Consider the following 72,089-nt stretch of genomic DNA (forward strand, 5'->3'; position numbering starts at 1 on the left):
AGTATTAAAATTTTCCCGATCCGCCTATTAGGGGCGTGGCAAATTGGAAAATGCATTTTCCGATATTCCAGAAATCATATTAGTTGAAGAGCTAGAAAGCTGAAATTTTGAATGTAGATCCGCGTCGACCACCCAAAATCAAAAAGCTATGGTGGATATATATACGCCCATTGGGGCTTAAAACGGAATCTTCTACAAGCTTAAAGCTACATAGAACACTAAGATCTTGCACATGACTCTAGGGGCAATGCAAGGCAATCAAGTCAGTACCGAATTTTCATACAGCTGCGTAGATACATTCCGTTCCTTTCTTTCTTTATTTCCATATATACATATAGCTATACACTTACTCATATACAGTATATTGTTTTCTATTACTCGCATTTGTTGCTGTTCCTCTTGTTGCTCGTATCTATTTGTTGGCCCTCCCTGAACCCAGCAAGCAGAGTTTTTATTACATGTGCTTCGTCTTTGGGCTTTTGCTGTTACTGTTGTTCTTGCTGCTGCTTTAGCGATAATTTATGCTGCCTTATGGCGGGTACGCATCTATTTATTTAAATGTAGTTTGCGGCATTTTATGATTTTTGTATCGCTCGCTTTGCGTATTAACATAAATAGCTTTTAGGGAATTTTACATATGTACGCAGCGCAGGGGCAATAATTACACCAATTTCGTTGTATTCACAGTTGCCTCCCTTCTGATAAGTTCACACATAAAAGTCACGTCTAGGGGAATACCTGAATACCTCGTTCGCAAACCAATTTGAGTTGATCGCTCTGAAATGGGTTGTTGTAAGCCAAACAGATATCATTGATCGTCTCTTAGGAGGAGTATAAGTTATAGGGCAGAGTATATATCACATGTGAAGAGTATAGATCTGTATAAAGAATTTAAGAGTCTCAAGGAACAAATATGCTCTCTCCACTCTTTTATAAAATGTATGAGTCGCAGCCCTTTCGTATTCAACAAGTAAGAAAGAAAGTCGAGACTGCTCGACTACGAGATCCTGAACCCTTCGAGCAACTGATATTTTTATTATTATTCTCACATACACACACACACAGGCATGCGCAGGCATACATAAACACGCATTGCCTGCAGTACACTGCACTGCACCACTGCAGTGGTAGCTCATTATGGGAATTTAATTGTTTAATAACTTTTCTTGTGGATGGACTATCTTCATGAAACTTTAAGATTTTGATTATAACATAGATATGCATGTATTTGCCAAACATAGATTTTGTATGTATTTGAAACAAACGGGCAGGGGTAAATCGACTCAGCTCGTCGCCTTGATCAAGAATATATATACTTTATGAGGTCTACTACACCTCCTTCTGCCTGTTACATACTTTCAACAAAACCTGATTTCCCATTTTCAATGGTTTCAGGGTATACAAATTTAAGCTTATGTGGTGGTTGGTATGAGGTAGCGAGGTGCTGGCTGAGGATCTTCTTAAGCGCCCCTCCTCTAATGAAGACTAATAGTCCAGCCTTTAGCTTTGACAAATCGAACAACTTTTACCTTGGCCCAAGAAACCCAAGCGGGAGTGGGCAGCAGCGGGGGCAGTGGTCGGAATATTGCGATATTTGAAATTCATATTATTGAATTGAAATTTGTAGTCTGTTCTTTATACCTTCTTTCTCTTCTTCTTCCGCTTCATCTTTTAGCCGCTGGCACTTTGACCTCCTGCTGAGCTGGGCTGAGCAATGACGCCACCAGCATCAGTCAGACAGCGGCTCAGTTTATTGCTTCTAGGGCGTGCCGGCTCAGGCGGCCTGCTCTGTGCTCCTATTCACACGCTGGTTAATTGAATGTGGCAACTAGAAATCGTTTTTACAATCATTAGGAAGCAATTCTTTTTCTGTAAGGGGCAACTGGGTATTAGGCACGCCTCCAGCCAGCTGCTCGACCAACCGACCGGCTATCCAATGCCGCGTGCTTGGAAATATCGAGTCAATAGCAAAAATGCCACCTTCCATGTTAATTGCACAAAATACCTTACCCGGAGGCGAATAAAGGCTGTACAATTGAGGAATGTAGTGAAAAGTCGAGACTCAAAACTAGAGCGTAAACGCGACGAGGACTTGTGTTAATTTGATAGCACCCTGTACCTAAACGATGGGTATGTTGGGCTAAATGGGCTACTGAATTGCATACACATTTATATGTTCTATCTAACAGAGGCTAAAGGCTAATGACTCGAAATATATAAATGCAGCTCGCTAATGAAAACAGAGCTACATGTGATTCTAGTGATTGCTCTGAAATTTCAAAGAGAATATTGGCTAACAATTTAAACTCTAAAGTGTACAAAGTGTTATCTAGAATCATGTTTATGCTTGAAACGATTTCCAATTAGATCTGTATTACGACAAAAAACTTGATCTTCCTTGGATTTAATCACAAAACGCAGTTCTAAATTAATCTATACAGGGTATATTTCAGTTGGTAGCACTTGGCTGTCTCTTCTCCTTGCTTGGTGGATTTCATTTCGATTTCGGTTCAGCTCGGTTCGTTTTCAGTTTCAGTTTTGGTTTCAGTTTCGAAACGAAATCTCTGCTCAGTCGCGATACAATGTTTGCCCAAGCAATTCATTAATCACTGATAATTACAATATATGTGGGCCTATGTCTACCTGCGCATGCTCTGGCCTATCTAATGAACGTGCGGCCAGCGACTACGGCTATGACTACGAGTTAACCCAAGTCGAGTCTGAATCTGAATCGAAATCGGAGTCAGAGTGTTTGAGCATGGTCATGAGTGTGATTTGGGGGTAAGAGCGTAAGTCTTGCCAGTAAGTTGTAAGTGGTATTCTGAGGCAGGCCTATAGAGAGTGTGTCTGGTACGTGAGTGGCGTGGCTAGTTCCTGTCTGGGCTTTAAGTTTTCGAATTTTCTAGCTTGTTGCTAAGCGTTTGCGTGTTGCGGCTTTTAATTGCTTGCGAATTACAGAAACACGGGACAAAGCGGCTCGCTAGACGGCTGTTAGGTACCAGCCCCACATTCTGCTTGACCAGGGGCTGCGGCAGGGGTAGAGGCGTAGGCAAGCGGCACATTTAGCCTGATCATGTTTGATACGTGCAGGGTCGCATATCAAACTAAAATCTGATATTTCAGTTTTTGCCTTTTCGACGAAAAAAGGTTTTTTTTATTTTTTTTATTTTCTTATTTGTACAATTCGTTAAACATTTCAGCCAAATAAATAAATGTTTGACTTTATGAAATCATGACTTTGTTTCGGCTTTGCTGCGACCCAAAACAGACTAACATATTAGCTCAACTCAACCCTCTCCACTCTATGCAACGTTTTTGTTGTGTTCCTGTCAAAGTTCCACTTAGCTTACAAGTCGTTACATTTTTTTCCGGTTACAATTTACCATTCAAGGCATATTGCTCTCATTTTAGATGTATAAAACATGTTCCAAAAATATCTTAGCTCATTTCCAAGTAAGATGATCTTAATTATTAATCGATAATTGCTTTATATGTACAAAATCAATTCACTTCAGTTTAGCACCTTTAAAAGTATGTTTTCTATTTATAGGAATTCTATATTAATAGATAATTCAAAATACTATTTCAAAATCAAATATATTCAATTATAATTATAAATAGTTTTTCAGTTACAAGTATTTTAGTTTATAGACATACTTGGTAATTTTATTGCGATTCAACGAGATCAATGTAATTTAAAGCAGTTTAATAATTCAGAATTAGGCTTAGTTTTGACAAAGAAAACTCTGTTTGAGCTGTTAGTATCTAGGTGATAAACAACCAATAAATCTATCATTGTATTCAAATCTTCAGATGTACTCGACATTAATGCATATTCTTGATAAGTTTTTTTTCTCTAATAATAATTATAATAATTATTGAAATAATAATTATTGAAACATATTTATTATGCTTCCATTAACCATCTTATCATGTTCAATAGTGTCATATACATATGTATGGCTCTGAATCAGAGAAAAGCTGGCTGACTTGGCAAGTAAAATGGCCTCACCGTTTGTGATATTATTGACTCAGGGATCTTTTTCTTATTAGACTATACATATATTTATTTAAGTTTATATATATGTTGAGATTAATAAATGAATAATAAATATGTTTAGAGGGTATGTTTAAGCCGTAGTCACTGCTTGTTGCATCTGTTTCCGATGATGGCCAAGCCCGGCGTTATCGGCTCAACTCTTAATCTCCATTGAGCATGTGTACCTCTGCCAGTCATGCATACCTCTACCGTGACGGATCAGTGTGGTTTTCCTTTGTCTGGTGCTTATCATACCCACATCTAGCCATTTATAATGGGTATACAAGTTTGCAAAACTTGGCCATGCATAAAGTATTAATAATTATAAATGCCTATATATATGCCCCTATATATGGATATACATCTGTGTGCGTGTGTATGTCTGTGTGTCTGTATTTATTCTTTGAACAGAGAGCAAAAATAGCATATTGACATCAGCGCCACTTGAACTTTGGCAACTCACACACACACACAACAGCGGCGCTTGAAGGAATTAACATACATTTTCGGTTTGCCCACAAAATTGGGGGCAATGCAATTGGCTGGCTTGGCTGGTTATCCGACTGGCTGGCTGACTATGAATGATTCATGCTAATGCATTTTCCCAAGGAAAAACCTGCCTGGTTATAAAGACAGGCCACTTGCCAAATGCGTCGTCTCTTCACAGACTGTGGGCATAGACAGGGCAGGAGACGTGGGTCTTGGGGCCTCGCTTGCTGGTCATCAGTGACAACATTTTGGCCGGCCGGCCGGCCGGCCACTCAACTTTGGCGGCGGCCGGCTCTGTCGCACACTCTGCATGTGTGTGCGTGTGTGGGCTGCCTGCATTTTGGGCAAATTTCAAGCACATTGCCAACTGCTATGGTGCCAAGCGAGTGTCTCTCTGTCTGTTTCTGACTAAAACACAAAAATCCACAAAAAAAGTCGAGTCATATTTTTATACGAATCACCTTACCTTAAATGAGAAGACTTTTGATAATATAGAATATCCCACCAGCTGAAATGCGTCTAATAATAAACCAAGCTATCATAATTGATAGAGGTATACTTTAAGATTCGTATAAAGCGAATCTGGTGAAAGCTTATAAAAACAAAATGATGAAATCACTGGTTTTTGAGAGTTTGATTATTAAAATAGAAAGCACACATATATTACAGACATTGAAAATGAGATTTGATTATTAATTACCTGTTAGCTGAAAAGTTAGTTTCTGTGATACCGGGATATCGAGATATCCTTTATTTGACTCACCTTAAAGTACGGAAGCGAGTGAGTATCAATAGAGTCTTCAAACCATTTATTTAGAAATTTCATCTTACCTTGTAGCATCTCACAATAACCAACTTGATTTAATTATCAAATACTTGCTTACAAATTTCATATTTTTGGAATTTGTGGTGTGCCTTGTACGGACTATGCATTGGATATATAAAAGACGTTTGAAGGAAACTTGAATTTTTTAACACCCAGCTTGACCAAGTCTCTAACTCCAAATTCGATGTCATTGTACAGAGTGACAGATAGAGCTGAGCTAGATCAGATGAGCAGAGCTAGATCAAGTAGTATGTTTATAAGACTTGAATCTTAGTTACAATTCTTTTGCTTTGAATTATACTGCCAACATTATACGAACACTGTATGCGCATTTAACTTCATATTTATTATAAAAATTTAACAGCTGGTTTTCTTCAATGCTTAATGTCCAGATGAAAGTAGTACTTACCGGATTTGCAGTAGATGGATTGAAAACTTGCTCGAACCGACGCAATCGATATGAATTTAATGCCCGCCCTTGCTCCACGTTTCACGCTCCATATTGCTCGCTGCACTATGCCGCTTGTATTGTCTGTGCAGCAACAAATGATTCTCTATTGAATAATTCACGTCTAGTTTGCAGCATGGTTTACTCTCCTTATGCGCGGAGGAGACTATATTTAGTTTGGCGGAATGCTCATCTTGTTGTCAGTTTTCTCCCTAAGACTACATTTTCTGTGACCTGGCCAATCGGCAGCAAAAAGTCTCTTATATCAAAATAACCTCGCCTATACCTATAAGCGGAAAATCTATGTCAGTACATATAATATCAAAGTCTATCTTATCTATCTATATCAAATATTATCAGCAATTGTCAGGATCTTGGAGGTTATGAATCGAGAACGGGTATCATTCAGCCACAAATGTTTTTACCTGCGATTTTTTCTCCTTTTTTTACTTTTTGACCAATTCCGCTTGCGACTTGTGCAGTGAAACGTGCCGAAAAAGTGTCAAAGTCTACAAATCTGGCAAAACCTGAACTCTTCTCGATACTAAATAACTTATAATTTTTAGTTAATGAAGCAGGTTCCAGCGAATACCTGGGCTATATAATATCATTCAATAATCTTGAAAAAGAAAAAACAACCTAGGAAAACAAGTAAGAATGCTCTAGTCGAGACTGCGCGACTAGGAGATACCCTGAACCCTCTAAGTTGATATTCTACTCATTCTGCACTTCTTTTATGCACACATGCATACACACGCACGATAATCACGCGCTCTGCTGATTGCGCAGTTGGCAGCGACTGCGCTTGGGCTGCGCTGCAGTGTGGGCAATATTATGAGAATTTATTTGTAGAATATATTGTAGACATACAATCTTAATAAAACTTTTAAAACGTAAAAAATGTGTGTACGTTCCAAAGCACAAGTCTCTAGTACTTGAAATGGATTTTTTACAAATTGTAGGCGAAGGGGGCGTGGTATCCAAAATCTGTAAATTAAAAATCTTCGCATCGATTAACTGTATATATACAGTAAATCTGACGTTTCTAGGTCTAAAAGTGTTTAAATTAGGCTGAAAAAACAAAATAAATTTTTCGATTATTCTCGATAAAAAGTTATCGGATAAATTATCGACAAAATATGATAAACTTGTACTGCGTAGCTTGTACCAGCTCTCTAGCTCTTATAACTTCTGAGATCGACGCACTCATATGGACTTACGGACGGACAGACGGACAAGGCTATATCGATTCAGCTTGTCGTGCTGATCAAGAATATATATACTTTATGGGTTCTGCGAGGATTCCTTCTGCCCGTTACATACTTTATCACAAAACCATTATACCCTGATTTCCCATTTTCAATGGGTATAAAAACACAATTTACAATTCTTGGGAATACAAGCTCGAAGTTTCATTATTTGTTGAAGATTTTAGGCTTATCGTGGTGTTGTAGTTGTTTGTAGTTTTAAAACATTTTGTATTGTTTTTACTGTGGCAATTAACACAAAAGCATTAATTAAGTTACGAACTAATGTCTTTTAGACAACAGCTGCACTGACAGACAGCCAGACGACATGAATGAAGATGATTTGTTTAAAGCAACATGCGGAAAAAGAGTTTAAAAATAATAGAAAAAACGATGAAGAGGGAAGAATTCCTCCCCGGGCAGACAGCCAGACGGGCAGACATACAGGCGGAATGGTTCGGTCCATGATCCGGACAAAACTGCTTAACAAATTTTCAACATTTCAATGTTGAAATTCGTTATAAATGAATGAACATTGTAACGGAAAAAATGTGCGTGGAGAGGAGGAGGGCTATTTGGGGGACAGCTAGAGCTGGAGGGATAGTGGTCTAACCAAAAAAGATTGTAGGCTATTTTAGCAACTGCTTGGGCCATGTTGCTAGCTGCTGTCCGATGTGAGATGTCTGACGCCCGTTGTCTGTTGTCCGTGGTCCGTTGTTGTTGTTAGTTTTCCAGTTTTATTTCATGTATTTATCTAAACACTTTAAAATACGCGTAAGTAATAATGATGACCATGTCAGTGGCCATTGAAGCTTGCCATTAGCAAGCAGAAGCAGCTCGTAGGCATTTTGCTAATTGAGCAACAAGTTCGTCCATGCTCTGTCAGTCTTTTGGCCAGGTTGAGAAATTGTGTTCATATTTCCGGTGTTTCGACTATTTGCAGAACTAACCAAACAGCCAACTTTTACTTTCCTCCAAAAAACAAGTGAGAAGGCTCTGGTCAAGACTGCTCGACTAGGAGATACCCTGAGCCCTCTAAGTTGATATTCTACTCATTCTGCACTTCTTTTATGCACACATGCATACACACGCACGATAATCACGCGCTCTGCTGATTGCGCAGTTGGCAGCGACTGCGCTTGGGCTGCGCTGCAGTGTGGGCAATATTATGAGAATTTATTTGTTGAATATATTGTAGACATACAATCTTAATAAAACTTTTAAAACGTAAAAAATGTGTGTACATTCCAAAGCACAAGTCTCTAGTACTTGAAATGGATTTTTTACAAATTGTAGGCGAAGGGGGCGTGGTATCCAAAATCAGTAAGCTACAAAATCTTCGTATCGATTAAGTGTATATATACAGTAAATCTGAAGTCACTAGGTCTAAAATTGTTCAACTTAGGCTGAAAAAAACAAAATCTATTTTTCGATTATTCTCGATAAAATAGTTACCGAACGATTTATCGAAAAAATATTATAAACTGCGTACTGCGTATGGTACACACGAGTATGCATGCCAAATTTCAGCTCTCTAGCTCTTGTAACTTCTGAGATCGACGCACTCATGCGGACGGACGGACGGACAGACGGACAGGGCTATATCGACTCAGCTCGTCGCGCTGATCAAGAATATATATACTTTATGGGGTCTGCGATGAATCCTTCTGCCCGTTACATACTTTTTCACAAAACCATTATAGCCTGATTTCCCATTTTCAATGGGTTCAGGGTATAAAAATGGAAGAAAGCTCTTGTCGAGACTACTCGACTACGAGATCCTCTGATCCCTTCAACACAGGCATACACACGCACTCATAAACACGCATTGGCTGCAGTGGTGGCTTACTATGGGAATTAAATTGTTTAATAACTTTTCTTGAGGCCTTTCACATTATGATTATAACATGGATATGTACGCATTTGCCAAAGCACAAGTCTCTAGTATTTGAAATACGCCTTTTACAAAAGTAAGTGTGAGGGGTGAATATAGGGGTGGGAGGTAAATGTTGACAAAAATCGAAGCTCTATAAAGTACATATGAATCTACAATTTAAATTTGGAGACTAGCTCTAAAGATGTGACAGATACTAATTTATTACTGATTTATGAAAATGTTTTTAACCGTCTTTCGTGTTTCAGTCTTGGTGATATATATATATATATATATATATATATATATATATTTGAAAGAATCGGTTCTTTCTTTAATGTTCCATTACGAGAACTTTAATGGGTTCCGGCATACATTGCATATACATATGTATACATTTATATACTCACATATCTAAACGTAAAATAGTTCACCCTCCAATAAAAGGTAAACAAAAATGCGTAACAGAACAAATGGAAACAGATAGGAGGAAAAAGAAATCAAACTCGTCATTATCGGGCTTGGCAGCCAATAGGGCGCGTAATAGGGTACTTGGGGGACTGGCAAATAAACGAATGATTTTCTCACTTGATTAAGCAGATAGTGGAGTATGAAGTATAGGCTATTAAATAGCATGGTACGTTATCTCATTTGGTGCATTACCACGTGTCCCATTCTGTCAATTGGGCAACAGTAATACCTGTCAGCGGAAGTAAATAATTGTCGAATACTTTTTAAATATTGTATCGATATTTTAAGTTTTTAAAAAATGTCAATATGATATTTGGTATTCAACTTTAAAAATATCGATATATCAATGATTTTATTAATATTTTTTATTCCCACAATACATTTATATTATTTAAATGATAAAGACCGCTTTACTCCAGTATTCGGTACTCAAAACTATCATAATGTTTTTTTTTTTATACCCTGAACCCATTTTCAATGGGAAATCAGGGTATAATGGTTGTGTTAAAATGTATGTAGCAGGCAGAAGAAGGCGTGGCAGACCCCACAAGGTATATATATTCTTAATCAGGGCGACGAGCTGAGTCGATTTAGTTCGGTCCGTCTGTCTGTCCGTATGTATGAACGCGTCGATTTCAGAGGATATAAGAGTTAGAGACCTCAATTTTTTTAAATGTCCGTATATACAGCCCGGATATCGAGTTTATCACCAAAAATCGATAACTCATCCTGTTATTTTTTTATCGATAAAAACCCATATCGAATATCAGTTATAAAATTCTATTTCCTACATCTTTACTTATATGCATTTTATACAATTTCGGTTTTTGTCAAAATTTAGCCCCACCCCTATATCTACCCAAATATTTGTAGAAGACGTATTTCAAATACATATATATATTTTTTTTTTTTTTTTAAATAATTTTTTATTGCGGCTTCTTGTCTTAAACTCTATAGCGCAGTCATCATTAAACCTTAAGCTAGAAGTCAGTATTTACATTATTTACACATATTTAAAAAATTTACAAGTTTTTGTGGAAATCTGTGGTCCAAAGGGTGAAGCCTTTTAAGCCTTCGTCTATTGTTGTTGTGTGCCAGGTCAGTAGATCAGCTGTTGCTAACTTTTGTTGGGCAAAAAAAGCTGTTTTTAGTTGGAAGTTACTTTAAAAAAAAGCTGAAATTTTATGAAAAAAGTTTGAAAAAAATGTTGCTTTAATTTGATTGATATTTAAATATATTTTTAGTAACTAGAAGTCATGGCAGCATTTCTTCAACCGTGGCAAGCCGTATCTGTAAAGTATTACACTATATACGTTTTACCTGACGCTTAAAATTGAGTATATCAATATTAATTTTATTGCGTTTTTATGTTTTTACAGTATTGACCTGACTAAAACTTCTTACCACTTGCGCGTTCGACCATGGCAAGGAAAGTAATGCCATTGCAAAAGTGGCCAAGTCCCTACATTTTTTATTTCCTCCCGAATACTTATAAGCACACCTCTCAAACTAAACTGTGTAGAGTCTTAAGAATTTCACCACTGAATTGGGTGAATATTCTTATATTGGACTTCAATACTTTCAATGTTCTTTGAATTGAATAACTCTAGAATTGGAACGATACTATTTTCGTTTACTCGGAAAATATATACAAATGCAAGAAAACGAACCAACATTTTACACTATTTGAAAATTTGCCGGCAACCTATTAATTAAAACATATTTTACACATACATTTTTGTACTACAAATGAGTTGCATACATTCTTTTTAATTGCTTTATAAGCTCTGTTAGAGAATTTTTACTTTTTATTTACATAGAAACAAGCAGTTCGATATCAAATTATGATAAATTTATCAGTAAAGAAAAAAGCGGAAAAAGCAAATTATTATTATTATTTTTTTTTTATCCAGAATTCCCGCTGCCCGCTGATGTGTTAGCTACCTGTTTTTATTACTTTTTATTTTAAAGCGCAAATTATATTCGGCTGTTCCATTCAAAAAATCCGAAAAATTCGTTTTCACCATATTCAATTTTTTTACTCTTCGATTGGCTCACTTATCACTCAAATATGTCAAAAATATTGCAAAAAATACTCGATATTTAGACAACAAAAAAATACAAAAACGATATAAATATATATTTTGCATACAAAAATTTCGATATATTGATATTTTGATATATTTTCAACAGCCCTATAAAAAATACACAAATAATTAAGAAATAAGTATGTTAAAGCAATCCTTGCATGAATAAAAATTTTAAAAATTGATTCGATGAATGACGTATAAAAAAAACACGCTGAAGGTTCTACCGAGATTTGAACTCGGATCGCTGGATTCAAAGTCCAGAGTGCTAACCATTACACCATAGAACCAGTCGAGTACCAATCGTCCAGAACTCACAAAAAGACGAAACGACGTAACAAAGGCATCAGCGCTCAGCTATAAATAGAATCCCGTTGGTGGTCTCAGTTAACGACGACAGCGGCAGCGGCAGAGACGTTTCAGGGCGCATTGCAAAACATTGACAGAGTGGCAGAAGCATAGGTAGTGACAGTGACAGCGGCAGAGGCAGACGCAGAGCAAGGGATGAACGCAGTGACAGAGAGCGGCAAAAGGCAAAGCCACCCGAATTATCATTCGATTTCTGACTCAATCAGATAAGGAGGCCCAAATGAAATGTATATACTATAATGTAAATATATAAAAGTATGTCTGTATATTACACACGTTTTTGTGATTAGCTGGACCAACTTATATATGTATCTACTTTAAAAAGGAAGACAAAGCTTTACAAATAAATGGATTAATTATGTACTCATTCAATGAAGATTTTACACTTTACTATGTAATTCATATGTCTATGCACTCCATCATTCATTATCTACTCATCATGCAGTCTGATTGAAATGTCAGTGGGCAACTGAACCGGTTGACTTTAAGCGGATGATCCGTGCGGATGGGCAACCTGCTGTCTACAGGTGCTGGCCTAGGGGGCCGGTTAAAGGTGTCGAGTCGGTGATCGTCACGTCTAGGCATTGACTGCTAATGACCTGGCCCCAAAGAGGCAACTCTTCTTGCTTTATCGTGGCAAATCCATTAGTTCATTTTATACCCTGAACACATTTTCAATGGGAAATCAGGGTATAATGGTTTTGTTGAAATGTATGCAACAGGCTGAAGGAGGCGTGGCAGACCCCACAAAGTATATATATTCTTGATCAGGGCGACGAGCTGAGTTGATTTGGCCCTGTCCGTCTGTCTGTCTGTCCGTATGCTTGAATGCGTCGATTTCAGAATATACAAGAGCTAGAGACCTCAATTTTTTTTTGTAAAATGTCCGTGTCCGGATATCGATTTTTGCTTTTAAAATTGGATAAATCATCCCGTTATGTTTTTATCGAATAAAAATATTCAAGTTCAAGTCAGATGCCAGTATAACTAATTTTGAATGATTTTTCATTTTCTTAATTTGTCAAATATTCAATAGAATATGTAGATCATATGCTGAAAGTTTCAATAAGTTCCGTTAAGTCAATCGACGTTAAAAGATAATAAAATGTTAGGCCAATTAACAAACGCACGTGCAGCAGCTACAACAGTCTTCGTATACGAGTGCACACATACATTCAAACTTCTTCTAGAACATTCTTAGTTTGATTTAGTTCTGCTAGGTGGCGCTGCAGCAGTGAATCTATTTCAGTTTTGCAGGCGCAGCTTCCTAAAGTGGGGTGGCGTAATGAGTAGCGGCGTGACGCTTGATCGATAAGTCTCGGGTTCGAATCTCTCGGGTTCAAAATATTTTTATATTTTATTAAATGAGTTTTGTATTTCATACTAAATGTGCATTTTTATTAGTTTGCTTCAGGGTAGTATCTAGTCGAGCACCCTCGACTAGAGTTTTCTTACTTGTTTTCCTTAACTTTTCTTGCGGCAACTGCGTTGCGACTGCGACTGCTCACAGCGCACATACGAGTAGTTCACACACACACCCAGGCACACGCACACATACACTGTCGCCATGACGCAATCGGTGGGTTGAAATGCTAATGTTTGGTCTTTAGTATGGGCCGCGCAGAAGTCTGGTTAAACATTCTTGGGAATTTTTTATTACAATGGTTGTGCCGCGGCATGGCCCGAACGTGTTGACAATATGCTGATTGCCAAGACCAAAGCCCATCAAAAGAGGAAGAACTGGTGGAGGCAACAGAACGTAGTGTCAAGTGCGGCCAGTGAAGAGTTCTTGCGAAATGAAACCAATTCAGAAACTCGCAAAACCCATAAAGCGTACGAACTATTGGAGTGTGTCTCTTCTTGGCCATCAGGAGGCTAGCAATGATCCCAACTGATCCACACCTGTGCGTACATGTGCGTGTTGAAGCGTGTGTCTGTGTGTGCATGGCATTTGATTTGTCAATTTTTATGTTTCGAGTGTTACGTGTCAGAATTTTCGGTTAATGCTCAGCACCAAATTGGCCACCGGGCACGTGAGGGCCCTACACCAAAAGCCATTTGCATGCGAGCTTGGCTTCGACTCAATTTATTTGGTTGCTTTTTAATAGAGTCTAGCCTTTGATATATGCTCACACTTCAACTGGATTTCAGGGCTATCATCTATCAAACGGGGGTCTTTGATTCTGCCGCTTCAACGAGAATGTGCTTTATTCTTAGCTACTCTCTCTGTCTCTCTTACTCTCTCTTGCTCTCGATCTGTGCTCGTGTGTGTCAATCAGAGTTGGGTTATGACGACGCTAATTTCAATTAAGCAGTAGACTTGTAATTCTCAGTAGATCCTTTGAGTAGGATCGCTAGCAACCCTTGTGTTATGGCAAAAAATTCTATGGCAACACTATGGTGTTACAAACATTACTTAGTTTTCCTCATCAATAAAAATACAATTGTGAATTTAAAATCAGTTTAAGGGAGTATACAAACATCGTATTCTTCAATTCAATTCATCTACTTAAGTTCCTTGAGATTACAAATGCCACTTAAACTTGTATGTTAGGTATTTTACCTTAAGCATCTGTGTATATTATATGTATTTATGTAGCTATAGCAATTTTCCACCCTTGTGTTTTTGGCCCATTCAATTAGCCCTTCGGTCTGATCCATGTTGTGCTTTTCATTGTTTATTATGATTTTACGTCGCACATTCGGTGGCCCAATCCATATTTAATTCTTTATTTGGGTGTGTGTGTGTATGAGTGTGAGTGTGTGTTGAATACAATTTAATTGAAGCGCATAATTGACCCTCGTCAGGCTGTGAACGAACTTCAGTCAATGAGACTTCTATGGGACAATACAGTCTCTTCTCTCTCTTTCTCTTAACAATAGTTGAGGATTATAATTAGCTATTTTTTCCAATATAGGAAAAATATAATGAATAAATATATTTTCAAAGTATTTCAACTACGTATGATTTGATGTGATATTGTTAAATAGTTTCTTTTCGTTTGATCCATCAAGTATATAAGTATGTTCCAAAATGTGTCATGACAGTTTTAAGAGCTCAGTTTTTAAGGGGCATTCTGTCATAATTCTGGATAAGTATAGTACAGGTATCCCTCGTATAACGCGATAGTTACGTTCCAGAAGAATTGCGCGTTATGTAAATCCGCGTTATATAAAACATACTTTTCATATAAATTTGGGGGTTAGGTTCCAATAGGTTTGTTTTTCAATAAAATACATACAAAATAACAGATGCACATATATTTCAACTCATTACAAGATATGAATAATCAAAATTCAAAAAACAAAATTTAAATAATTATGTGCACATTAAAAAAATTATAAACAAACTAAAACAAATTAAAGGTTTATTAAAAACTTTATTTTTATTCTTCAAACTTCATATGGTAATTAATCTGTTTCACTGTCTTCAAAGATCTTTGCACGTTATAATTATGAATTTTCCCCTTCGCGTTATATAAGCCTAAATTTCGCGTTGTACTGAACCCTAATTTTTCTAAATCGCGTTATATCGAAATCGGGTTGTATAAGACCGCGTTATACGAAGGATACCTGTATATACCCAGATATAGTAATATATATATTTGGTATGTACATATATGTACTACGTATGGAAGTATACCGGAACATCTTCATCGATCTATTTACCATAGAAACGGGATGTGGGATGTATTTATATGAAAGTTAATATAGTATTCCAAGACTTCCCTTTTTATGAACTTAGATTTTTGTTGCACTTTCCATCTATTAGACTTATTTCTATTCCATAGAATATTTTAAGTTTTTTTCTATTGTTAATAGAAAAATCTACGATATTAAAAAAAAAATATTTTTATATATACATGTATTGAAAAATTCATTTGGACATCGATAATCTCAACCTCAACTAAGCAAGAATTGAAAATACTCGTTCTCATCAGATTGAGATAGCTTTAATTAAATATAGAAAGTAAATAATATTATATTAAATGAATTAGAAGGAACTCTAAATATGACTATACTGTAGTTATTATCTATTGGAAATGTAATGCACTGTTTTCGTGAACAAATTGTAATACCATCGAATGGAGAACTCTACACCTCCATATCAAATATTCGTTTAATTTGAACCGACATCGAGGCCCCGATGCCAAGGCACAGATAACGTTAACTATTTAATATTTGATTGAATTTTATTTGTGGCTATTACCATAAATATTTTCTTAGGCGTCTATTTCAGATTGGCTTATTTACCGACCTCAGCGACCGTCCAAACGGTCGACCGTTCGACTGACTAACAAATCGTAGCGATAAGACTCAAGTGCCTAAAAAACGTTCAAGAACTGAAGGGGGTTTTCTTGAATCACATTTCTTGAAATCACGTTTCACGTGTACTTCAATATTATTCGTAATCTATATAATTAGGAAAAGTGTCTGCAAGCGAAACGCTTGCTGCTTAGCCAATTCTACCATTCCATCGAGCTAAGTTTTGCTTCAAAATAAATTGCGGAATGAATATAGCCGGATATGATTGATATATATACATTTATTGACTGCTAAAGACATAGGGTTTAAAGAAATTCACACTCCGCTATTTAGATCAAACACCCCCTTGAAAAAATTACAGTTACTTAGCTACTCCATTATTAATAATTCAATTAGTTAGTTTTAAAAACTTTGTCGTACAGGACTAATTTGCAATGCAGCTGAAGCTTTACAGAGAATTCATTTCATAAGTTCCCACAAAGCTTAGAGATAAAATATCAAACATTTGTATTTACACAAAAACGCTTTTATTTATAATCTTTGGCTCTGAAGTCTAGCTAATGGCTGATTATATTTTTAATGGGATGTATTCATTTCAACCGAGCAATGTAATACATAGTATAACAATTGATAGACATATGGACGGACTGCGGAATGGGCCACTCCCTTTTTTTGTCTGTAACATAAAATCATTTAATCACGCATCTTCAATGGATTCAGTATGAGAGCCTAGATATATCTTATGACATCGTGTAGGAATCGTCTTATATATTAGATACTTTGATATGTGCCTTCCATTCATCTCCATAAACACTCAACAAAATTAATTCACTGAGTTGCGAAACAAATATCTTGAGTTGTTGCTACTCTACTGTACTTTGATAAGAAGGCAAGGATGGCAAGGACGACATCTAAGTTGGGTATGTTGTTCTGATTGGATTTGGCAGCCAGGTAGAAAGACGCACAAATGAATAGCTGGCAGAGCAGTTGCTGCTTGGTTCAGGGACAAAGCTTTTTGGCTCCTAATAGAGTTCAACCACTTTTTCTTGGGTTTTGTCTTTTTCTTTTTCTTTATTTGATTTTTTAGGTATAACTATAGGGGGTTTTTTCTTAATATATTTTATTGAATGTATGAAAAGCTCTTCCATTTGATGCAAAATATTCTTTGGCATGTTTTTTTTTTCTTTATTTTTTGTTTTGTTTTGTTTTTGTCCTTTGGCATTTTCAGGTAAGTCTCAGCACATTCATTGTTTTGGCTCGACTGTTAAGGCTTTTTTGGTTTTGAATTTCAGCATTATGCTTATCTTAATTGGTCTCTCCGAAACTTTGACGGAGCTGTACCGAGCCAACAATTACGCGACTAGGACAAAGTTTGTATAAGTGTATATCTCTATATATATCTAGAGATGCTTAGCTCGTATTGTCAGTTCGTTTGATCATCATCTCACCTACTTACGGTTGACAACGGAAAATATTGAAAATGCTTTTCAATGCTTTTGCCAAGCCCCTGCCCAGTCCGTGGGGCGTTCTCATGTCGTTAAGTTGGAACGTCTCTCAAATGAGTTCAAATGTGACGAAACAGAAATACTAATACGTCCATATAGATACCGAAAATATACTCTTTAACAATAGGAACTACTGTAGTTATAGTGAGAAGTTTTTTTTCTGTTGCTATTTCTGCTTCATTATTAATTAATTATTTATCAACTATTGCAGAACTGCTCACACGTGCCTGATATCTGACAAAATATTTGTAAGATTATGACAGGCAACTTGATCGGGGATTTTTATTTCTATTTATATGTCTCCAAAAGGAGTGGAAATTGTGTGTAATAGCTTCTTAATTAGAAAATTGGCGAGACTAAAAGAGGATGTTATGATTGTATACTCAAATAATGCTCTTCGATAGCTAACCAATTGATTGAGTTATAAACAACAGTTTATGTATATATACATATATACTGTCAGTTTCCGCATGGAAATAATTCATAGAGGGTATATTCTAGTCGATCACTTCAGATTGTAAAACTGTAATATGTTATAAACGATACTAGACACATATATACATAAATATTTGCTATAGATTTAACAATTTTTTGCTATATCTCTTCTTGTTCGTTTCCAGAGGCTCGTCTCGTGGAATCTGCGTAATATCATATATCTATATGAATATTTCAGATCCGAAACTAGTTTGAGCAAAAGTAAAACAAAAATTTTAATGTGACACTCATGGCCATTTAACTAATTTAATTAATTCGTTTTTTTTTTTTTTTTTCAATTTAAATTTTGCTTCGTATGCCCATAACGATTATTATTATCATTTTATTCTATGTATTCTTTTTGTTGGTTTTTGTTTATTTATTTATTTATATTTTTGTGGATTGTGATATTTTACTCGTAGACTCATTTAGCACATACATAGATGGGCGAGAGAACATTTTATGGGTTGCCGAAAAACGAGAAAAAAATCCGTAATATTTATTGTCATTTCGTAGCCGGCAACTGCTTGAATATGGCATCATCTCAACTGATGATATCAAGAGCCCAGCTTCCAAACTTGTTTTCTAACTGTCTCTGACCGGCTAATGGCGCCGTCGTTGGCCCGTGCGACTTTCATGCATATGCTTAGTGGATCGTTTAATGAATAGAGCACCGAGCAGGTGCCACCGGAGCGGCAGTGGGCGCAGAGATACAAACAGGTGACCGGCCGCAGGTGAATCGCGCGCAGCATAGGGCACAGGTGATCGGGCCGAAATAATGCTACCATCTTCGATCTGGTTGTCTAAGTCAAACTCGAGCTCGATGTCTGGTATGCTAATTCTACATGCGGCAAATCAAATAAACATTCAAATATGAATTAAACTAATCAATGCAAATGGTTCGCACTAATTTAGCAGTTTCCTTTATAGTTTCATGTTTCGTGTTTCGTGCTTAATGTTTCATGTGTAGGGTATAGCGTTCAGTATTTGGTTTCGCCTCAATCGTTCCAACAACAAACATTTTCTATATCGCAGTTCCAGTTTGTTTCGGCTTGCTTCAAAAAATTCGACTTCCTTGTTTGCCAACACATTGCATTCCAGCCATAAAAAATATCTGCGACCATGCAGTACATATATTGAGCATATACATATAAACATACATTAATATGTATGTGTGTATGGTGTTATATGTGTATGCATATTTCTAAATAGCATGTGAGCATCTGCTCGTTAACATGCCACTCATAATGACTCCCTAGCCGCGGAAATGTTTGGCCAAATCGCCTCAGCCACAATTAACAAGTTCTTATTGCCTGACTGGACTTATAGCTTATGCTAATTGGAATTGCAGCCTGGCTTGGATAGGGCTGGGGCTGGGGCTGAGACCGATGTCGGGCACATTGACCCCACTTCTTGACAACTGGCACCCCTCACCTAGCAGCCCCCAGTCCAACCATACGCTGCGCCTGGTGAGTGATGAATGCAAGTGCTGTATATACATTATACATACATATGTATGCATGTATTTTGGCAACACTTACTACACATACACACATGTATACACATACAAACCTATATGTATATATGTCTTTAATGATAATTAGCATAACGTTAGATACTCAGCCTGGTTGTCACACAATGTTATTATCTATTATCATTAGGACTTTGACAACGAGAATCTGAGGAATGGGCATTGAATATATTTGACTTACAGGGTAAACATATATACATACACATGTATGTATGTATGTATAAAGTCAGGGCTTTCAACATTTAGCTAAAAATTAAATTGTTGTCTTATATATTAAATATTTCTTTTATATATAATATATTAAAATTAGTTTCAATGATTCAAATTAATAGCCAAAGAGAGCCCATAATAAAATGCCAAAAAATTTATCACAGAAATTACTAACATTGCTAATTCTTATAGCTTTCAATTTATTATTCTCTGAATTAATTGAGATTGCTGATTCAGGGCGTAAGCATATGAGTATGTGTGCACATGTATGTACATATATGATTTCTTGTATGTAACCGGCAGATGGAGTCGTGAGAGAAGCCCGAAAACTATATAGCTTCTTGATCAGGATGACAAATATACAAATGTAGACATATGTATTTATTTATTATACGTATAAATATATACATGATATACCTACATACATATGTATGTATATGTATATATGCCCGGTACGTCCAAAATCAACTAATTAAAGGCTAGCCTAACCCAACAAATATTCTGCATACTTCGCTACACTCCCTTTCATACGAAACGTTCGCGTCGTCTAGCAGCAGCATTTAAAAATCCGATACTTTATCGATTAAAAACATTATTGAAAACAAGTAAGAGAGCTATAGTCGAGACTGCTCGACTATGAAATCCCCTGAACCCTTCTAAGGATTGATATTTATTCGCCTCGCATAAACACGCATGGACTGCAGTGTGGGCTTACTATGAGAAATGAATTGTTTAATAAATTTTCTTGGCGATGGACTATTCTATGAAAATTGTAAGTCGTGATTAAAACATTGAAATGCATGCATGCAAAGCACAAGTCTCTAGTATTTGAAATTTACAAATATGTGGATGAGGGAGTGTATATAGGGGTGGGGGTTGAATTACACCAAAAAACGAAATTAAATAAAATACATACATATACAGTAGTAAGTCAACATTTAAAGTTTGGAGACTATAGCTTTAAAGGTGTAGGAGATACAATTCAATAACTAGTTTTCGATACGTTTTTAATCGATAACAAAATATCAGGAGTAGCTATCGTTTTTTGGAGACGGACTGATGGACAGACAGACGGACAGGACCAAATCGACTCAGCTCCTCTCACTGATCAAGAATATATATACTTTGTGGGGTCTGCCACGCCTCCTTCTGCCTGTTACATACATTTCAACAAAATCATTATACCCTGATTTCCCTTTTTTGATGGGTTCAGGGTATAATTGGCAATACATTTATATCTGCTACATCTTTGGAACTAGAGTTGCCAAATTTTAAATGTAGATTCATTTGTACTTTACAGAATTTAGATTTTTTATAACTCACCTCCCACCCTTATACATAACCCGTCACCTCTTAATTTGTAAAAGGCGTATTTCAATTAGTGAAATATCAGTTGTTCAAAGACTTCCGGGGATGTCGTAGTCGAGCAGTCACTACTAGACCTTTCTTACTTGGAATCATTCATTCAGGAAAGTGAAAGGAGTATATTGGTTTTTTGCTGTCTGTCCGTCCGTCCGTCTGTTCGTATGAACGCAATTTATTGGCGCTATTAAAATCCGCCCTCTAGGGGCTGTGATTTCTCAATTTCTGTTATATTTTAGGCACTATTGATGCTAGAGACCTGAAATTTGGTATTTATGTATTACTCGGGATATATGTATGTGTGCCCACAGGGGGCGTGTCAAACAGAAAAAGTTATACCTCCTACAATTTAAAAGCTAGAAGGTTCAAATTTGGATAGTTGAATTACTGGTAAGTTTTTCTATCGATGACATAAAAATAATTGTTACGCCTTTTTAGGGGCGTGGCATATCATTCGGCATTCAAACTTTACAGTTACGTTACCATTAGGTCGTTCTCAAAACTGGCCAAAAATGAGGTGTCTACGGCCAGTAGGGGCGTGGCAATCGGCATTTGTAGTGCCAGCGTTTAAGCTGTAACGCTCGACTGCAACGTTCTTACTTTTTTTTTATCGAACAGTAGAAATTCAATCAGCATTGCTGTATCTATAAAATCCATATTTATTAATTGTTTGCAAAATAAACCAAGTAAGAGTGCTCTAGTCGAGACTGCTCGACTAGGAAATACCCTGAACCGTGCGAAGAACTGATATTTCAATCATTTTGCACTTCTTTTATACATATGTATGTATACATACAAAAATACATACACACATATACATATATGTAAATAAGCATGCAACCATACGCACAAGTAAGCAAGTACTCCGTTAACTGCGCAGTTAGCAGAGACTGCGCTTAGGCTACAGTGCACTGTTCTCCACTCATAGTATAGGCTCCCTCACCAAATGGAACTACACATACATACACATATGTATATACATACATACATATATACATACATATCTATATGCATGTGTACAACTGTAGTTGTGACTCAGTCCGCCAATCAAACAGTTTTATGCATGTATGCACATACATACATACATATATTGTATGTACATTCATTCATACATATGAATGTATGTATGTACATAGGCGATACAGTTGAAGTTGCCTAGCTTGAACTTGACTACAACAGTTAACATTGAATGCATAGATAGTTGTTTAATACAATTTTTTGAGCAATATGTAATTTCGTACAATTACATACATACATATGTATGTATGTATGTATGTGCAGATATTCTACATGTTTTTTAAGTAAATGTTAAAATTAAAAGTATGTTGATGAATGTCAGATTGTAAGATTTTAGTTCGTGTTAATGAAATTTCACTGTTAGTATACATACACACATACATATGTACATACATATGCGTACATCTTGTATTTATAATATGGACAAAATCGAAAACGTGTTATTGACAGCTTTCTGTGGCTGCAGTGATCGTCATGCACAGTCGATGCGCCATTATTGATTTTGGAGGCATGCAATAACAGCAAGAACTGTGATTTCATTTTCAGTATTTATGTCTACAAAATATGTAAACGAATAACGCCTTTCGCGGTAATTTAAGGCATTTGTGTACATAAGAATTTTGTTAAGATTCGTAAACAAATCACGTACAACAACAAACCGCAACAAAACGCAGCACGGGCGCAAAACGCAAAGCTTTCTGAATGGCGCGCAGGGAAGCACAACACGCACATATGTATGCGTATGCACACAAATGAATATACATACATACATACATCCACAGAAGCAAAAGTAGTATGTGTCAATGGATATATGCATAGGTATGTATGTATGTATACTTAACATTGCCTATGTAGCTGCGTCGGCGTTCTTGGATTGCACATTGGGCTAGCGCGCGGATTTTTCGACGAAAATTCAAATATTTTAAAGAAAGTCAACCTATTTTAATTAAAAAACATGAATAAGATATACTTTGACTAAAATGAATCAAAAGATTTTAATTGCTTTGATGCATTCATGACATTCTGGCTAATTGCTAGCGTGAAAAATTATCGTGGTTTTAGCTATTTTCACTAAAATTTTGGAAAAGAAAGTCCAGGGTATGTAGAATATTTGTATTAAAAAAAAATTAATAACGTATTAATGTGTTTTTTTTTTTTGGGCATTTATTTGAGCTGTCCAAAATTAGAAAAAAGCTAACCTGCTAATCCGTCTATTGTGGATTATAACACACTTTGTGCCAAGTTGTGCCAAAAAGTAATTATGTGACATTATAGTGCAAAGTGTATATAAACTAATGTAAACAAAATGTTTGCACCATTTTGCCCCGATGTGTATATATCCCTTATATTGTAGTTGTGATTGAATTCGCCAATGAGCAACTGCTTGAGAACTACATACAAAAAAATGTTCGCGCATCTGCTGTTTCGAGTTGGATTTATGGTGAATGGAAAGAATTCGACTTAAGCACGGAGAAAAAGGATGAAATCAACACCAAAGTGAGAAGCTTTCACCATTACATGCAAAAGAAAAAAAAGATTTTAGACAATACATACCAAATGGCTTTTGTCCAATATAGCTATGACAGTAAGTTCATTGTTGTCTTCAAATCCGAAGCCGTCAACATCAAGACCAGTTGGACGACCACCCATTAAATATGTTAACACCGGTCCTTGTCAGAAGAGAGAACTGTTATCCAATTCAGCTCACAACACATCTCTCCTTGCCACCGCAGTTTCGGCAGAAAAATTGAACAGAAGAAGATTATTTTTAGGAACATTTTTAAATGTAAAATGCTTATAGTCATTTTGAATGCATTGTTATTTTTTACTTATTAATTATTATTATTAAAAAATTAATTAAAAACATTTGTTGAATTTAATAAGTTCGATCATTATTAATTACCGTACACGTATCAATAAGAGGAAACCAATCTCATGTGGGCGGCTAGGGAAGGCGTGGTCAGATCGGTCTGAAACTTAGATATATTTTTATTTGTATCGACTCTATCATATGTACCAAAGAAGCTCTAAAACTTGAATTTTCGTCGAAAAATCGGCTCGCTGGCCCAATGTGCGACTGTAAGCGTTTGCTTTCGTGCACTCTTTAGTTGAACCAGCACTTTGAATTTTGCATTACTTCTGCGAGCCATATATTATCTGTGCACATGCAAACATACATATGTATACATAACAGTAACGCAGTCATACATATGTATACTATACCTACAATATACAAGCGACTTAATGTAGGTATTACATACTTGTATGCATCTAAATAACTCTTAGTTGTTGAATTTCACAGCATAGGGTACTTAATCGTCGCCTTCATAAAATTAGCCTCATTCCTTATTGTATGTTCCACTTCGCATTCATTAGCCGTATTCGTGCGAGTGCGCTTTGCAGTGTTCGTCAAGCGTCTGACGTTACCGTCAACCGCGGGTCCATTTTGCATGCATATGTCACCACTGATGCCATTTCAGCTTTTTTCCCGTCAGATCAGGATTTATGCAAAATTACAAAATTATCTAGTTAAACTTATCTAATCAAATTAAAATATTAAATTGAATCGAACATATAAACTACAATGAATTTACGGATACACATTTATGTATACTACATGCATATTTAAAATAAATCTTCGAAATTGCCTTCCAATCACTATTGAGCTTTTCTGGCCTTTCCAAAATTGGCAGCACTGTATGTGACGCGTCATCGCCGTCCGTCCGTTTCTCTGTCTCGCCTTCTACTATTCATTGTTGCTCTTATTATACCCTGAACCCATTTTCAATGGGAAATCAGGGTATAATGGTTTTGTTGAAATGTATGTAACAGGGAGAAGGAGGCGTGGCAGACCCCACAAAGTATATATATTCTTGATCAGGGTGACGAGCTGAGTTGATTTGGCCCTGTCCGTCTGTCTGTCCGTCTGTCCGTCTGTCCGTCTGTCCGTATGTATGAACGCGTCGATTTCAGAAGATATAAGAGCTAGAGACTTCAAAGTTTATCATTAAAAATCGATAACTCATCTCGATATTTTTTTATCGATAAAAACCCTTATCGAAACCCAGTTATAAAATTATATCTTCTACACCTTTATTGCTAGAGTCTCCAAATTTTTAATGTATGCTTATATGCAATTTATACAATTTCGGTTTTTGTTAAAATTTACCCCCCACCTCTAAATTCACCCCCTCACCCTCACTTTTGTAAAAAGCGTATTTCAAATACTAGAGACTTGTGCTTTGGCAAGTACATGCATATTCATGTTATAATTATAATCTAAAAGTTTCATGAAGATCGTACGTCCATAAAAAAAGTTATTAAACAATTAAGTTCTCATAGTAAGCGCACACTGCAGCCCATGCGTGTTTATGCATGGTTGCTTGTGTGTGTATGTGTTTGTGTATGTGTGTGTGTATGTGTTTGTGTATGTGTGTATGTATGCGTGTGTGTGTGTATGTGTGTCTGTATGCGTGTGTGTGTATGTATGCCTGTGTTTGCGTACGTGCGTGTGTGTGTGTGTGCGTGTTTCTTGTGTAAGCTGAAAGTCGCGAAAAAGTATTGAAATATCTATTGCTCCAAGGGTTCAGGGGATCTCGTAGTCGAGCAGTCTCGACTAGAGCTTTCTTACTTGTTTTTTGCTTGTGGCTGCTGCTCGTTTATTTTCGCTTTTTATACCGTGAACCCATTGAAAATGGGAAATCCGGGTATAATGGTTTGTTGAAATATATGTAACTGGTAGAAGGATCTCAAAAGACTTAAGGCCTAAGGATTTAAAATTTGTTTTTCAATGTCCCTATATGTACATACATATATAGCGCGGATATTCAGTTTATCTCCAAAAATCGATAGCTTATCACGTTATTTTTATCGATTAAAAACCTTATCGGCTATAAAATTATATTTCCTATTGTGTGTGTGAGTTTCTTTTATAAGCAGAAAATAAGCGAATAATTATTGAAATATGAGTTGCTCAAAGGGTCCAGGGGATCTCGTAGTCGAGCAGTCTGGCCTGAGCTTTCTTACTTGTTGCTTTTCATTTTATTATTTTTTTGTTGTTGGTCTTCTCAAAAAAAAAAAAAAAAAAAAAAACAAACGACTATGCCGGCCGGCGTTTTTAACCGAGTGCCACTGCGAGTAAGACTCAGCCTCTGCCGGGGCAACGGCAAACTGCGATTGACTCACAGTATGTTTACCCAAATGTACATGCATTCATATGGACGTATGTATGTGTGTGAGTTTGCAAGTGTACATTGCCGGTTTTTGAACTTGGAAAGGCACGCACACATACATACGCGAGTAGCGTCTGCGGCGGCGCATTGGCTTGCAGTTTGCGCGCGTTCGCTTTTAGTTGTTGTCTTCTGTTCGTTTTTTATTTTGTTTTCGTTTGCGTTGAATTTGTGTAAATACACACACATACATACACATCTATACATATACAATATATATGAATATGGTGACTTCTTCCTTTCTCGCTCTTTTCCTTTTTTGTTCTTTTTACCTTCTTTGTTAAGCATTTTTGAAATGCTTTTGCGGTTCTCTTTCGCTAGCTTTAATTTTTTGTTATCTTTGCCGATGCGATATTTCCTCTGCCGTTAACGTTGTCGCAGCGCAGTCGCAGACGCATCGTTGGTCTTTCTCACCAGCAAAATGGATATGTTTGTGTGCTAGCGCCGCAATCGACATGCTACATGTGTACATACATATGTATATATATACATATGTGTGTGCATTCATACATATGGATACACACATGTACATATATGCATATGCAAAGACGCACCCGGCATGATTACTTGGTTGGCTGCAACTATGATTGGGACTGGAGTTGAGGATACGAAACCATTACCGACGCGTCGCGATGCCGAAGCCGAAGCCGACACCAACACCGAAGCTGAAGTCGAAGCATTGAAAGGCTCTGAGCACATCATAAAAGCGTTCCTAAAATCCACACACACTCAACTGCCAATTAATTAAAATGCATAAATTATTGCCGTCCGCTCCAGCCCCTGCCCTGCTCTGCCCCGTCCTGCTCGCTGCGCCTTTCTGCTCATTTGTTGTCGCTTTTTATGGCGCCGTTTCATTAGTACAACGAGTTCCTGTTAGTTCCCTTTGCCATTCACAACTCGGCGTTCGCTTTTCGGCTCCAGCGGCGCCCAAAAGCAGACAACGAAAAGCGCGTTTCGGCAAACTGCGCATGTGTGTGTGCGTGCGTGAGTGAGTCCATGTGCGTGTGCGTGTGCGTGCCTGCGCTTAAGGTGGCTAATTGATGCTCATAAAACGAGAGCCCGATCCAAAACTCTTTATTAAAAAAGCCGATATTGCTAAGATTTGATCAGCAAATACACAAATATTTTATATATTAACGTATACAATATACATACATACATACATATATCATATATGCATTAAAATTCATTAGGTAAAACCATTGATATGACTCAACTCATAAGAAAATATTACCAGAAGCTGTGCAGCATTAATTCTAGAACAATCGGCAATCGCCGACTAGGATAATCATTACATTTTTCCGCAATAGGAAGCCTCGCATTAGTTGACGCTAATTCCATATATGTATGTTCTTGATAACGCGTCGATCAAGCCAACTTTGTCAGTTTGTCTGGCTCGGAACTGGTTCAGAACCGGTTCGCTTCGGCATTGGCTATTCCTGCTCAATGGCTCATCATTTGCTATAAATTTGCCTTGAATTGTTGCCGGCTGTCTCTGTAGCCGCCGCCCTGAGAAAGAGCGGGTGCGAGGGCTGAAAGAAGGAAGGGAAGAAAACACTTAATTTTTTGACAAAACAATTAATGTTTATTTTTGTGCATTTTAATTTGCCAACATTAATTGCAAGTTTATTGAGCCGCCGCCGTCGCTGCCGTCGCTTGAGCCGTTGTTGAGCCAATGAACCGCACGCGTTAGCCTTGAGCCGGGCGAAACAAAAGATCAAATGATGCTGCTCATCAGTTGGTGGTTAGGTTGGGTAAGTTGTTTAGGACTTGGCCGTCAGCGTCATGGCCATTAGCATAATGAAGGCGGAGTTGGCCAGTAAGTTGAATTGGACTCCGAGGCCCTCCCAGTAATAGTCGAACATGACGGATCCGTAGCGCGCTCCGAAGGCGATGGCCGCCATCCCCCCATAGATATTACTGGACTGATTGACGCCCAGGAATAGCAGCGAGACCACATTGCCGAGCAGGGTCAGATCCTTAAGTGTCATCGTTGAATTGTCCTCGACGTCGCGCCACTTGGCCACCACATCGAAGGTGAGCGGCACCAAGAAGCAGCCGTGCGCCATGGCCAAGTGCGGGCTCGAGGACTTCAAGTAGAGCTCAATGTTGGCCAATGGCAGCGGCACCAGCTCCATAATACCAGAAGTTATCTGACGTAATCGATTGCACTCATCGTCATCATTGTTCGCCGCCCGCACCACGCCCAGCAGCCCATGGACCAGACTCAACGCCGCCGCCGCGTAACCATAGGGCGTCTGCAATGGATGCAGCGTGTACATTGCATAGCCGGAGCTGACCACCAGCAAGCTGTTGAACAGCGCGTCCATGAACAGCATCTTCGTCTGGGTAGTTTTCGTTCGTATCTGTTGTTACCGATTTCGATTTCGATTCAGATTCAGATTTTCACTCTGATCCTGATCCTGGCTAGCGCTGTTCGACTTCCCGACTTATGCAAGATCAATTGATATTGCTATTGTTGATAATGTTGTTGTTGATAATCTTGTTGTTGCTATTGTTGTTCTTGGCGCGTCAATTGGTTCATTGCAGTCTGAACTGTCCCCGTGTGGTTTGTCCTTTTCCTATCTTTTTTGCAATTGTTTTTTTCCAACTGATCGTCGCTTCCGTCTCCTACGCAGTTGATTTTTTTATTTGGACAGTTCAGTGAACGAACACGGCAAATTTTGTGTTATTGAAAATGTTTCAGCCACATGTTTGACTGTTATGACAGCTATCTCAAAGCTGTCTCTCTCTCTCCCTCTCTCTCTCTCGTTTCCTCCCTTGATAATCTCATTACCCCCTAGACACTCAACCATCAATGTCAATTTATATATTGCGACAAGAGCAATGTCCCATTGGACGCTGTGGCCGAGAGTATCCGACTGGCAGATACCGCGCCAAGCCTTCCACTATTGTCACTATTGTCATATTTGCATCAGGCATTTGTAGCTCTTCCCTAAGCTATAGCTTAATAGGAGCTTAGGAAATTACAAAGGCCCAAGCTGTTTTCCATAGGTGATGTTTGTCTTTAACTTTGGTAAGTCAGACAATTGATAAAAGGGTGTGGTTCGACTCATTCAGCTTGACAGGCTAATCCAGGGTGACATTTTATGGGCTATAATTAATAGAACTTGCCCAGACTTGAGTGCCACTGAATGAATGCCAATCGTTGTCGATTGGACCCCACTGGCTGGTGTTCCAAGGGACAGGAAAAAATGTAATAAAATCAATAAATAAATTAAATTGAATAAAGTAATTGTTCATTCAAAATTTTAAGTCAGTATGAATTAAACAAGTTAGAAAGCTCTATTTGAGACCTTATGTTCAAAAATTTCTTCGATTCTGTGTAGACTTACCATTGGAATTAAATTGCTTAATAAAACTTTCAGATCGTGACAATAACATCCAAATGGAATCTACTAGAAACGGGACTATTTACTTTTAGTGATGAAGACTATTTACTTATTTATGTTGTAGATTAATTACGCGTAATGCGTAAGCTTTCGAAATTTTGGAACGCCCATTTCTAGTGTGTAGATTTGTATGAGGTATTTTTGTTGTTGCTTTCATATGATGGCTGAATGCATTAAGTTGTGCAAATTTGAAAGTATATTGAACATTATCGTGTATACCCTCAATTTATAATGTGCTAAAATTATCCCGATCCGTCCACTAGGGGCATGACAAATCGGAAAATGTATTTTCGGGTATGCCAGAAATCATATTAGTAGAAGAGCTTGAAAGCTGAACCTCAGAAGTTTAAAAGCTAGAAGCGGAAAATTTTGATAATTGAGTTACTGATAACCTCCTCTATCGATGCCCCAATATTAATTGTTACGCCTCTTTGGGGGCGTGGCATATCGAAAAATGATAACGTCCTGGAGCTGAAGCTGCGTGCGCCTAGTGTGCTGTTTCAATATTACTGTAATATGTAGCCCTGCATACCATGCGCAGTACGAATTTATCTTATTTTTTCGATAAGACATCCTATAAATGTTAGACGCTTGTGCTTTAATATGTACACACATTTTAACCAACACATTTAACCCATTTTAACCCGCTGAAATTTTCACAAATATTGTCCGTCTACAAAAGAAATTATTCAACAAAAAATTCTCATAATATTGACCACACTGCAGCGCAGTCCAAGCGCAGTCGCTGCGTACTGCGCAGTTAGCAGAGCGCGTGCTTATACGTACATATACGTGGAAGCATCTGTATGTATGTGTGCTTAAAAGAAGTGCAGGATGATTAGAATGCCAGCTTGGAGGGTTCAGGTTATCTCCTAGTCGAGCTGTTAAATTTGCAGTTAATGCCAAAAAATCGGTATTTTTACCCATAGTGCTTTGGGTAGGCGAAAAACGACAAATCTTGAAAAAGAGTAAGGAATGTTTTACTTTTTGGCCTATGGTTAAGCCAACGAATTGTCTCAATCTATCATTTACATATAGCATATAGGCTCTTCTTATGCTTATTTCAATGCTCAAACAAAATAAACCAAGGGAATCAAAAAGCAAGCAAAAAGCGATAGCACAATCGGCCGGCTGACCGATTAGACACATGGTCTTCAGCATGATCACTGATCGCTATCTAAACGTCCTCTTTGGCATAGCCAAGTCTTAAGTCTTCAAATTATGCATTGTTATGTATAATCATATTTATTTTTGTATGGCTTTTCTTTCTCCTCATTGTTTTTCACCTGTGCATGAGTTAATGGAAATCCGACAGAATCTTATATGGCATATCAATGATGACACGAACTACGTTTCCTACTCTGGGCACTCTGGGTTAGGGCTTCGCATTTGGCTGCACTCACTACACTCCCTGCCGCCAAACGGCAAACGGCAAACGGTGAATGGCAAATGGACAATGTCTCCGTTGATTTATTACACTTTGTGGCGGTTTAATCCGCATCCACCTGCAACCGACATGGAGGCGACGAAGACGAACAGCTGGCGAAATGCTGGCCTCGCCAATGCGCAAACGCAAACGCAATCGCAAACGGAAAACGCAAAAAGAACCTGCCCAGTATAAGCGCAGACTTAATTATTAATTTAAATCGCACCGTTTATATGATAAAACAAGTAAGAACGTTGCAGTCGGGCGTTACCGATTGCGGAATACTCATTCAGATCCCATCAGCAATATAAAAGCAGTTTCTCCCGATTTGCCACGCCCCAACTGGGTGTAGACACCTCATATTTGGTCAGTTCTAAGAACTAAATGTGAAAACTACAGGGTATTTTTCGATATGCCACGCCCCTAAAAAGGCGTACAAATTATGTTAGGGTCATCTATAGATCATTTGAAGCTTCTAGCTCTTATACTTTAGGAGATATAAACTTTTGGCGGTTTGGCGGTTTCGGAGATATACATGACCAAGTGTTCCAAATTTCAAGTCTCTAGCTTCCATATCGCCGAAATAAACTGCGTTCATACGGACAGACGGACGGACAGCAAGGCGGACATTGCACAAAACCAATATACTAATTCACTTTCGTGAATGAGTATAAAAAAGCAAAAACAACAACAATAATAAACATTGAGACGTGCCGCTGAGCATTTGAGCATTTGAGCAGTAGTGCAGTTGACCAGTAGTGCAGTTGATCAGTTGAGTAGTTGAGCATTGTGCATGTCCAAGTTCAGGACTTGCCCCAGTCAGAGACTCAGCCACTGTCCCAGGCAGAGCCAAAGCCAAAGCCCGAGAAAAAAAGTCTTTTATTTTTGACAGTAGCGGACTTTGGTTAAAGTCGCGCCCAAAACGGACCAGCATTTAAGAGTAGAAATTTCTGTGCTCGAGTTAATTGCGTTAGTCTTTTCTAATTTATTAATTCTTTTTGGTCTGCTTCTTTCCTTTTTAAATACCACCTAAAAGCTTTGCATATATTTATTCAATGTATGCGAACAATAGAAAACATTCATATACAGTAGAATCCGATTATAGCAACGTTCAAGGGGCCATCTTTATACTCGGAAAACCCTATAACCGTATAAGTTCGCTCATATAAGTTTGTCTGGGGACCATAATTATCGTGAACCGAATTCTACTATAGTTTTCTTTTCTTAAAGCTAATGAACTAGAACTTACTCCATTCATTTAATCGAAAAAATTAAATTTAGACATATTACTAAAGAAATTCACCGTAAGATGGATGCATTTAGAGAGTGCAAGTGTTTGTATTTAATACATTTTTTTAAACTTTGAAGTCTATTAACTTGTGTTTTAATATAAATATGGAGATGTGTAAAAGTATATTATATTTAAATTTATATAATATTCAAAATAAATTCCAGTATTGAGTATACATACATAGATTTGCTGGCTTACCTAGTTGCCTAAAAGCAGATGAGGCTAATATGACATAAATGTTAAACTAGATGAAAATTAAGTAATTTAGCTATGGATGCGCACCTGTCGATGTGCACCTGCAGCTGCGCCCCTGTATCTGCGCAAGCGCCTGCTTCTGTGCTTATCTGAGCCCTATAGCGTGACAAAAGTTATTGCTCGAATGCACCCCTAGACAATTTCTGCAGTCGAGTCGCATCGCGACGCATCGCGACGCATCGCGTCGCGTCACGTCGCGAAGTCTGCAACCGTAAAAATATGAAAAGAGCGAGGCGCGCGCCCGCGCGACTTTAGCAAGTGCAACGTTTTTTCCAATTCATAATTAATCAGGTTTTAGCTAAAGCTATGGGTGTGAGTTCTGGTTCAGTTCAACTTAGCTCAGTTCAGTCTAGTTCGGGCACTGTCCACTTCACTTCGGTTCGGTTCGTTTCGTTTCATTTCGGTTTAGCATGGGGCTGGCTGGCTCCTCAGACCGTGTTTACCAGACTTCGCACTTGCATTACGATGGCAAGTCAAGGAAGGGGCTCACTGTTGTTGTTGTTGTTGTTGTTGTGGTTGAGCGAGCACTTCTTGGTCAAGATGCTCAACCCAGCTGCTCGCAGTTATTGCCAGAACGTGTCGTCAGTTAAAATGGGCTTTACTTAGCCGACTCGGACTTCTATTTCGGTTTTGGTTCAGGTTCAGGCTCTGGTTCACTTTTGATTTTCATTGCGATGCCATAGCGCGTCTTGCTCTGTGGCATTACTTGATTTATGGCACTGCCATTGAGGCAGAAAGCGCAGCCGCCTAGCAAAAACTGGCGCCAAGGCCTGACACACGCACACACCTGAGCTCACCTCGTTTTGTTGTTGTTGTTGTTGTTGTTTTTGCCAAAAGTTAATCAGCAGCATTTGCATGCAGCTCAACGAATGTGTCCAAAAAGTTTAATGAGGTAAAACTGCGTGTACAAATATTTTCCGGCTGTGCGCACAAAAAGTGCGTGAGCGATGCCCCAGTACATACATAATTATATATATACACACACACATACATATATATGTATATATTGTAGAGTGTATATATCGAAGTCGACAGGCGCTGCTTGAAATGCGCACCAGAAACCCTACGCACTTCATAAATTATTTAACAGCGTTGCTCCGCAAATTTTATTGTGGCCGGAGGACGGAAGACGACAGACGGACGCTGCTCAGCTTTGTGGCTCAGAGGAAGGGAACCAATTTTAATTGCCGGCTACAACAAGGCACAATGCGGCTGTTGGGGGAGGCGCCGGGGAGATCCGCGTCGTTAAAAAAATGTGCGAATTTTTGACAACTGCAAATCGAAAATGGCCAACGGCCTGAGGTGAAGAAAGAGTCGGGTTTGGGGGAAGCAGCAACTGTGCGTGCCATGTAGCTACATGGCGAAAGACATGATACGGCTTAGACTTTGTCTACGGCTGATTTATGGGCTCGAATTCGAATTCCAGTTGAAGTTCGAGTTTGCCTAGCTTTGATTCATGTGCGATGTATGTAGCTGTGCCGATCTAGATTCCGATCTAAAGGCCAGGCATCGCAACGCCGCGTCTCATTCATGAACTAATCAATGACGCAGCCGCCGTTCGCGGAATTTCACACTTTCGACTTCCGCCACGACCCAGAAGTATTCCCAGAACTCTGGCACTTGTATGGCCATTATTATGCGGGCTCGCTCCCCGATTAACCACTGAAGAGAAGAAAACGGCTTTGACGATGCTGGATAATAGTAATAATAACAAGTAAGAGCAGTCTCGACTAAGAGATACCCTGAACCCTGCAAAGAAATGATATACCAATCATTCTACACTTCTTTTATACACACATACGCATCCATGCTCATTTTGAAGTCTCTATCGATTGTTTTCGATAAAATCGGATGAGTTAGCGTAAAAATATGATGTGGTACATACTATTATTTATACAAAATCTCAGATGGACGGACATAGCTATTTCGATTCAGCTCGTCCCCCTGGTCAAGAATATACATATATACCTTGTGGGGTCTGCTACGCCTCCTTTTGCCTGTTAAATACATTTTCACAAAAACATTATACCCTGAATTCCCATATTCAATGGTTTCAGGGTATAATAAATCATAAATGCGAGCAGAAACATATCATAAAAGTGCCGCCAGCCGACAAGCTAATCAAACAAATGAAAAGCTCTATAGTACCCAAGGCACTCTAGATATTTGAATATTTAGAATTAAACAGTGCATAAGTTCCTGATGCTTCATCTTTAATTATGTGCTCTACAAATGTCAACTTACAGATGTATATAATAGTCGTATATGTACTATATGTTCTTGAATCAACCTCCTAAGAAATCGATGAATACGTGTGAGCATGAGCTGATAGCTGAAAACTTCTTATTGCATGTGTGCTTGCATAGATTGAAGATTCTATTATTTAGTGACTATCAACAGCAGCATCAACAAGCTCAAGCTCTCGTGGAGACGTGGAGTCAGTCTGTTGATGAATCGCCAGAGCTCGAATCGAAATTGACAAGTGTTCGCATCGACGGAGCATGACAGGGCAGCTAACGCACATCCTGACCCCCTTCATGCAGCACAATGCAGCAAATCACAAATGTGTCATAAATTGTCTTGAATGCTGAACAAAGAACCAGTACGGCAATGGCAATGGGAACAGGCACGGGAGCGGGAGCAGGAATGGAAACGAATACGAGGGTCATCCATTTGAGTTGGGTAACCAAAAATTTTGACGCTGCATAAAATAAAAGCTACGTAGAAATGTTGAGGGTGGACTTGACAGGGGTGAGCGAGGGGGGGTAATGGGCGTTTATATATGAAGTGTTGTGAGCGTGGAAGCCGTCGCGTCGTCTGCCTGTCAAATGCCAATGATGTTATTTAAGTTCTTTCCGTTTTCTTTCTCGTTCTTCACTGCATTAGGCAGCGCGAAGGCTTGGCATGCAGCAGACAGTTGAAGTTCATTCTTTCTTTGCCTTGTGACAGGATATGCAATGGGCAATACGAGAAACAAAACCGAAAAGAAAAGAAAAACATGTAGAGAATATGAGAGGGAAAATATTTTGCACATTTAGCGAAGTGCTTGGGGTTCGAAGTCGAAGCCACAGTCAAAGTCAACATCGAATGCGATCGCCAAGTCAGAGTCGGATTCAATTTGGTTCTGGGCCAAAGAAGTCATTAAAAATGCGTAGAATGTCATTGTAAAATGCTGATAATTCGCAATTATTCGTCTCTGGCTTCAATTTAAGTGTTGTTGCTGCCACAACACCGACTCCCTAAGACCCGAGCCGTCCCGCACCACCATCGCCGTTGGCTGTCTCCAGCCCCAGTCGGCTTCAAGATAAATAACAGCGCAAAAGGAAGCTAATGACAGTTGAAACATAAAAAATGATGATGACGACGCCGGCCAAGCGACCAAGCGACCGATCGCCCGACCGTTGATACCAGAAGATGTGGGCTGCATGTCAGCTTGAGACTATACAAAAAATTAAATGTAAAATAAAAACATAAGAGATCGACTTCCACTGGAACGCTGCAGCCAAAATACCCTTACAGAAAAATTGTCTGGATTGCTCCCATAGCAAGCAAACGATAAAGACTACAGAAGTAATATAAGATGTGATCTGGATTTCAAATTTCTTGAATCCTTACTGCTCATGCCTAACAATATCTCAATCGATTATCTCACTTATGTATGTATTAAAATGTTAAGCTTCCAATATATATGAAGAATCTTATGCAAGAATTATATATTGATTCGTTTCTCTACTAACTAAAACATGTGTTTGTTTCTCTAAGATCTTCAAGCTCATTCTTCTTCTTTCAATAGATATGTTTACATATGAACTATGGTATTCTAAGGCACAAAGCTTGGAAACGGTCGTATTACCGTATGCTGCCAATACATTCTTATGGTATGGATGTAAGTCAAATTATATAATGATCTGATTTTATACAAAGAACATTTCTTAAATCTTCTTTTATAATATTGTGTCGATTGCATTTATGGAATCCTCAAGCTCTATAGTAGTAGAGGATCGAAAAGTTCATATTTAATCTTTTTCTTACCTTCTAAACCTTTAGTATACAATATTTCCATAAGTTTGATACATTTTTCTGTATAACTTTGTTATTACTACATTCTTTAATCTTGAAAAATCTTGCTGATCAAAACAGACTTTTATTTCTTTCGTCTTGACTTTCTGATGATTTGTTGATGTTAATAATTTAAATGTAATGAGGATAGCTCTGAGGCTGTCCAACTCATCAGCTTAGCAGTTCATAGATGTTTTCCAACGTTACATTCTTTGCGAAGATTTCAAAATGCCCATATAACACACATATTTGTGTATATTATTCGTTTCGTTGTTGCTGCGGTTTTTAGGTGTAAGAACAACGCGAAGTCTTAACATAATCGAAAAGTTATTGGCTCTCGCCAAAAGCGAGAGTTACTTAACTGCCTGTCATGCATACAAACATATGTATGTATTCAAATCCGTCGTGCATTATCGAAAAAAGACGGCCACAGCCACAGAAACAAAGAAACAAACGCTTTTTATACTCAATCACGAAAGTAAAGTGAGTATATTGGGTTTGTGCAATGTCTGTCTCGCTATCTGTCCGTATGAGCGCAATATATCTTTGCCGATTGGGGGCATGGAAATCGAGTAAAACTGTATCTTTTCGAGTTTTAAAGCTAAAATGCTACAATTTTGTACGGAAGCTAGTGCTATGATTCTATAAAGATCGATGAATTTTATGACTCGACCACTATGGGCGTGGCAACTCGGATCTGAAGACATAGTGATTTTTCAATTACTGCTATATTAGATCCTCTATCGCTGACCAAAATATAATTGTTACGTGTCTACGTGTTAAATGTCGTTGTAAAATGCATTTTTTACAATATTATTATTATTATTATATATTATATTATATATATTATAAATTCATATATGCCCACATAGGACCCCACAAACTCTCTCTCACTCTATTTATATTCGATCTATCTCCTTTCCTCTCTCTCTATTTTCTGGTGTTGTTAAAATGTATGTAACAGCTAGAAGGAGGACAAAGCGTGTGTATTCTCTATAAGAACCGTATGTCCGTATGCTTCAACCCATCGATCTTAAAATTATATAAGTCGTTATCGAAAATTTGTTCTAAAAACCCTACATCTTTAAAGCTAGAGTCATAGAATTTGTTTATTTTTTTGTAATCCACCCTCAGCCTTAAAACTTGCAAAAATCATATTTCAAATTCTAGAGACTTGTGGCTTGGCAGTATACATAATAATGATATTATCACGTTCTGCAAGTTTTGTAAAGATAATCCACCTGCACAAAGTTATTAAACGATTTAGTTCTCATAGTAAGCCCCCATGCGTGTTTTTGTATGTGCTGTATCTTGTATAGCAGAAAAGGAGGTCAGAATTAATGAGATATCAGTTCTTTGAAAGGTGCAGTAGCGATTAGAACTTTCTTACTTGCTCCTTTATATGAGAAATGTTTGATATAAATTCATAATGCTCGAATTTATATCAAGCATTCATCTGATGCATCTCGCATTATCGTTATTTTCCTACAGTGATATTTGCCACAGTATTGCCCATTAGCTGCTTTAGCACCGAAAGTTTATTTTTTTCTGTGCAACATTTTTGTGATACAAATTGTTTTCAGTGTGCATTAGCACGCAATATGCACGAGCTGCCAGATCTTTTTGTAAACATGCGCCGATCTAATGGCAGCCGGAGAATGCCATTACCACGCCTCCAAATGCTCATGGTGAGCCTTTGTATACGATATATAATATATATAACTGTATACATATGTGAGCATTTATATATATTTTACATATGTACATATATACACAGAATGTACATGCATAAATAAATACATGAATTCTGGCGCTCGTTTGCTAGATTTACAAATCATTTGCACAACTTTGTAACAAAATGAGATTCACTTCCGTGTTTGACTGTGCTTGTGTGTGTGCGTGTGCGTCGGCGTGTGTGTGTTACGCTTGGCTATGAATTAATTACACGTGCGAGACCTTTCACAACCTAACATTGATAAACATCGTTCATCGTTCATGCACTCGTCACTTCGTAAAGCTGCATTAGGTATCCACAAAGAGAATGAGAGAGAGTGAGAGAGAGTGAGAGAGAGAGAGAGAGAGAGATAGTGAGAGATAGTTAGAGAGAGGATGTGACAGAGAGAGTTAGAGGGAAAGAGAGAGGGAGATAGAAATGGAGAGAGAGAGAGAGAGAGAGAGAGAGAGAGAGATAGATAGAGAGAGAGAGAGAGAGAGAGAGAGGAAAAAAGAGAGAAAGTGGAGAGAGAGGAAAAGGAAGACAGACAGAGAGAGGTAGTGAAAGAGGGAAGAGAGAAGGAATCGAGAAAAGGAAGTAGTCTTCTAATTCTAACTAATCCATATCCAATTCATATTTTAACGCAAATTACAGAAAATATATTTGTGTATTTCACATGGAACTTCAGATATTACTTTACTAAATTCTCTCAGTTTTAGCCATATATAATTACTATATATATTTGCTCTATATAGCACTATAGGGTGTAAGACAAGAGTTACATTCTAGTTTATTCATTGAATGTAAATCTCTAGACATTTAGTACTTGATGTAATGTATGTATAAAATACATATTTGAATTGTCTTCAAATACCGACATAAATAGATTTGAGGAATATAAACAACTCGGATTGAGGTAATTTTTAAATATTCGTCTAAAATTGTTAAATATATAGAAAGAAACTATGTATATGTATCAAACTCTCTACTAATAATTGTATTATTAAATAGTTATAAGTTTAGTTCATGTTTTATACATGATGATAAAAGCTGATGAAAGTTGACAGCTAAGCGAACATACAAAAGCATTTGAAATAAATAGTTTTAGTAATATATGAACATTATTTTGGCATATTTAATATATAAATTTATACTTGATATGTCACTACTGTTTTTATACTCATTCACGAAAGTGAATCAGTATATTGGTTTTGTGCAATGTCCGTCTTGCTGTCCGTCCGTCTGTCCGTCTGTCCGTCTGTCCGTCCGTCCGTCTGTCCGTCTGTCCGTATGAACGCAATCTATTTCGGCGCTATTGAAGCTAGAGACTTGAAATTTGGAACACATACTCGTGTATATCTCCGATTTATAAAGTGTTAAAATTTTCCCGATCCGCCCACTAGGGGCGTGGCAAATCGGAAATTGCATTTTCCGATATTCCAGAAATCATATAAGTTGAAGAGCTAGAAAGCTGAAATTTGGTATGTAGGTCCGCATCGACAACCCAAGATCACAAGCTATGGCGGATATATCTCCGCCCATTGGGGGCGTGGCAAATCGGATAAAACTGTATCTCCTAAAGTTGTAAACCTAGAATGCTGAAATTTTGCATGTCAGCTAATGTTATGATTCTATAAAGTCTAAAAATAAAATTATAAGTCTACACCCATTAGGGGCGTGGCAAATCGGACCTAAAGATATAGTGATTTTTCAAATTCTGCTATTTTTTGGACACTATTGATGCCAGAGATCTCAAATTTTGTATATATACTCGGGCTGATCACCCAAGACCAAAAAGCTTTGTCGGATATATGTCCGCCCACAGGGGGCGTGTCAAACCGCAAAAATGTATATCTCCTAAAGTATAATAGCTAGAAGCTTCAAATTTGGATAGTTGAGTTACTGGTAGCCTCATCTATCGATTCCCCAAAAAATCATTTTTACGCCTCTTTAGGGGCGTGGCATATCGAAAAATACCCTGTAGTTTTCACTTTTTTTGAGAGTAAGCATTCAAACTTTGCAGTTAGGGTACTGTTATCTCGTTCTAGAAACAGACCAAAAATGAGGTGTCTACGCCCAGTAGGGGCGTGGCAAATCGGAAAAGCCTGTATATTCTACAGTATTAACTACTAAATTGTTGATGGGATGTGAATGAGTATTCCGCAGTCGGTAACGCCCGACTGCAACGTTCTTACTTGTTATATATAAGCATATCATTAAATTGATCTGTTTAATATCTAATATAGAGTGAAATTCCGAAGTGCTCATTAAAATGTAATTAGGTAAGGTTCCAGGTTTGAAGGTTTCCAATTTGAATAGCTAAGACTTTGACTATATGAAAATGGGTTTATTAAAAGCATGGCTAATTTTAATATTTATGTTTTATAGTGTGTATATTATATTAAAGTGCACCTATAAGAATACTAAGACCAAATCCAATTATGACTAAGGATACATTTCCCATTGGGGAACTATGATTATGCTCTAGAGCAGACCAGCACTCGCAACATTCAAAGTATTCATTTAAAAGCTATTCAGTTTCAGCTGTTGGCCGACGACCGCTACGCTAATCGGTAATCTTATTTATGGACTTTTGGCGACGCTTGGCGATTGTATTAAAAAGTGGGTCACACGCGTTTGGCTAGGACCCTCATTGGCAGAAACAGATACAGGTAGAGATAGATAGAGATAGAGAAAGAGAGAGAGAGAGATAGGCACAGTCAGTCAGTCACGTCCACCTTGGCAGACAATGTGCGTCAGCTCACTTTGGTACAGAAATCGATCTGCTTGATGCGTGAACTATGCCAAATGCGTGGGCCAGCCGTGCCATCTGTTAGATGATACATATAGAGCATCCTATAATGTATAGACAGATCGTATAATGACAGAATTTGAGCGACGCTACATACTATCAGTCGCCCACCCCTTTGCTCGCTCGAATCGCTTTTGGCTCGCTTCAACGGGGCGTATGTGCAATATGTGTCTGCTTGTATTTGTATAAAAATGTGTATAGATATGAATGTGTGCGTTTGAGTTTGTGTATGTATGTACACAAGCATATCATTTGAATTGGTAACGATAACAAAACATGAATAATAATTCTCGTCTATAGCAATTTGTTGCGATTTTCTGCCTAACAACAGAGGCCTACACTCCGATTCTCATAATCTGCTGCGCTATATACAAATATATGCATATATATATATATATATATATATATATATATATATATATATATATATATATATATATATATATATATATATATATATATATATATATATATATATATACATGTATTTGTGTAATTAGCTGCATGGCATGCGTATAATTCGATCGCCGAGCGGAACGAGCTGATAAAGTAAATAATATAGAAGTACGAAAAAAAGGACAGCAATTAATCCTCATCGAATGACGAATTCTGAATACTCTATCGCTTATAAAAATATGTTGCTTCTGGAAATCGTCAGTTGACGATCGAATAATCTTAGACCACCCTGATATAGAGGAGATAAACGATAGACTGAAATTTCATGGACATGTTGCATAGGCTATTCAAGCAATGCTCAATTCAAAAAACGATTACACCTTTTCATATTGCAAAATAGATTAAAATTTTGTATAAATTAAAGCCATTTATTGCATATAAAGAACATTTGAGATTTGAGATTTGTGGTTCTATTGAGCCGCTTGCCTTTAGCATTGTATATACATATATGAATATATGTTTAAAATTTCAAGTTTCTAGTTTCAAAAGCTTCGAAAAAATTGTATTCATTCGGACAGGCCGACGGACATTGCACTTCACTTTCGTGAATGAGTATAAAAACCAACTGGAATATACACTAGTATATACCCTCGTCTGTTTCCAATTGTGCAATTCAAGATTCAATTTAAATTTGTAGATTAAATTAAGATAGTAAAGTCCAAAATACAGCTTTTTGAATGTAGTATATGTTATGAATGTAGTATACGTCTTAGTTGTACTTGGTGGACTTTGGTTGAGCATTAAGAGGTAATGAGAATTTTAAATTAACTAAGTCCTCAGATATGTGATAAGAATCTTTCGGAAGAATCGCAAAGGTGGGCCGGTTCGGATCGCGAGTGTTATCTTCTATGTGGCGCTACAATTAACCACATTAGAGGCAATCGAAGCTCGCCTCGCAGAATTCACTATTTCAATTACAAATCGATGCCTATGTATGTGCACCCATTAGTCCCATCGACAGCAACCAACTTTTAAAAGAGCTATAAGTGACTAGGAGATACCCTGAACCCTGCCATCTGATATTCGAAATTATAAGAATTTTTTGTTGAATAATTTTTCTCGTAGTGGGACTAACCTTCATATTGTTCAAATATGTGGAGGGTTCAGGGTATCTCCTAGTCGAGAAGCCTCGACTAGAGCTTTCTTACTTGGTATACCCTGAACCCATTTTCAATAGGAAATCGGGGAAAAATATGGCAAATCGGGCTTAGATATGTGTATGATTCGTTTTCATGATTTTGTGCATTGCATTCGTAGTTTTCTTTTGTACTTTAAAAGAATTTGATGCAAAGTCGCTTTAAAGCTCATACTATCCACGTGCCACGTTGCCAACGCGCAGGGTATAAAGCTAAAAGAAGCATTACGTCACAGAAGCAATAGGCGTATGAACTGATAGGAAGACAATCTCTATAGTTGTCGCCCTAGACAACAGCGTATGAATAATAAAATATAAATATAGAAAAAATTATTAAAAGAGAATCAGCACATTTTTTGTGTTTCAAAAAGGCAATTACAACAAACGAGTCGAGTTTGGAAATCTTCAAAAATAATCTCTCAATTTATGGGAATTTCAATAGCGAAATTCCTGGCCAAACGTTGGCTGGGTCCATGAGTCTCTGGCGTTTCAACAAATCAATTAGCCGTCGCTGTTAATAGATAAAAATGCTATGTGTGAAAATGGAAAAGATTCGACCACTAAAACAGCCGACCTTGATCTCCAACTTTTTACCCACACACATGCATGCACACGCACACCCACCCTGACAGCCATTTAAATCAGCACGAACTGCGCAATTTGGCATTGGGGTTGCATGTGCCACACTGACAGCCACTTGAGGCACTATCGTCGCTAGCTGATTTCGCGATCACAGCCATATGCATGCATGTGTATGTGTATGTCTAGTATTTGGCGCCAAAGAGCTTATCATTTTTCGCTATCACATATTACCATTCGATACGACTTATTAAAAACTAAGCACCGCCCGATTAAACAGTTATTAATTGTCCAGGGCCATCTCAGAGAAGGCATTCACAATCGCCTATACATATATGCATACATATTTATACACCAGCTATACACTACTAATATCTATCCTATGATTTAACCCTAAGTTTAGCGGATATTCTCATTAGGAGCTCAAGAAAATGCATCTGTTCCGAAAATATCTATGGTAGTGGACACCGGCTGTACTGAAGAAGTATCTCATTTAAATATTTTTAAAATATTTCCCTGTACGGACCTTAGACATGATTTGTTACACATGTCAGTAGACTACAACTATGGTCGGCATATGCTAAGTGTGTGTTCTATTCAATCAGCGGGAACGCCACTATTAATTTTTCATCAATTTTCTAATCAGCAGCGCACACTTCAAAATATTTACGCAAGCAACTCAGTTGGCTTCTCAAAACGATCCCGCCCACCTACCACCGCCTACGAGCCTTATCAACCGGGTAGGCAATCAGCCTGTCTTCTCAATTATCATGTCTAGATCACTTTATAACATTTCAGACACACACACACACACACACACATGAATGTAAAGTCACTTTGTAGATTTTGCGTAAGGCAAATTGGCTCGCAACGGTGCGTATGAATGCGGCACGTGTAATTAAGTTAGATAGCTCTAGTCGAGACTGCTCGACTACGAGATCCCCTGAACTCTTCGAGCAATAGCTCGCACACACGCACACACATACACACGCATACACACACACACAACATACTCACACACATACACAAACACATACACACACAAGCACCCACGCATAAACACGCATGGGCTGCAGTGTGCGCCTACTATGAGAACTTAATTGTTTAATAACTTTTCTTGTTGACATACAATCTTCATGAAACATACAATCTTCATGCACTTGCTAAAGCACAAGTCTTTAGTATTTGAATTACAAATATGTGGGTGAGAGAGTGGATATAGGGGTGGGGGGTAAATGCATATAAATATACATTTAAAATTTGGACACTGTACTTCCAAAGATGTAGGACATATAATTTTATAACTGATTTTCGATAAGGTTTTTTATCGATAAAAAACAACGGGATGAGTTATAGATTGTTGGTGATATCCGAAATCCGCGCTGTAAATACGGACATTAAAAAAATTGAAGTCTCTAGCTCTTATATCTTCTGAAATCGATACATACGGACAGACGGACAGGGCCAAATCGACTCAGCTCGTCGCCCTGAGCAAGAATAAGGGGTCTGCCACGCTTCCTTCTGACTGTTACATACATTTCAACAAAACCATTATACCATGATTTCTCATTTTAGACTTAGGGTATACAAAAAATGCCGTACTGATAACTCAACTCATTAAGTAACTATTTACAATGCTTATATGTATATATATATTATATACCCTCCACATATATTATATCATATATATTTATATATATTTAATGTAATCTTAATTATGACGCAGCGCTTTTCAGGCCTTGAAAAGCTGGAAAACAAATTTAGTCAGTACCTGGCTCCCCAAGCCGCTTAGCGAAATAGTTTTAAATAGTTTCTCTATCGCAAAAGTAGCTAGAGTGTGTTTGCGAAATGCGCATGAAGAAAGTGCCACACGCGTATGCGCACACATGCACACAGACACATACACACGCACACGCATTAGGTTGATAAGAAATCGAAATAGTACAGAGCAGCTTTGGTTGGCAACAGACGGGAACCGAGTAGAAATAGTTCTGTTCTCAAAGATAGCTTCATAGCTACAGCAGGTACTGAGAGAACAGCAAAACGAACTACTCGATGCAAAGGCGTATCCATTTCCCGATATATTAGATTACCTCATATAAGGAATCGTAGATAACTATCTTTTAGGCAAGAGGGCCTGACTACAAGACATCCTTAATTCACGTCCTCAAATAGAATAGAATTGAATTGGTATTACAATCGGATAATTGTCCATTTAGGTGCACTAGATAAAAAAAATAATAATAATTCGACGTATTTAAGACGAATACTGATTAGCATTATTTGATATATTAAATAACAAGTAAGAACGTTGCAGTCGGGCGTTACCGACTGCGGAATACTCATTCACATCCCATCAACAATTTAGTAGTTAAGTTTCGCTCTAATACTGTAGAATATACAGGTTTTTCCGATTTGCCACGCCCCAACTGGGCGTAGACACCTCATTTTTGGTCAGTTTTTAGAAAGAGATAACGGTACCCTAACTGCAAATTTTGAATGCTTACCCTCAAAAAAAGTGAAAATTACAGGGTATTTTTCGATATGCCACGCCCCTAAAGAGGCGTAAAAATTATTTTTTGGGGAATCGATAGAGGAGGCTACCAGTAACTCAACTATCTAAATTTGAAGCTTCTAGCTATTATACTTTAGGAGATATACATTTTTGCGGTTTGCCACGCCCCCTGTGGGCGGACATATATCCGACAAAGCTTTTTGGTCTTGGGTGATCAGCCCGAGTATGTATACAACATTTGAGATCTCTGGCATCAATAGTGTCCAAAAAATAGCAGAATTTGAAAAATCACTATATCTTCAGGTCCGATTAGCCACGCCCCTAATGGTTGTAGACTTATAATTTTATTTTTAGACTTTATAGAATCATAACATTAGCTGACATGCAAAATTTCAGCATTCTAGGTTTACAACTTTAGGAGATACAGTTTTATCAGATTTGCCACGCCCCCAATGGGCGGAGATATATCCGCCATAGATTGTGATCTAGGGTTGTCGACGCGAAATTATATACCAAATTTCAGCTTTCTAGCTCTTCAACTTATATGATTTCTGGTATATCGGAAAATGCATTTTCCGATTTGCCACGCCCCTAGTGGGCGGATCGGGAAAATTTTAACACTTTATAAATCGGAGATATACACGAGTATGTGCTCCAAATTTCAAGTCTCTAGCTTCAATAGCGCCGAAATAGATTGCGTTCATACGGACAGACGGACAGACGGACGGACGGACAGACGGACAGACGGACGGACAGCAAGACGGACATTGCACAAAACCAATATACTGATTCACTTTCGTGAATGAGTATAAAAACGGATGGAATATCGCTATTTTTCGATATTATAGATATTAAAAGAATATGAATAATTTTGGCGGCAAACGAACGAAGTAAATCGATATTCATCTTACTTTGCATATGTTATATAGGTATGCCGACAATTCTCGACATAGAAATAATAAGATGTATAAAATAAAAATTATAATTCGTTCTAAATATGATATCAGCAAACAAAAGAATTAACTAGCAAATCGACATTTATTAACATAATAAAAAATCAAGAGTCAATCGCTGCCTCCGCCTGTTGCACTCTATTTTGATACCCTTAATGCATTATCAATATGTGCTTGGTTCATAAATATACATATTATTCCATTTTGCTTTAATCAAGCAACATACATGTGTATGTTTAGATTTATAGCACTTCTATTTCCATTGCTCCGGAATGTTAAGTTGTATAATGCTTTTATGTATGACTGTATTATAGACGCAACTAGCCATAAGACCAGTTTTCGTAATACATATATTTATCAATATTTAATGTTGGTCTGAAATAGAGTGATGATAAGACTCTCTAGAGTATTACGCTTAGGATATAATAATATTCGAATCACTTTGGTCGCTGCTCTTGGAATGTTTGGAATATTGCTCATTGGGTATTCCAATTACTGAATATCCAGTGGCTCCGTTTTCGCAAAACATTGAGCAAGCAACGATATATACATATTGAACATATATATTATCTAGAAAACGTGAGCTCAGCTTTTGGGTATGCCATCGACATACATATATTATAAACATATTCAACATTCGACGAGCAGCGAGCAAATTCCATTCCGAATGACATTTGACGACAAGTGTTTATTTTGTCCTCAGCTGTTCTGCGTGCACGTTTGTTTTCAGTGTAGGTCCCTAAGTAATTGAAAGAAAATTGCAATATTATTTATCTATAGAAAGGCATTCCATTGCCGTTCAAATTCATACATATGAAACTAAACATTCTAAAGCAATGTTAAATAAAGTTGGTTATTGACAAACAGAATCTGAAAGCGAAAGATATGTAAAGCTATCATACTTTCAAATATGTTGGGCTTTATCTGATCTATAATTGATATAGTTTAAAATCCTCAGCTTTCAAAATTCTCCCCAAATCGTATTGCTAAAATTTGATTGAACTAGTCAATATTACGATAGTCTTTGGTTTTTACCAGCCTCAAGTACTTGAAGTGCGCGTTAGATTTATGTGCAGGAAGCGCTTGCTATCAGATTGAACGAAGTGATACATATATGTATATATATTGCCAGGCTTTGCCCCGCCAAGATATAGACAGCGTTTTCTACAGCTTTCATTCCAGCTAGTCAGTGGTGCAGTGAGTACTGGCAATTTGAGTTAGTTAATATCTAGCAAAGGGAGATGTCTAGTAAGAGCAGATAAAAGAGAAATGTTCACTGCTCGAAAGATCCCACAGAGGAATGTTGCTAGCCAAAGCCACTCTAAAAGTTTGAGTTGTTAATTTACTTACTTTTTTCCCTCTCCTCTATTTCCTCCTCTATTTTATTGTGTCACACGACAACATACCTACTAGAAGGTATCGCATGATAACCAAATACAGACTCGTGCTGATATTGTGAGCGGAGTGATAAGGCGTCCCGACGTGTACCTTATCAAGTGAGCAACAGCTTTGAAAAAAAGTAAAAAAAAAAAAAGAAACTTAATCAAAGAAAAGTTGACCCAATTTTGATAACAATAATTTGCAAAAACTTATAGCATAAAACAAAAACGAATCGAAATGAAAAAAAAAAGATTCCAAGTTGGGCCAGCGAAGCTATTAAAAAATGTGACTGCTGTAATCGAAATTTAACCTAATTAAAATTAATTGCGCTGTTGTTGGTGGTGGTGCTTCAGTTGTTGCTGTGGTCCCACGATTACGTCCACACGTTATTTGACAGGCTCAGCCAAACACTTGGTATGACCTCCGTTGGGCTGATAAGAAGCAAATTCTCTGATTTCAAACGTCGTTTGAATTGTTGCTGTCTCTGCTGCTGGAGCGGCAAAGTGTGCAGGGAGATTAGCTGAGATTAGCAGAGTGATACAAAGGTAATCGCATGCCATTGATAGCCAAGTACCTGACCTGTCATTAGATGCCAGAACATTGTCCTACAGCTATCGACACCGGGTCTAATGTACAGCTCCACAATCATCCCAAATTATGGTGTTAGTAATTAATTCAATTCAAATTCTCTAGAAAAGTCTTCGGTTCCATAGGTAATCAATTTGATAAAAATACAGAACTCAATTTTAACAGAAATACTGAAACACATTTGGAAATTTTTCTACCAATTTAAATTTAATTCAAGGCTTTTACACTAAAGGCCTCCCTGAGAGGCCTTCAATGCGAAGTTTCTTTAAATCTATTTAGTCTAATTAATAAATATTTAGATTCTGATTCTGTATATGAATATACATACATCTAACAGTTTTACCTGAAGAACAGCTACACTTCTCAAGGATTTGGTTAAAAAAAAAGTTTAAAAAATTAATAAATGATGCAATCATCCAATGTAAATGGACGTGTATTTGCAAAAGAAGTAAAGCTCACTGAGATCGCGTCAATATTGAACTGGGAATTTTGTAATTGAATGTATTTATAAATTGCAGAGAATAAAATATATGAACATGAATGAAGTGAAATTCCCTATGCGAATTGCATGTTATTAAACTCTGAACTCATTGAAAATGGGAAATCAGGGTATAATGGTTTGGTTGAAATGTATGTAACAGGCAGAAGGAGGCGTGGCAGACCCCACAAAGTATACATATTCTTGATCAGGGCGACAAGCTGAGTCGATATAGCCATGTCCGTCTGTTCGATTTCTTAATTGTTTTGTTGCTAGTTTTGTCGGACAGTTGGCTTTAATCGATACAAAGTTCAATAAATGTTAAGCACGTGTGGAACTTTGCACCCGTTAGCCTCCCCTCCTGGATTTATAGATATTCAAGCTGCCGGCACAGTGACTTCCTCTTCTTCATGGGGCAATCACAATCTCAATTGCAATTGTCTGTTAATGTAATAGTAGCTGTTATCTGATAGATTGTGTGAGATAATCCCCCCTTTCGGTTGCTAGAACTGATTGGGATTCCGAGAAGCCTATACCTGTGCTGTCAGTTCCCTAGCAAGCTTACGTAGGAAATAGCTGAGCTCTTAGCTATGCCGTTTCACATTGTGAATCGTTTTGCTTGTTCGCGATTATCGTGAATAGTTAAAAGTTGGCGCCAGACTATTTCTATATTTCCGCGAACTTGGGAAATATACGAAACCTTCGCGCACACATGTTAGTAGTACGTAGACATCTATGCATACATACATATATCAAGTTTTGTTGCCAGTTATGGCTCACACGCTCTACATCTACAGACGAGCTGTAAATTATTGCCTATTCATAAATTCTTGAAAGCCTCGCTTTATGTATAACGAACTAAATAACAAACGAAAGTATATACATATGTACATATGTATATTTGAAAAAAACTTTCGTAAAGTAAAAATAATGTTCGAATTATAGTTACACTATGTAAAATGGAATACATCTTTAAACAAGTAAGAAAGCTCTAGTCGAGACTGCCCGACTACGAGATCCCCTGAACCTTTCGAGCAACTGATATTTCAATAATTATTCGCACATGCACACACAGACATACGCACGCACGAATAAGCACGCATTGGCTGCAGTGGTGACTTACTATGGGAACTTAATTGTTCAATGACTTTTCTTGTGGATGTACTTTCTTCATGAAACTTTCAGATTATGATTATAACATGGATGCATACATATGCATTTACCAAAGCACAAGTCTTTAGTATTTGAAATACGCCTTTTATAAAGCTGATGGTGAGGGGGTGCATATAGGGGTGGGGGATAAACTTTAACAAAAATCGAAATTGGAAAATTGGAAGCTCTAGCTCTAAAGGTGTTGGAGATATAATTAAATAATTAGCTTTCGATAAGGTTTGTAATCGATAATAAAATATCGAGAGTACTTATCGATATTTATAGGAAAACTCGATATGCGCGTGATATACACGGACCTGGCCATCCCTCCGTCCGTCCGTCCATATGAACGCCTAGATCTCAGAAGATATAAGAGCTAGAGACTTGAAATTTTGCATCCAAGCTCGTGTATACGCAGTACAAGTTTATCATATTTGTTCGATAACTCATCCGATTTCTTTTTATCGAGAAGAATACATAAATTGATTTAGTTTTTTCAGCGTAATTCGAACACTATTAGATCTGGATTCTTCAGATTTACTGTAATTTACAGACTTTTGATACCACGACCCCTTGCCCCCAATTTGTAAAACACGCAAGTACTAGAGATTTATGCATTGAAAAATACACACATTTGAACATTATAATCACGTTCTGAAAATTTCATGAAGATAGTCTCACTACAAGGGAAATTGTTCAACAAATAGATTCCCATAATATTGCCCACTCTGCAGCGCAGCCCAAGCGCAATGTATGTATGTATGTGAGCAATAGCAGTGCAGAATGATTAGAATATCAGCTTGCCGGGTTCAGGGTATCTCCTAGTCGAGCTGCCTCGACTAGAGCACTCTTACTTGTTTTTGTACAGTTAATGGTTACCTACATATGTACATATGTATGTATGTGTTTTAAACGATAGATCTTGACTACCTTTATAGTACTCAAGGTACGATTATAAGTTTGGATAGTAATAGGTGATTATGTATATATGTACATGTATGCTGTAATACAGCATTTCAATTAATACGACTAAAATTTCCACTTAGTTCGCGAGATCTGTTTTAAGCTATTAAAAATGGAAATTAACAGTAATGTCTTAGAAATACTATACCCAATAGCTAATTAAAAACTCCAAGAATCTTGATACACTGTGCCGAATTTATGCTATAAATGAAAAGTTTCAGGCAGTAGAGAGACCATAACAAATAAAGTTCAACATGCAACAAACTTTTGATTTGCCATATTAAATTATGTACAGCTAATGTCGCAGAGATCTATCGTACCGTATGGGTCAAATATCTTTATATGTATGTATATCTGCATATAAGAAGTCTTTTGAGTCGGGCGTGAGAGTTAAACTTTTTTATTGCCGTAGTCGGTGTTGTTTATATTATGTTTCTGTTTTCCTTCTCATTTTCATTTTCCTTTTCTCTTTGTTTATATGGTTTATTTTTATTTATTTATTTTTTTTTTTTTTTTGTTGCCTTTTTTGCACTTTTCGTATTTTACCTGTTTTCTGATATTTCGCTGTATTTACTTATTAGCAAATGTTTACCCAAAACCTTGAAATTGAAATATGAACTTGACTTTGGCGTCTGTTTCAGCTTCAGTTTTTGTTGTTGTCTAGTTGTGTAGAATGAGAGATACAATACAACAACAACAACAAACAACAGCAGCAGCGAGAACGAGCTGCGTATTATAAGTCAAATTGCAAATTTACTTTTCTATTTCAAGTGGCAGCAAATGAAAATTAAATTTGATTAGTCGAATCGGTGATGCACTCTCTCTCTCTCTCTCTCTCTCTCTCTCTCTCTCTCTCTCTTCCTTAAAATGAGGAAAATTGCCTGAAAAGTGGATGGATATCAAATATTATCGATTATCGAAATCGCATGCGGTAAATGAGACTCAAATACTTTACTAATACACATTATGTACGACATGGTTATACAAAGTGTAAATACGAAGATCAATCGCAACTAAAGTTGGCTATTTCCAGCCTTGGTAAAATCAATAGAGACAAGGATAAGGCCGCACCAACTTGCATATATGCATGTACAATAGCGAATATTTCTATATTTCCCCCACTGCTGTCTGATAAGTGTTATCATGAGTGTTTATGCTCAACCAAATCCACTCAGTGTTCCGGATATTTTCATAGAAATATGGTGCTTTATGGAAACTGCAGCTGCGGGTGTGCCGGTTTTCCATTAGCATAATAATAAACAAGATCAAGAATGTAGCTCAATTTTGCTATCTCCGACTATGACAGTTATTCTATATTTTATATATGCTCTATGTACTCTATACACTCTATTCGCTCCATATACTTATTATATTATAGCTGAATGAGTATCCCCGGTAGCATTTTGGCAACAGAGTATACGATATGCAAAGTCGAATTGTTGCATTTCGCAAATGCAGTGAGTAACTGTACTTGGGTTTTTATCACAACTCTGCCAATTAGTGCAAGTACATGCGGAAAGGTATTTCAAGCGGGGGCTGGGCAGCGGGCATATTTGCATATGTACATATATCCATATGTACGTTCCGATCGCTACGAGTCACACAGCGAGCGGTTCTCGATTAGCGATTGGGCTGTGGTGAGGGTGAGTGGGGAGTGGAGAGTTGCCATTAGTGAATCGTGTGTACTCCACAAATTCTAACAATGAATGCCACGTGCAGTGCTAATTAAAAATCCACAAGCCCCATTGATGCGAAACCGCAGACCAGAGAGACGGGCAGCAGCAGCAGCGATGGGGATAGCGAGAGTTCTTTGCGCTTTTTTTATCAGCGGCAGTAGGCAGCCAGGTGGCAACATTAGGTCGTGTCCTCTCTTCCGTATGTATGGACATTTCAAATATGATTGAAGTGGGGTATCAGAGTTTCCCTCGATCACAGGTCGAAATTTGGTTTTTCCGGTTTTTAAATAACATTTACAAATATGATAATTGTTTATATATATATATATATATATATATATATATATATATATATATATATATATATATATATATATACATATATATATACATATACCCTAAACCCATTGAAAATGGGAAATCAGGGTATAAAGGCTCTGTTGAAATGTATGTAACAGGCAGAAGAAGGCGTGGAAGACCCCATAAAGTATATATATTCTTGATCAGGGGGACGAGCTGAGTCGATTTAGCTCTGTCCATCTGTCCGTATGTTTGAGCGCGTCGATCTCAGAAGATATAAGAGCTAGAGACTTGAATTTTCCTAGGTCTGTGTATAGCACGCGCATATCGGGGTTTGCTTTAAATATCGATAGCTTGCTCCGTTATTTTGTTATCGATTAAAAACATTATCGAAAACCAGTAATAAATTTACATCTCCTACATCTTTAAAGCTAGAGTCTCCAAATTTTGAAGGTATATTTATATGTATTTTATACAATTTCGATTTTTGTTAAAATTTACCCTCCACTCCTATATCCACCCCCTCACCACCATGTTTTTAAAAGGCGTATTTCAAATACTAGGGATATGTGCTTTAGCAAATACATGCATATCTAAGTTATAGTATATATATATATATATATATATATATATATATATATATATATATATATATATATATATATATATATATATACATTAGTCTGAAAGTTTCATGAAGATAGTCCATTCACAAGAAAAGTTATTAAGCAATTAAGTTCCCATAGTAAGCCCACACTGCAGCCAATGCGTGTTTATGCGTGCGTACGTATGTATATATGTGTGTGTGCGTGTATGTGTGCATATGCGAATAATTATTGAAATATCAGTTGCTCGAAGGGTTCAGCGGATCTCGTAGTCGAGCAGTCTCGACTAGAGCTTTCTTACTAGTTTATACATACATACATATGTATTGAACAGAACGTAAGATATTATAAAGTAATGAAGTAAGTCATATACCATAGCATGAGCATGAGAGAATAATTGAGTTTATATAAAGTACATCTACCCGTCTACCGTCTACCTCTGCTGTCTGTTTGTTTCGGTATCTTCGCTCGCATTATATAAAATGTAAATGGCAGTGATTGAAATTTCACTCGCCTTTGCCACGCCGACTGACCACCCGGGATTACGCGATGTCTACCCTATTTACTTGCCTAAAAGCTAAGCTAGTACTTCCCGCACTGAAACGCCGATAAAGCAGTCCAAAATCAGCCAGAAGCGCGCATTGATGTCCGCGGATTTCAAATGAACAAAGAGCAAACCGACGAATCCACGTCAAACGAACTCGAAATACCCTGGCAGTTAATGGGCTTGAAATTGAGCTTGATATAAGTAACTAAAGTAAGGAAAATAATTATGCTTTAGTTTCATATCATTTAAAATATATTCGCTGAAGAAAAAATGTATTGTATTTATTTAAAGAACGCTAAGAACGCTATGCTGAATCTACCTAATACGCCACAGAAGAACGTATGGGAGTGCAGGGTAGAGCTACTACAGTATGTGCTGACATGTGCACAAAGCAGCAGGAGGAAGCGGAACGTAGACGCTGAGCGGGGCAGAAACTATCCACGGCAACTGCAGCGCAAACCAAATTAGAGCTAATTAAATCGAAAATATATATATCGAAAATATATATATGTATATCAACATATATTTAGAGTGCGAAGGGGAGAGGGAGAGTATCCATAAGGCATACGATTGTAAACAAAACAAAACAGGCAAATAAATAATAGCAAAAGAAATACATTACACAACAAGCTCGATAAGTAAACAAAGGAATATCTACTAGACGATGCATATCAAATATCGGAATCAGACTAAGACTCACAATTGAAATCGGAGGCAGCAGCTGAAACTGAAATCTAGTTCAATTGTTATAGGCTGGCAGAAACAATTCCAAGGAAAGCACTCCATCTGTAAAAAGTTGTGATAGATCGATTGAGGAACAAGTATCAACAAAATGTTGCTGGCCGGGAAACATACGCTGAGCTAAAAAGTACATATGTGTGTACATACATATATATCCGCCGTATTGGACTGCCGCTAAAAGCTACCCTTAACTAGTTAACGCCCTTGTCTATGTTCAGCTATTTAATGCACTTTCCAATTTAAATGGGTTTTTCTTTCTTTTCTATATGATATTTCAATCATTTCCAGGTAGAGATAAAGATAGAGAGAATTCTACAAAAATAGTCTCTAGAGTGTATAATGTCTCCATTAAAATCATATTATATACTTATATGTACCACAGATGCTCGATTCGAATAAAAACATTTCGAAGCTATCCAAAGAGATCAAACAGAAAACTCAAGGGACTAACACTCAGATAGAATTCCGTTACATGTAATATATACTTATATTATATGTGAAATTACATTTCATATAGGAAATATTTTTATACATTAAGATAAAGCTAATCTAATTATAATTATACGTTAAGATAACGCTAATTTAGCTCTAGTTATCTACATACATGCACATGCCTAACTCAAGAAATTAGGAATTTACGATCACAAGCACATATGATAAGGAGAAACTACAATATGTAGGTCTTCCAAATGCTAAATCAATGTATATTTTACAAGGTATTCAATATTCAAGTCACATTAGTCAGTTACAGGTAGGCTATGGAGTATTTATATATTATTGTTGTTATTGAGCAGAATCAGGATTTTGCAAACAGAAAACGAGCAGAAGCAGGGGTTCTCTTTCTAGTCGGCCACTCTTACTTGTACTCTTACTTGTTCAGTTTACTTATCCCCAATTATATACTCCATTTGGCCCCTGACCACTGGCTCACGTTTTACACGAAACGCACATCATACGCGACATAAGCAACTGCTTCGGGTATACTTTTGTCTGTCCGTCCGCCTGACTGTCCATCTATTGTCTGAAAATTTTGTTATCGTAAATAGTCTTTACATCATTTCCATTACAAAGTTTCAATTTTTACAAGATTTGAATGAAGTTTAGTGAAAACTTTTCGCTCGATGATAAAGTTACGCTTTTAAGGAAAGTTGCAAAAATCCAAAGCCTTCGAACTACCTCATATAGTCAAGGGTTTGCTAAGCTTGTATATACTATGTGTATCGGTAATGTACTATATACATGTATAAATAATCTAATCAGCCACTATCTACATAGTTTTTATACCCTGAACCAATTTTCAATGGGAAATCAGGGTATAATGGTTTTGTTGAAATGTATGTAACAGGCAGAAGGAAGCGTGGCAGACCCCACAAACTATATATATTGATCAGCGCGACGAGCTGAATTGATTTAGCCCTGTCCATCTGTCCGTCTGTCAGTATGTTTGAACGCGTCGATTTCAGAAGATATAAGAGCTAGAGACCTAAATTTTATTGTAAAATGTCCGTCTATACCACGCGGATGTCGAGTTTTGCTTTAAAAATTGATAACTACTCCCGATATTTTTATCGATAAAAAACCTTATCGAAAATCAGTTACAAAATTATATCTCCTACAACTTTAAAACTAAGGTCTCCAAATTTTTAATGTACAATTTCGGCTTTTTTTTTTAATTCAGGGGATATCGTAGTCGAGCAGTCGAGCTTTCTTACTTGTTTTGAAATATCCGTATATATAGCACGGATATCAAGGTAATCTCCAAATGTCGATAACTCATCACGTTATTTTTATCGAAAGAAAACGTTATCGAAAATCAGTTATAAAATTATATCTCCTACATCTTAGTAGCCGAAGTCGATAAATTTTAAATGTAGATTCATATGTACTTTATAGAATATCCACAAGAATAGTTATTAATCAATTAAATTTCCATTGTAAGCTGCAGTGAGCCCAAGCGTGTGTGTGTGTGTCTTGTGTAAGCAGAAAGTCGTGAAAAATTATTGAAATAGCGGTTGCTCGAAGGGTTCAGGGGATCTCGTAGTCGAGCAGTCTCGACTAGAGCTTTCTTACTTGTTCTCTAGCATTATTGTTTGCTATAAATATTATATGCATAAGTAAAATCTATGTTTGTATCGTCTCTCTATATATAAAGAGGTATAAATATGTTTACATACATATGTGAATATTTATATATAGCACACTGATTATACGCCTGTCTTGGCAACTGTGTGTATACTCCAAGAATATTTATAGAGAGAGTATATTATAGCGGAAGGTGCATGGAACAAGGTCTTACAAAAGGTGCAATCAGCATTTGTATATATGTACATAGGTACACTTATATACAAACATACGTATGCATGCGCTCATCGTTTGTAAGTCGAGTAATAATATAGTCGGAATTCATTGAGTTGTTTTTTAGTTCCGGCATACTTAGAATATATACATATATACATATGTATATATATTCTACAGATATGACATCTTGGTATACTAATTGTAAGTGCTATAAGCTACAGGGTATATTGCCATAATTGAAGTAAATTGTCAGTGTCTGAATTTTCGAATGCGTTTTCAATTTCAAGATCGTGAACTTCACAAAACAAAAACAAAATGAAAGAAATGTCGCACATGAATTAAGACACAACTAGGGGAGGCGGGGCGAGCAAAAAGGGATGTTAACATGTTTCTGGGGCTGGACAGTGTAAGTGCTGTCTGCCAACCGACCTCAAAAATTAACGTAATAAATAATCATAAAAAATGCATAAATGTCATATTATAAATTTTAGGCAATTCGCCCTATATCACTTTTATGAGTCGAAACATTTTAGTCTCTGTGTAAAAAAAAAAAAAAAAAAAAAAAAGAAGTAGGAAAGCTCTAATCGAGACTGCTCGACTACGAGATCCTCTGAACCCTTCGAGCAATAGCTATTTCAAACATTTTTCGCGTCTTTCTGCTTACACAAGACACGCACACACACACAAACACACATACGCACACACACACAAACACACACACGCATACACATATACATATACGCACACAAGCACCCACGCCTAAACACGCATTGGCTGCAGTGTTGGCTTACTATGCGAATTTAATTGTTTAAAAACTTTCCTTGTAGATGAACTATCTTCATGAAACTCAGATTATGAATAAAACATATATATGCTTGTATTTTCCATAGCACAAGTCTCTAACATTTGAAATACGCCTTTTACAAATGTGTGGGTGAGGGGGTGGATATAGGGGGTGGGGGGTAAATTTTAACAAAAACCGAAATTGTATAAAATTTGGAGACTGTAGCTCTAAAGCAGCATGAGATATAATTTTATAACTGATAACGTTTTTTATCGATAAAAAAAAGAACGGGATGAGTTATCGATTTTTAATGATAAACTCGATATCCGCACTGTAAATACGCACATATAAAAAAAAAATGAAGTTTCTAGCTCTTATATCTTCTGAAATCGACGCGTTCATACATACGGACAGACGGACGGACAGACAGACGGATTATTCCATTATACCCTGAATTCCCATTGAAAATGGATTCAGGGTATATTAACAAAAACTAAAAAAACTCATAAATTCAATGGCACAGCTTATTTGACCCATTAGTTATTTTTACACAGAAATTTTTAAATGATGGCTAGATTTTTATACCCTGAACCCATTGAAAATGGGAAATCAGGGTATAATGGTTTTGTGAAAAGTATGTAACAGGCAGAAGGAATCATCGCAGACCCCATAAAGTATATATATTCTTGATCAGGATGACGAGCTGAGTCGATATAGCCCTGTCAGTCTGTCCGTCTGGCCGTCCGTCCGCCCGTATGAGCAAACCGATCTCAGAAGATATAAGAGCTGGAGAGCTGAAATTTGGCATGCATACTCGTGCATACCATAAGCAGTACAGTTGATCATTTTTTTTCGATAGCTCATCGAGAATAATCGAAAAATCGACTTGGTTTTTTCAGCCTAGTTTGAACACCTTTAGACCTGGAGACTTCAAATTTGCGTTGTATATAAAGTTAATGGATACATAGATTTTGTCATTTACAGATTTTGGATACCCCCTTCGCCCCAATTTGGAAAAAACGCATTTCAAGTACTAGAGACTTGTGCTTTGGAATGTACACACACTTTAGCCTTATGATTATGCTCTAAAAGTTTTATTAAGACTGTATGTCTACAAAAGAAATTATTCAACAAATAAATTCTCATAATATTGCCCACATTGCAGCGCAGCCCAAGCGCAGCCGCTGCCTACTGCGGAGTTAGCTTAGCGCGTGCTTAAAAATGCATGTGTATGTATGTGTGCATAAAAGATGTCCAGAATGATTAGAATATCAGCTTGGAGGGTATCTCCTAGTCGAGCAGTCTCGACTGGAGCCTTCCTACTTGTTTACATTTAATATTTTGTATGACCCCCTTTTTGATCTGATACAACCTTAAATCTTGCAGGCATTGAAGCCACCAATTTTTGTTGTTGTTTTGGACCGGATATTCGCCCATTCTTCGACTAATGCCGTTTTGAATGGTTTTTGTAGGAAATATTTCGGGACCTGTTACTGGTATCTAAAATAGCCCACGAATTTTCAATGCTCTGCCTCGTAACATAACCGAAAAGATTGTGCAGATCTTGCTCTGAGCGGCACACTTTGTTTTATTTTGAATCAGTTTTGGCCAAGCGCTTTGCATTGACTCATTCGTGTGACGCTCGCGTAAAGAGCATTACGATTTTCGCTCACATAGGGACTCTCAGCAAAAGACAGTTTGACTAGAAAACTCAACCGAAAGCCTTACACAGAGTGTGGCAGAAAACATAATACAACTCAAAGAAATAAGAGTAACGACTGGAAATATGCCCGGTAAAAGCAATATACATATGTACGTAGTGTAAGTGGTACATTCATAAGTCAAAATTGTCACAATACAATTGTAAGAATTCTTTTTAAATCAACAGTAAAGTCATAAATATCAAATTATCGATAAGTTAACATGTCTGATAAAATACATACATATGTATATATGTACTACATATGTATGGCATTCAATATTTCTTAAACAAACCCTATATGCATGATTACAATCAATGACTTTATTGTCTTGTTGTTTCTAAGTTTGATTGTAGCATTTGACCACGGAAGTGATAACATTTCTATTGCAAAAAATACAGTTTCATGATACGAGTTGTTTTCGCTAGCATCCTTATGTGTCAATACTTCCTACGAAAATTTAACAGTATCATTGTATTGTAATGCCTACAAAAAAGTTTAGTTTTGTTCGATTTGCTTTTATAGATAACCAAATAATATAAAATGGCAGAAATAAGAAAAGCAAAATATTTAAAGGCTAGATTTATGGCTATAAGCATTTCGACAATTTTCCAGGTTATTTCATTCCTTAATAGGCTAGATCTAGCCATAAATAGGCTAAAATGGCAACACTGATGTATGCATGCATTTACTATACATTTAGATGAGAGAGAGAGAGAGAGAGCGAGAGGGCGAGCAGATCTTAAACGGCATCTGTCGCCCATCGCTTACACGACCTACCATTACGCCTCTCGCCTAGCCACGTCCCGTCTTGATGTATGTAGGTCGTCCCTACAGCAATCGGCTTAGCCTTCTTTTTTTTTGGCAATTCAAAAAACGACACAGACAGAAATACGTACAGTTAGGCATCAGCATCAACGGTGACTTTTGCTTTCAGCGTAATCAAACAAAAACACAAACACGCATACATACATATGTACCTCCATGCATACATACATATGTATGTATGTAGACACATGCAAAAATGCAACCATACTAACAGCGAAGAAGATGGGAACTTAACCTTCGCCCACACAGCGCCCACACGCGAGCGTCATAGACAGATACATACATACATAATTCTCACAATGAAGCTAACGTTGACGCTGACAGAGACGGAAGCGCTGCGCAGCTTTTCACCCGGCTGACAGCCAGTCACTGCGACTGTGTCTGTGCGCGTGGCTGTGCTGTTAACCGCTAAAGCATTTACTACTACTCGAAGTAAGTACAACTTGGTGCCGGCAGTGCTGCCGACCCCTTGCCGGCATTTCTCATACAAAGCGCACAAACGCTCGCTGTATACATATGTATGTGTGTAATATTGTGAAATAATTCTCGCTCTCGTCGTCGTTTTACTCACGCTTTATGTCTCTCTCTCTCTCTCTCTGTCTCTCATTCCGTTTCATTCAGTCTTTTGCCGGCTAGGCTAAAGCTTTTCGTTTTTTTTTGAATTGATCTCGCTCTCTTGAGTGCTTTATTTTGAGTGTCTTTTGAGTGCGTTACTTTTACGATTTCGTATTTGTACTTTGAGTGCTAATGGCACAAATGTTGCTGCAATATTGTTGCCAGCGTACCGCAACTTGAAAGTTAGTTGAGCAACATGACAGAAGCAAAATCTTGATTATCGCATATATGGGATAAATTTGTTAATATTGCTATGAATTATTGCATCTGTATTATGTATTCGAGTCTGATGACTAATGTAGTGGGTTTTGTAATAGATTTAGAATTCATGCGACATAGGAAAATTCGATTAGTCATGTAAATTGCACATCCATTTAAAATGTTTCTTACATATGAACATATTCATAGGTTTTTGAGTTAAAAAAAAACGAATGCCAAAACATATTTTTATTTTGACGAATAGTGAATCCTTTAGCTCTTGATTAGCTCTATAGTTGGTGCTAAATCTGATTTTAGGCAAATGTTAGTTTTCAAGATAATCACCAAAAACTAAAAGGTTCGCAGGCTACAAATGAACAGTTCAACCTGAGATTTTAGCGAAACCTTAAGTGACAATTTATTACGAATAATTTTAAATTATTAGAAATTGGCACATCTTTACAATGCTTTTTATTTGATTCAAAAATATTGAGTAATTTTTTTTATTTTTTAGTTTTAATCAGGTTCGAAGGTGTCGTGTCGAATGAGACATTTTTCCCACCATACTTATTTTAAATTTTTTATTTATTTTTTTTTTTTTTTTTTTTTTTTTTTAGTAATTTTACATGATTAAAAGCATTAGAAATGATTTTCAATATATTCAATTTATTAATTATAATCAAATAGAGAAAATTTGAAGTATCATATTTCATTGCATAGTGTCTCAATATTAAGAACAAAATGTGCAATAGAAATGCTCAAAACAGAACTTTTGCACTTGTTCGGCTTTGTGTCTCAATATTTCGAGATGTATTATGATAAAATGTATAATTGGTTTATATTAGTTAAACTTGATGGATTAGTTATAAAAAATATGCTAGCAGAACATGCTTTCATTGACCTTGAGCCAAAACATGCGGGTGACCTTTCTTGAGAAATGCGCATATACATACATATATTTGTACATATGTATGAATGACTGCATGCCTATACATACAAGCCGTATTCCCGCTAAGCATGTACAGATATCAAAAAATTTAAATGAGGTTTTATTTATCAGTCGTTCGTTATTTATTAAGGCACTTCATTAATTTCCTATTCTAACAAGTAACATTTAAGCCTAAAGAAAACTAAAATAATTGGCTCTTTCCATGTCACACCTTATTTCGTGCACTTCACTTTCAATGACAATATTGCCCAAATATTCTGAAATTAGTATTTGGTATGACCTCCTTTTTGTTTAATCGCCTCTTTTAAGCGTGATTCCATCGAGTTTTACAATTTTCGAGTGACTCCGCTGGGGATTTTTAGGTACATTCGAATTTCTATTTTGCGTTTTGGTTCAGATCTTCGCTGACTTCTGCTCCTCGCCTCCCCTCTGAAACTGCCTTTGCCTGTTGTTGTTTGTGTTTGTCACTGCGCCATTGCGCTTTGGCAATGTAACTGCTCACCGTTTGTCGCTGTCTCGTTTGCACTCGCTGTCGCTATTGCTGTTTGTTTTCTGAATGGCGCACACACAACACACGCAACTACACACACACATGTACATACACTTGCATTGAAATTATCGTTGACAATTACTGCTGCGGCTGCTATTGTTGTTGTTTTTGTTAATGTTGTTGTTACAAGATTTTCCGATGGAATTCGCTTGCAAATACAGCACGAGGTCGCCGCACAGAACTAAAGACTTTGGACACAAACTTCCGTTAGCAGTGAGGCGTGTAAAAGCGCAAGCACAAGAGAAGCAGAGGAGAAGCTCATATGCATTTGTCTCGCTCCTACTTATGTATGGACCTCTAGCTTAACGCACACTATCATAGCTGATCCGATGCGAATGTGTCTCTCTGTGTGAGTCTGTGTGTGTGTGTGTGTGTTACGTCACTTGCTGCATACATGCAGCTCGCGTTTAACTCCATTAATACATTAAAGCTGCTCTTTATGAATGAAAATGTTGCCAATCTGTGTACGTGTGTATAAAAGTGTGTGTGTATGTGTGTGTGTATGTGCATTGACTTTCACGCTCTCTGATTCTGCATCTGCAGCATTTTGCATGCGCCAATTATTTTATTACGTCGAATCGAATCACATTTTTGTCAGCCTTTTGTTTGACTGTAACAATTTGAATCGAAAACATTTCTCGCATATTTTACATTTTCCACATTGTGTGTGTGTGTGTGCTTTGCAATTAACTTGTAAATTAATTGTCTTGTCATTTTAATTATATTATCGCAATGGGAACTCATTATTGCCTAACATTCTGTTTGGCCAACAGAAAACACCAAAAAACAATTAACTGCTTGGCAATCTTGCGCGAGTCGACAGACTGAAACAGTTGGGAAAGGAACACAACAAAAACTATCCATAAAATAACAATCTGCCGAAGGGCAACTAAATCATTGCAGTTTTATCAATAGATCAATCTTTAAGCAAACTTCATGTATATTATTAAGAATATTCATATTTAAGAACTTTAAAAAAGAGTTATTAAATAATATATATATAAACAAATATGTATACATATATATTCATATAAATACTTGAACGAAAAATAAAAGAGACATATTTATTATATTATAAATCCTTTAGAAAAATATATACACATATATATTAATTTTGTAGTTGGTTTGGATAAGAAAGTAAAATACAGCATTAGCAATATTTATTTGAAAATTGAAAGTAATATAATAATAAATAAAAAATTGATAATGAAAATAATAAAAAATAAATGAATAAAACAAAAATAATAATAATAATTCAAATAATATAATTTATTTAGTAAATTTCCAAATATTACTAATATAAATTAAATTCAAGTATTGCTAAATAGAGCAGGAAAAAATTGACGTAAGTTATAATAATTAATAAGTAATAATGATAATTTGAAATTTTTAATGGAAAAAACTTAGTTAAATATAAAAAATAAATAAATAAATAATATAAAAACAAACTAGATTATTTTGTTTTTGTATTTTCACAATTCATCTTGTTTATATATTCATATACGATCATGCTTATAATATACATATTATCTAAGGATATATATTGAAAAATTTGATCTAGAGAGACTAAACGTACAACCGCCAGCTCGAGCATTCGAATTGATTGAAATCGAAATCGAACTCGAACTCGGACTCGAAATGCGGGTCTGCCAGCCGATCGACAGGGAGAGGCAGCAAGGAGGGCGCTAGGGGAGTGGGGCACTGTTGAAACTGTGCCACTGGGTTAGAGTCGACGTTAACGTGGCTCGCATTGTTCGCGTTTTGCCGGGCGGGTCTGACGGCCAATGGCCCAAGCTAACAAAGCTACTGCTCCAACAACCACCTCAGCCCCCTGCCCAAAATACGACAAGTTTCCCCAATCAACAATTGGCAGCAACTTGCAACTAGTAACTAGCAACTGGCAGCCAGCAGCAAGCAGCTAGCAACTTGCAACTTGCAACTCGGCTGCGCTGTTTCCCTTTGGGCCAAAATGGCCAATTAACTTATCTGATGTAGGCGAGAGGCAAGCGGCAACAATGCAACGTCTACGATCCCCGACTAGGCCACACAGACTTACATATATATGTGTATGCATATACAACATATGTATGTGTATATAATTGTATATGTGGCACGTATCCGCATTGTTGCCAAGCTGCGTCGCTGTGTCTGCCACACGGCCTCCAAACAAGCTGCGACTGTGCAATCTGTCAGCTTGGCAACGGATCAGATCGGATTGGCTTGCTTTGGCTTTTTCTTTGGCTTTGCCTGGGTTTGCGGCATTAATTCAATTGATGAACAACAACAATAGCAATACCGACAACCACGCAAAAAGGCGCCGCAGTTGCTCGACAGGTTTTCACTCAACTGCGCCTATGCCTCAAGAATTTTCCCGGTTTGTTTGTCGTTTGGTTGTTCGTGTGTCCATTGCCCTCGCAGTGTTTGCCTAGTTTTTACTTTCGACCAACTACCTACATACAAAGTTGCAATCGACAAAAATGAAACCGCCTACACGGACATGATTGTTATAGTCATTAGCCATTAGTCATTAGCCATTAGTCATTAGTCACTGTCATTGTCATTAGTCATTAGTCATTAGTCATTAGTCATTAGTCATTAGTCATTGTCATTAGTCATTAGTCATTAGTCATTAGTCATTAGTCATTAGTCATTAGTCATTAGTCATTAGTCATTAGTCATTAGTCATTAGTCATTAGTCATTAGTCATTAGTCATTAGTCATTAGTCATTAGTCATTAGTCATTAGTCATTAGTCATTAGTCATTAGTCATTAGTCATTAGTCATTAGTCATTGTCATTGTCATTAGTCATTAGTCATTAGTCACTATTAGTCATTAGTCATTAGTCATTATTCATTAGTCATAAGTCATAAGTCATTAGTCATTAGTCATTAGTCATTAGTCATTAGTCATTAGTCATTAGTCATTAGTCATTAGTCATTAGTCATTAGTCATTAGTCATTAGTCATTAGTCATTAGTCATTAGTCATTAGTCATTAGTCATTAGTCATTAGTCATTAGTCATTAGTCATTAGTCATTAGTCATTAGTCATTAGTCATTAGTCATTAGTCATTAGTCATTAGTCATTAGTCATTAGTCATATGTCAAGAATATGGAGTACCTGATTTGCTACGTCCCATTGATATAGCACGTTAATCAACAGCAATGTATCAGGAAAATCAGGCGAGAATGCCTTTGTAGGTATATATTCAAAGTTTCAAGTCTATAACGACAAAATGTTTTGCGTTCATGTGGACGGGTACAAAACTAATATACTGCAAAAAGAAGATTAATAAAAATAATGATGCTAATAAAATGCAAATTAAGACTTGCGGACTCTGGCCAGAGAAGAGCATTAAAATGATTTTGAAAAGTTTTGTACCAGTATTAGCATATTGTATATAAATATATTATTACATGATATGCCACATATGTGTGTATTTAAGGATTATGTGTGGTTGCATTTTAGTTGTAAATCAAATTCTGGATATTTTAACCCAAAGTCTGAAATGGCTGCTGGCGTTCGAGTGCCCAGCTCGTATATCAAAGAGGCAAAGTTTTTCCATATAGTGAGTAAGAACGAGTAAGAAAAGAAAACTCTTTAACCTTTAATAGCATCAGCTGTGCGTCGACGCTTCGCTTTGTTGTTGTATGTCAATCAAAATTGCATTTTGCTTTTTAATTTTCCACTTCACATTTTCTGCAGTTTTCCCCGCAGCAGCAGCAACAGCAGCAGCAACAGCAGCAGCAGCGACATGAGGAAAACCGGAAAAGCTTGTCCTCTTATTGGGGGGAAAAACTTCAAAAACCGAAAGCCGAACGTGGCAGTCAGCTGCCTAGTTGTTGTTTCTGTTGGTTGGTGTTGCAGTTGTTTGCTGTTGTTGTCACAGCAAGGCATTAATTATGTCATCAACAAGCCGTCGACGCAGTAGACATATCCTGTTGACAGCCACACACACACATATACACTGGGAGTGAGAAAAGTTTTTCGCATGTGGCAACGGAAGTCACGTCGTCGTCGTCGCTTTCGTCGTTTGGCTTTTCAGTTTTCCAGTGAAAATTCATCGCGCCAACCACTTATTAAATAATAAAAGTCAATATGAAAGCAGGCGTTCTGGCACAATAAACTGACAACGAACCACAAATATGTATGTAGACAACCACGCATAACCAAGCCGAGCCACGCCCCATTCTCGACTCACCTTCAAGAATTGAAGTAGGTTCCGGAATAAGTTTTGAGGAGGCTTACGATGCCTATTCTATTACCAATGTCTGACGAACGAACAAAGAACGAGTTGCTCGCTGTTAGCTCATGCGTGAGCCAGTTGCATGCTGTGTATGAATTTGGCTTTCGATATACCCCATATGAGTTATCTTCTATTATATATATATAGAAACGAAACGAAAAGCAAGCTCAAGTTTTTCAATTTCACTTATTTCGTTTACAACATTTTTATTGCTTTATTTAAGTTTTAATTTCTATTTACCTGTTGAAAAATGAAAATTCTATATTTTTTACAGCAAATTAAATGTCAAATACTTGATCAACTAAGTTTGCATTAGCTTACAACTCTATGGAGCCTGCATTGCGTGTATTTTGTAAGAAAATATAGCCCCGATAAATATTTCTTGTGTAAAAATAAAACAGAATCCAGAGAAAAATTCTCATAAATACAGTCATATATGAGCAGATACAAATACACAGATACGCAGAGAGATACAGTTATAGATATAGCTATAGACATAGATATAGATACTTATGCACGTTCCTTCGCTGACAAAAAGAACATTCTCATTTTCATTTTCATTCCAGCTTAAAAATAACCTCGGCGCACAGACGCACGTTTGGCTTTTTCTGAATTTTCCGGCATTCGTCGGGTCAAATAGCTTTTTGGGGAAAAGTGAAAATTGTCCCATAAAACTCAATTAATTTATGTACGTCCTATGGCAACATGAATAGTTTCACTCCAAAATAAACAGAAGCATAGCGAACGTTATGAGAATGCCCACCTATGAAATGCCCTTACCAGACATGCGATCCACTGTGATAGATAATGATAGGAGTAGCTGACAGCGGGAGAATGGTTGAGCTTTTCATAAAGGTATAGTATAGTATTAACTAAATGCCTATGTGAATCATCGCATATCTGCATAGATATCGAACACAATAATCTATATGTTGCCAGAAGAGTTTTCTTTTACTTCTGTTACCAACACAATTCTATTGCTAATATACCCGCATTGGGGCCATATATATATATATATATGCATAAGTATATAAAGAAGGCCATATTTGTTCTTCATAACGAGGATCGCCTTTCAGGTATTCCATTGACCTGGCCCCCGCCCACTTTTCCACTTCTGATGTGCATCATGTCAGTTCCTGGCGTTCACATTTGCCGTCAACGTTGGCGCTGGCGCTCGCCGTTTGGCGACGCCTTCTGCCTCTTTGGCAGCGTTCTAGGCGATTAGTTGCTTAAAAATAGCGCAGACATGCGGAAGACGAAGATGTCTTTGTCGTTCTCGATATTGCTGCTTCTTGTCTTTCGTGTTGTTGTTAGTGTTGTTGTTGGTTGCCGTGTACCTCACAGTTGCCGGGTTGCCAAGCCATTGTAGCGTCGCCTCCACTGTCTCCGTCTCGTCGGCCGCCCACTCGCCTGTCTACTCGCAATGTGCTACCTTCCCTCCCTCACTTCCTCACAGAAAATTAGAGAGAAGAAATATTTGTCACTAATCCTACACAAAATTATTTCGGTTGCTCGAAAGCTGCTTCCACACACATACACTCGGACGCTGTCATAGACCAAGTATTTTCCATACCGTGCCACAAAGCTAAAGGCAATCCAGTCATTCCATCCGTCCATCCGTCACTTATCCAATAATCTCCACTCTCAACGGCCGTTTTGAACCCACGCTGATACGCTGCGATTTGCTATCTAATCTAATACATGCCAAATGATCAAGTCATCAATATCAATTGGAAGTTGCTAAGAGTCTTTTCCGCAGCTAGCTGAAAATTATTGCTAGTGCTCGAGTATCTATATCTATATCTATATCTATATCTATATCTATATCTATATCTATATCTATATCTATATCTATATCTATATCTATATCTATATCTATATCTATATCTATATCTATATCTATATCTATATCTATATCTATATCTATATCTATATCTATATCTATATCTATATCTATATCTATATCTATATCTATATCTATATCTATATCTATATCTATATCTATATCTATATCTATATCTATATCTATATCTATATCTATATCTATATCTATATCTATATCTATATCTATATCTATATCTATATCTATATCTATATCTATATCTATATCTATATCTATATCTATATCTATATCTATATCTATATCTATATCTATATCTATATCTATATCTATATCTATATCTATATCTATATCTATATCTATATCTATATCTATATCTATATCTATATCTATATCTATATCTATATCTATATCTATATCTATATCTATATCTATATCTATATCTATATCTATATCTATATCTATATCTATATCTATATCTATATCTATATCTATATCTATATCTATATCTATATCTACATCCATATATCTCGGATATAATAGTAGAGTAGAGGGAAAACCTAGTAAGCGGCGGCAGAGGCGCCATCAGTTCCATCAGTTCACTTAATTTTAAAGCTCCGAACAGATTCTTAAACCGGCAATGGCTGAGACTCTGGAATCCAAAAGTTGGCTTCAGCAGGCTTTTTTTTATTTTCTTTTACGTTTTTTGCCGGCGTTTGGCGTGTTGGTATGACTGTTAACCTGCAGAACTCCTTTCACTTTACATTCTAATTCCAAAAAGTTTACAGCATTCGCATTCTTAAGCTCTCGATTTGCTTGCCATGACGCGAGAAGTTTACGATCCAACAACTTGGCCAACAGCTTGTTATGGGTCATCGTATCTACTCTTTCTCTCTCTGTCTTTCCCTCTATGTATTTATGTCTCTATATCACTGTTTCTGGGCGGCATTCTTGTTGTCCCGGTGAGGTCTTCAGAAACCGGAATGCCTGATGAATGTTAAAACGGTTGGCCAATACGTCGTCCGCTGCTGGCCCTATGAAATAAACATGCGAATTGGCCAAAGACAATAACAAAGTATTATTCTGTCCCTCTCTTTTCTAAGCCCTCTTCTCTCTGACGTTGTCTCTGCCTGTGTCTCCGAAGTATTAATCGATTTTAAATGCGGCCAAATCGTTGTTGTTACAAATAAATTATTGAATTGCCCAATTGAAGTGCATCAATCGAAACACCTGACGTTCACCCCCTTCGTCCCCATCCTTGCAGCACAGGGGTTACTTTTTTGCTTCTTTTTTCTTTCAATTTGATTAAAATGGAAGTTCTGGGCGCGGTAAAATTAATTGCGTTTGATACGCACATACAATCAATGATTTTCGACGCGTTCAACTTCAACTTGGAATTGATTTTATTGCCGCTTTTTAATCACCAAATGGAAATTCAATTTTAACAAAACTCCAACAGGTCTTATGGCTTATATAAATTAGATACGTGCAGCAAGCCAAGAGGCAGCCAAAAAAACTGGAGCATTGCTGATAAGAGCGACACCCATGCCCAGACCCAGAGTCCACGAAACGAACCCAGAACAGAAAGTCCATTGTGGAGTGATGTCAAGAAACGATCTAATAAATAATACAACATATAGTACGATTGCAACTCAGCGAGGGCTAAGAGGGCCTACTTATATGATATACGTCCAGATAAGATGTTGAAGAGTCCGTAGACAGCACCATCAGATAACACAGACCATGATAATCGTCACACAAATATATACATATATAACGTATCGTGATATGTATATAAAGAAAATGGAAAAATAACTTAACAATTTAACAGATTGAGAGCAATTTGAATGAATTGAATATCTGATGGACTACCTCTCATTGGTAAAGTTTAATTAATTTGGAATGTGTATTTGACAGAAGAGCTTAATGAAATGAGTTCCTACTACCCGAAGGCCCATGTGTGTGACTTACTTTCCATGCGACAACAGGTTGCATCTATGGGAATATCTTAAGTTACTACATTGCTACATTGAATTTAAGCAAAAAGGCTTAAATGCTAAATTTTGAATTTATGTAATTGAAAATAATAATTTGAATAGAGTGAAATAGAAAGTGAGCTTTATCTCTATAGCACCTTATTCCTAACTCTTGGTTACAATAATTAGGATCCTATCTCATTTTGTTCCAACTCCTGGGTAAGTACAGAGTAGCTCATTTATGTATTGATACCAAACCTTAGGCAAAAGATTGCTGCTATACATTATTTTAGTCTGGTCTCAACGTAAGGCTTCAGGTTGAAATCTTATGCCGCATATTTTCAAGCTTCGTAACAATCTGCCTATAACATAAGAATGAATGGTTGGGCTCAGTAAGAACTATGCTAGAATTGAAGTTCTTTGTATTATAAGAGTCAGAGTCAGAGTCATTATTATTTTTAGGCATAGAAGAATGAAATATTGTGGATGTATGTATTTGATAATCATTGCAATGACTTGTCAATGTCTGTCGACGGTATTCCATTAACCCCACTAAAGGCTTGGCCCAAACCAAAGCCCATAACGCTAGCCACAATGAAAATAAAAACTAATAAATTTTGAGAG

General features: G+C 37.1%; 1 protein-coding gene, 3 long non-coding RNA genes and 1 other non-coding gene across 7 annotated transcripts; all 5 read right to left on the reverse strand.

Annotated features, from left to right (window-relative positions):
- Positions 1-10,293: 10,293 nt before the first annotated feature.
- LOC116804661 lies at positions 10,294-24,715 on the reverse strand. 3 transcript variants are annotated; one of them, XR_006358054.1, is made up of 4 exons: positions 24,476-24,715; positions 24,118-24,190; positions 23,769-23,934; positions 10,294-10,567 (listed from the first exon to the last, which is right to left on the reverse strand). It is a non-coding gene; the product is annotated as an uncharacterized LOC116804661 (long non-coding RNA). The 3 variants fall into 3 exon arrangements; XR_006358053.1 differs by having other exon boundaries at positions 23,769-24,190; XR_004364664.2 differs by having other exon boundaries at positions 24,118-24,715.
- On the reverse strand, positions 11,699-11,770 carry Trnaq-uug. The gene has a single exon. It is a non-coding gene; the product is annotated as a tRNA-Gln (tRNA).
- LOC116804660 lies at positions 16,620-18,334 on the reverse strand. Its single transcript, XR_004364663.2, has 2 exons — positions 17,572-18,334; positions 16,620-17,515 (listed from the first exon to the last, which is right to left on the reverse strand). It is a non-coding gene; the product is annotated as an uncharacterized LOC116804660 (long non-coding RNA).
- A 3,290-nt stretch (positions 24,716-28,005) lies between the features above and the next one.
- On the reverse strand, positions 28,006-29,217 carry LOC6586237. Its single transcript, XM_002011823.4, has one exon. It carries the CDS (start codon positions 28,780-28,782, stop codon positions 28,207-28,209), a length of 576 nt encoding a protein of 191 aa, XP_002011859.1. The 5' UTR covers positions 28,783-29,217; the 3' UTR covers positions 28,006-28,206.
- Positions 29,218-67,002: 37,785 nt separating this feature from the next.
- LOC122757856 lies at positions 67,003-67,787 on the reverse strand. Its single transcript, XR_006358016.1, has 2 exons — positions 67,542-67,787; positions 67,003-67,478 (listed from the first exon to the last, which is right to left on the reverse strand). It is a non-coding gene; the product is annotated as an uncharacterized LOC122757856 (long non-coding RNA).
- Positions 67,788-72,089: the final 4,302 nt, after the last annotated feature.

This window comes from Drosophila mojavensis, unplaced genomic scaffold, assembly GCF_018153725.1.
Source record: "Drosophila mojavensis isolate 15081-1352.22 unplaced genomic scaffold, ASM1815372v1 contig_136, whole genome shotgun sequence".
Classification (NCBI taxonomy): Eukaryota; Metazoa; Arthropoda; class Insecta; order Diptera; family Drosophilidae; genus Drosophila; species Drosophila mojavensis.

What these genes read in the sequence shown, in the direction of transcription:
- LOC6586237 (XM_002011823.4), bottom strand. Translation starts at nt 28,782, where the DNA reads ATGCTGTTCATGGACGCGCTGTTCAACAGCTTGCTGGTGGTCAGCTCC.